The sequence below is a fragment of the Aegilops tauschii genome, chromosome 4 (assembly GCF_002575655.3).
Source record: "Aegilops tauschii subsp. strangulata cultivar AL8/78 chromosome 4, Aet v6.0, whole genome shotgun sequence".
NCBI lineage: Eukaryota > Viridiplantae > Streptophyta > Magnoliopsida > Poales > Poaceae > Aegilops > Aegilops tauschii.
Genome location: NC_053038.3, coordinates 512,147,128 through 512,218,949, shown reverse-complemented (window position 1 = coordinate 512,218,949; position 71,822 = coordinate 512,147,128). Strand labels below are relative to the sequence as shown.

At 45.2% G+C, this 71,822-nt stretch overlaps 4 protein-coding genes across 6 annotated transcripts; 3 read left to right on the top strand and 1 right to left on the bottom strand.

The window, feature by feature from the left end:
• The first annotated feature begins 38,776 nt into the window (after nt 1-38,776).
• Nucleotides 38,777-39,774, top strand: LOC109779392 (antimicrobial ginkbilobin-2-like protein). Its single transcript, XM_020338005.4, has one exon. The coding sequence runs from the start codon at nt 38,840-38,842 to the stop codon at nt 39,551-39,553; it is 714 nt and encodes a 237-aa protein (XP_020193594.1). The 5' UTR covers nt 38,777-38,839; the 3' UTR covers nt 39,554-39,774.
• A 5,099-nt stretch (nt 39,775-44,873) lies between these two features.
• Nucleotides 44,874-49,490, top strand: LOC109779400 (F-box protein At4g00755). The gene is made up of 5 exons (XM_020338015.4): nt 44,874-45,218; nt 45,312-45,719; nt 46,726-46,904; nt 48,185-48,303; nt 48,812-49,490. The coding sequence occupies exons 1-5, from the start codon at nt 45,071-45,073 to the stop codon at nt 49,293-49,295; spliced, it is 1,338 nt and encodes a 445-aa protein (XP_020193604.1). The 5' UTR covers nt 44,874-45,070; the 3' UTR covers nt 49,296-49,490.
• A 1,819-nt stretch (nt 49,491-51,309) lies between these two features.
• On the top strand, nt 51,310-53,915 carry LOC109779401 (26S proteasome non-ATPase regulatory subunit 11 homolog). The gene is made up of 2 exons (XM_020338016.4): nt 51,310-51,464; nt 52,385-53,915. The coding sequence occupies exon 2, from the start codon at nt 52,399-52,401 to the stop codon at nt 53,677-53,679; it is 1,281 nt and encodes a 426-aa protein (XP_020193605.1). The 5' UTR covers nt 51,310-51,464; nt 52,385-52,398; the 3' UTR covers nt 53,680-53,915.
• Nucleotides 53,916-54,257: 342 nt separating this feature from the next.
• Nucleotides 54,258-57,065, bottom strand: LOC109779402 (dihydrodipicolinate reductase-like protein CRR1, chloroplastic). 3 transcript variants are annotated; one of them, XM_020338019.4, is made up of 10 exons: nt 56,731-57,065; nt 56,503-56,625; nt 56,335-56,409; nt 56,167-56,232; nt 55,601-55,696; nt 55,395-55,511; nt 55,137-55,229; nt 54,902-55,003; nt 54,747-54,833; nt 54,258-54,667 (listed from the first exon to the last, which is right to left on the bottom strand). In XM_020338019.4, the coding sequence occupies exons 1-10, from the start codon at nt 56,959-56,961 to the stop codon at nt 54,635-54,637; spliced, it is 1,023 nt and encodes a 340-aa protein (XP_020193608.1). In that variant the 5' UTR covers nt 56,962-57,065; the 3' UTR covers nt 54,258-54,634. The 3 variants fall into 3 exon arrangements, with proteins under 3 accessions (XP_020193608.1, XP_040243599.1, XP_073353272.1); XM_040387665.3 differs by having other exon boundaries at nt 54,258-54,497; nt 54,595-54,667; nt 56,167-56,409; nt 56,731-57,063; XM_073497171.1 differs by having other exon boundaries at nt 56,167-56,409; nt 56,731-57,063.
• Nucleotides 57,066-71,822: the final 14,757 nt, after the last annotated feature.

Sequence of the window (71,822 nt, the reverse complement as noted above, 5' to 3'; positions counted from 1 at the left end):
TTGGGGCACTCTTTGAAGTTCTATGTGTTGGTTGAATAGATGAATATGAGATTGTGTGATGCATATCGTATAATCATACCCACGGATACTTGAGGTGACATTGGAGTATCTAGGTGACATTAGGGTTTTGGTTGATTTGTGTCTTATGGTGTTATTCTAGTACGAACTCTATGATAGTTTGAACGGAAAGAATAGCTTCGTGTTATTTTACTACGGACTCTTGAATAGATCGATCAGAAAGAATAACTTTGATGTGGTTTCGTACCCTACAATAATCTCTTCGTTTGTTCTCCGCTATTAGTGACTTTGGAGTGACTCTTTGTTGCATGTTGAGGGATAGTTATATGATCCAATTATGTTATTATTGATGAGAGAACTTGCACTAGTGAAAGTATGAACCCTAGGCCTTGTTTCAACGCATTGCAATACCGTTTTCGCTCACTTTTACCATTTGTTACCTTGCTGTTTTTATATTTTCAGATTACAAAAACCTATATCTACCATCCATATTGCACTTGTATCACCATCTCTTCGCCGAACTAGTGCACCTATACAATTTACCATTGTATTGGGTGAGTTGGGGACACAAGAGACTCTTTGTTATTTGGTTGCAGGGTTGTTTGAGAGAGACCATCTTCATCATACGCCTCCCACGGATTGATAAACCTTAGGTCATCCACTTGAGGGAAATTTGTTACTGTCCTACAAACCTCTACACTTGGAGGCCCAACAACGTCTACAAGAAGAAGGTTGTGTAGTAGACATCATGGAGTAATAGTAGTAGATGCAGAATCGTTTCGGTCTACTTGTCACGGACGTGATGCCTATATACATGATCATGCCTAGATATTCTTATAACTATGCGCTTTTCTATCAATTGCTCAATAATAATTTGTTCACCCACCGTAGATGCTATCTTGAGAGAAGCCACTAGTGAAACCTATGGCCCCCGAGTCTATTTTCCATCATATAAGTTTCCAATCTATTTTACTTTGCAATCTTTACTTTCAATCTATATCATAAAAATACCAAAAATATTTATCTTATTATCTCTATCAGATCTCACTTTTGTAAGTGGCCGTGAAGGGATTGACAACCCCTTTATCGTGTTGGTTGCAAGGTTCTTATTTGTTTGTGTAGGTACAAGGCGACTTGCGTGTAGTCTCCTACTGGATTGATACCTTGGTTCTCAAAAACTGAGGGAAATACTTACGCTACTTTGCTGCATCACCCTTTCCTCTTCAAGGAAAACCAACGCAGTGCTCAAGAGGTAGCAAGAAGGATTTCTGGCGCTGTTGCCGGGGAGTCTACGCACAAGTCAAGACATACCAAGTACCCATCACAAACTCTTATCCCTCGCATTACATTATTTGCCATTTGGCTCTCGTTTTCCTCTCCCCCACTTCACCCTTGCCGTTTTATTCGCCCTCTTTCTGTTTGCCTTTTCTCTAGTGTTAGATCGCTTGTTTCGCCGTCATGGCCAGTCCTTCTATCATTATTAGTACTCCCGAGAATGAAGTTCTTAATTTTAAACAAAGGGAGGGAGAAAATCTAAAAGATGCTTGGTACAGAATTTGCAACGCTCAGAATAGATCTACTAGGAAGCAATCCACTTCGGTTCTTCTTCGCAATTTTTATGTAGGCATCACTCCTTGGAATAGATATATTCTTGATACCATTACCGGAGGGAATTTCTTGGGTAGCCATACTTTTGATTCTTATAATGCTATGATAGATTTGTTTGGCCCACCACCTCTTTTGGTTAATGGAACTATGCTAACTTTGGAACATGTGATGCAAAGGCTTGAAATTATTGAAAATAAAGTTGCCACTGTGGAATTGATTGAGAATTTGGATAAAAAGATCCACAACCAAATTACCCAATATGGATCTAAGGCAGGAATTACACTCAATTTTTTTAAAGAAAAAGAACCCTTAGTTAATGAAAGAATAGATCAAGATTCCACTAGAATTGATATACTTGAGGATATCATTACCAACTTAGGTTCTGCTTTTTCCGCCGTGAGAAATACTTCAAATCCTCCTACTACCAAAGTTTCCAAATTTATGTATGTTCCTAAAAATAAGGGTGAATCTTCTAGTAAAGAAAATGCGGACCTCAAATCCATACGTGTTCACCCCAACTTTTTCGCTATCATTAAGGAACCTTTCGCTACAAATGAATTTCTTGATTTCTTGCCTAGGAGTTTGGTCATTAACTAAAAGAAGGAAACTCCTAAGGGTTATAAGTGTTCTATTGAGGAATTGCCAACCAAAGATGATAATACTTAGATCTATTCTCGTTTTTATGCCTAGCTAGGGGCGTTAAACGATAGCGCTTGTTGGGAGGCAACCCAATTTTATTTTTGTTCCTTGCTTTTTGTTCCTGTTTAGTAATAAATAATTCATCTAGCCTCTGGTTAGATGTGGTTTTATGTTTTAATTAGTGTTTGTGCCAAGTGAAACCTATAGGATCTTCTTGGATGACAATTATTTGATCTTGCTGAAAAAGTCAGAAACTTTCTGCTCACGAAAACAATATTTAAAAATCACCAGAAAGTGATAAAATACTGATTCCAATTGCAGTAGATCAATAAACAAATTATATAGGTCTTCCTATATTTGTAGATTATTCTGATTTACAGAAGTTTGCGTTAGATACAGATTACTACAGACTGTTCTGTTTTTGACAGATTCTGTTTTTCATGTGTTGTTTGCTTATTTTGATGAATCTATGGCTAGTATCGGGGGGTATGAACCATAGAGAAGTTGGAATACAGTAGGTTTAACACCAATATAAATAAAGAATGAGTTCATTACAGTACCTTAAAGTGGTGGTTTGTTTTCTTGCACTAACGGAGCTCATGAGATTTTCTGTTGAGTTTTGTGTTGTGAAGTTTTCAAGTTTTGGGTAAACATTTGATGGATTATGGAATAAGGAGTGGCAAGAGCCTAAGCTTGGGGATGACCAAGGCACCCCAAGGTAAAATTCAAGGACAACCAAAAGCCTAAACTTGGGGATGCCCCAGAAGGCATCCCCTCTTTCGTCTTCATCCATCGGTAAATTTACTTGATGCTATATTTTTATTCACCACATGATATGCGTTTTGCTTGGAGCGTCTTGTATGATTTGAGTCTTTGCTTTTTAGTTTACCACAATCATCCTTGCTGTACACACCTTTTGGAGAGACATATGAATCGGAATCTATTAGAATACTCTATGTGCTTCACTTATATCTTTTGAGCTAGATAAATTTTGCTCTAATACTTCACTTATATCTTTTTAGAGCACGATGGTGGTTTTATTTTATAGAAATTATTGATCTCTCATGCTTCACTTATATTATTTTGGGAGTCCTTTATAACAGCATGGTAATTTGCTTCGGCTATAAAATTAGTCCTAATATGATAGGCATCCAAGATGGGTATAACAAAAACTTTTGTATAAAGTGCATTGAATACTATGAGAAGTTTGATACTTGATGATTATTTTGAGATATGAAGATAGTGATATTAAAGTTGTGCTAGTTGAGTAATTGTGAATTTGAGAAATACTTGTGTTGAAGTTTGCATGTCCCGTAGCATGCACGTATGGTAACCGTTGTGTAACAAATTTGAAACATGAGGTTCTTTGATTGTCATCCTTATGAGTGGCGGTCGGGAACGAGCGATGGTCTTTTCCTACCAATCTATCCCCCTAGGAGCGTGCGCGTAGTGCTTGGTTTTTGATGACTTGTAGATTTTTGCAATAAGTATGTGAGTTCTTTATGACTAATGTTGAGTCCATGGATTATACGCACTCTTACCCTTCCATCATTGCTAGCCTCTTCGGTACCGCGCATTGCCCTTTCTCACCTCGAGAGTTGGTGCAAATTTCGCCGGTGCATCCAAACCCCGTGATATGATACGCTCTATCACACATAAACCCTCTTATATCTTCCTCAAAAACGCCACCATACCTACCTATTATGGCATTTCCATAGCCATTCCGAGATATATTGCCATGCAACTTTCCACCATTTCATTTATTATGACACGCTTCATCACTGTCATATTGCCTTGCATGATCATGTAGTTGACATCGTATTTGTGGCAAAGCCACCATGCATAATTCATCATACATGTCACTCTTGATTCATTGCCCATCCCGGTACACCACCGGAGGCATTCACATAGAGTCATATTTTGTTCTAGTATCGAGTTGTAATCATTGAGTTGTAAATAAATAGAAATGTGATGATCATCATTATTAGAGCATTGTCCCAATAAATAAAAATAAAGGCCAATAAAAAAAGGAAAGGCCAAATAAAAAAACAGGGAAAGGCCAGATAAAAAAAAGGCCCAAAAAAGAAAAAAAGGGACAATGTTACTATCCTTTTCCACACTTGTGCTTCAAAGTAGCACCATGATTTTTATGATAAAGAGTCTCTTATTTTGCCACTTTCATATACTAGTGGGAATTTTTCATTATAAAACTTGGCTTGTATATTCCAACAATGGGCTTCCTCAAATGGCCTAGGTCTTCGTGAGCAAGCAAGTTGGATGCACACCCACTTAGTTTCTTTTGCTGAGTGATACGTCTCCAACGTATCTATAATTTTTATTGTTCCATGCTATATTATATTCTGTTTTGGATGTTTAATGGGCTTTACTATACACTTTTATATTATTTATGGGACTAACCTATTAACCGGAGGCCTAGCCCGAATTGCTGTTTTTTTGCCTATTTCAGTGTTTCGCAGAAAAGGAATATCAAACGGGGTCCAAACGGAACGAAACCTTCGGGAACGTGATCCAGAGGACTTGGAGTCTACGTAAAGCAATCAACAAGGAGAGCACGAGGCAGGGGGCGCGCCTACCCCCCCCCCCCCCAGGCGCGCCCTCCACCCTCATGGGGCCCACGTTGCTCCACCGACGTACTTCTTCCTCCTATATATACCCATATACCCTGGAAACATCAGATACGGAGCAAAAACCCTATTTCCACCGCCGCAACCTTCTGTACCCGTGAGATCCCATCTTGGGGCCTTTTCCGGCGCTCCGCCGGAGGGGGCATTGATCACGGAGGGCTTCAACATCAACACCATAGCCTCTCCGATGATGTGTGAGTAGTTTACCTCAGACCCTCGGGTCCATAGTTATTAGCTAGATGGCTTCTTCTCTCTCTTTGGATCTCAATACAAAGTTCTCCTCGCTTCTCTTGGAGATCTATTTGATGTAACTCTTCTTTTGTGGTGTGTTTGTCGAGACCGATGAATTATGGGTTTATGTTCAAGATTATCTATGAACAATATTTGAATCTCCTCTGAATTCTTTTATGTATGATTGGTTATCTTTGCAAGTCTCTTCGAATTATCAGTTTGGTTTGGCCTACTAGATTGATCTTTCTTGCAATGGGAGAAGTGCTTAGCTTTGGGTTCAATCTTGCGGTGTCCTTTCCCAGTGACAGCAGGGGCAGCAAGGCACATATTGTATTGTTGCCATCGAGGATAAAAAGATGGGGTTTATATCATATTGCATGAGTTTATCCCTCTACATCATGTCATCTTACTTAAAGCATTACTCTGTTCGTTTGAACTTAATACTCTAGATGCATGCTGGATAGCGGTCGATGTGTGGAGTAATAGTAGTAGATGCAGGCAGGAGTCGATCTACTTGTCACGGACGTGATGCCTATATACATTATCATACCTAGATATTCTCATAACTATGCTCAATTCTATCAATTGCTCGACAGTGATTTGTTTACCCACCGTAATACTTATGCTCTTGAGAGAAGCCAGTAGTGAAACCTATGGCCCCCGGGTCTATTTCCCATCATATTAATCTTCCAACACTTAGCTATTTTATTGCCATTTATTTTACTTTGCATCTTTATCATAAAAATACCAAAAATATTATCTTATCATATCTATCAGATCTCACCCTCGTAAGTGACCGTGAAGGGATTGACAACCCCTTTATCGCGTTGGTTGCGAGGTTCTTATTTGTTTGTGTAGGTGCGCGGGACTTGTGCGTGATCTCCTACTGGATTGATACCTTGGTTCTCAAAAACTGAGGGAAATACTTATGCTACTTTACTGCATCACCCTTTCCTCTTCAAGGGAAAACCAACGCAGTGCTCAAGAGGTAGCAAGAAAGATTTCTGGCGCCGTTGCCGGGGAGATCTACGCCAAGTCAAGTCAAGTCAAGACATACCAAGTACCCATCACAAACTCTTATCCCTCGCATTACATTATTTGCCATTTGCCTCTCGTTTTCCTCTCCCCCACTTCACCCTTGCCGTGTTATTCGCCCTCTCTTTTCCGTTTGCCTCTTTTTCGCTTGCTTCTTGTTTGCTCATGTGTTGGATTGCTTGCTTGCCAAAATGGCTCTACCTAGATTTGGTGATCTTCACCTTAAAAGGTTAGAGGAGATTGAAAACAACGTTAGAAGTTTCATGACTTTACAATTTGAGCATAACAATTTCTTTAGAAACGAGCTTAAAGAACAAAAAAGCTTTATGGGTTACATGAATAAAGAGCTCGACGATATGTCTAAGGAATTTTATGGTTTGAAATCTCAGATTGCTCATCTCGAGAAATTAACTGCTGAAATTTCGGATAAGCAGGCCACCTTAGTTAATAAGATGGCCGCTAAACCGGAATTTTTTTGTGAGAATAAAGATGAAGATCTAAAAGTTATTGATGTGTCTCCTATTAAATCTTTGTTTTGCAATATGAATATTGATAATGATGGGACTGGAGATGAGTCACCTTTACCTAGAAGGCGTTCCAAAAATTCGGAGTTTTTAGATCTTGATGCTAAAATTTGTAAAAGTGGTATTGAAGAGATCAAAACTTTAGATATTAATGAACCCACTATTTTGGATTTCAAGGAATTTAATTATGATAATTACTCTTTGATAGATTGTATTTCCTTGTTGCAATCCGTGCTAAATTCTCCTCATGCTTACAGCCAAAATAAAGCTTTTACTAAACATATCGTTGATGCTTTAATGCAATCTTATGAAGAAAAACTTGAGTTGGAAGTTTCTATCCCTAGAAAACTTTATGATGAGTGGGAACCTACTATTAAAATTAAAATTAAAGATCATGAATGCTATGCTTTGTGTGATTTGGGTGCTAGTGTTTCCACGATTCCAAAAACATTTTGTGATTTGTTAGGTTTCCGCGAATTTGATGATTGCTCTTTAAACTTGCACCTTGCGGATTCCACTATTAAGAAAACTATGGGAAGAATTAATGATGTTCTTATTGTTGAAAATAGGAACTATGTGCCCGTAGATTTTATTGTTCTTGATATAGATTGCAATCCTTCATGTCCTATTATTCTTGGTAGACCTTTCCTTAGAACGATTGGTGCAATTATTGATATGAAGGAAGGGAATATTAGATTCCAATTTCCGTTAAGGAAAGGCATGGAACACTTCCCTAGAAAGAATATTAAATTACCTTATGAATCTATTATGAGAGCTACTTATGGATTGCCTACCAAAGATGGCAATACCTAGATCTATCATTGCTTTTATGCCTAGCTAGGGGCATTAAACGATAGCGCTTGTTGGGAGGCAACCCAATATTATTTTAGTTTTTTTGCTTTTTGCTTCTGTTTAGGAATAAATATTTGATCTAGCCTCATTTGTTTTTATGTTTTAATTAGTGGTTGTGCCAAGTTAAACCTATAGGAACTTCATGGATAATAGTTATTTGATCTTGCTGAAAATTCCAGAAACTTTCTGTTCACGAAAACAATTGTTAAAAATCACCAGAACGTGATAAAATATTGATTCCAATTGCATCAGATCAATAAAAAAATTATTTAGGTCGTCCTATTTTGGCAGAATTTTTAGAGTTCCAGAAGTTTGCGTTAGTTACAGATTACTACAGACTGTTCTGTTTTTGACAGATTCTGTTTTTCGTGTGTTGTTTGCTTATTTTGATGAATCTACGGCTAGTAAAATAGTTTATAAACCATAGAGAAGTTGGAATACAGTACGTTTAACACCAATATAAATATAGAATGAGTTCATTACAGTACCTTGAAGTGGTGTTTTGTTTTCTTTCGCTAACGGAGCTCATGAGATTTTCTGTTTAAGTTTTGTGTTGTGAAGTTTTCAAGTTTTGGGTAAAAGATTTGATGGAGTATGGAACAAGGAGTGGCAAGAGCCTAAGCTTGGGTATTCCCATGGCACCCCAAGATAATATAAGGACACCAAAAAGCCAAAGCTTGGGGATGCCCCGGAAGGCATCCCCTCTTTCGTCTTCATCCATCGGTAACTTTAGTTGGAGCTATATTTTTATTCACCACATGATATGTGTTTTGCTTGGAGCGTCTTGTATGATTTGAGTCTTTGTTTGTTAGTTTGCCACAATCATCCTTGCTGTACACACCTTTTGAGAGAGACACACATGATTCGGAAATCATTAGAATACTCTATGTGCTTCACTTATATCTTTTGAGCTATATAGTTTTTGCTCTAGTGCTTCACTTATATCTTTTAGAGCACGGTGGTGGAATTGTTTTATAGAAACTATTGTTCTCTCATGCTTCACTTATATTATTTTGAGAGTCCTACAAAACAGCATGGTAATTTGCTTTAATTATGATAGGCATCCAAGATTAGTAAAAAAAATCTTATGAGTGTGTTGAATAATATGAGAAGTTTGATGCTTGATAATTGTTTTGAGATATGAAGATAGTGATATTAGAGTCATGCTAGTTGGGTAGTTGTGAATTTGAGGAATACTTGTGTGTTAAAGTTTCTGATTCCCGTAGCATGCACGTATGGTGAATCGTTATGTGATGAAGTCGGAGCATGATTTATTTATTTATTGTCTTCCTTATGAGTGGCGGTCGGGGACGAGCGTTGGCCTTTTCCTACCAATCTATCCCCCTAGGAGCATGCGCGTAATACTTTGCTTTGATAACTTGTAGATTTTTGCAACAAGTATATGAGTTCTTTATGACTAATGTTGAGTCCATGGATTATACGCACTCTCTTCCTTCCACCATTGCTAGCCTCTCTAATACCGCGCACTTTTCGCCGGTATCATGCACCCACCATATACTTTCCTCAAAAAAGCCACCATACCTGCCTATCATGGCATTTCCATAGCCATTCCAAGATATATTGCCATGCAACTTACCACTGTTCCTTTTACTATGACACGCTCCATCATTGTCATATTACTTTGCATGATCATGTAGTTGACATCGTATTTGTGGCAAAGCCACCTGCTACCTCTTGAGCACTGCGTTGGTTTTCCCTTGAAGAGGAAAGGGTGATGCAACAAAGTAGCGTAAGTATTTCCCTCAGTTTTTGAGAACCAAGGTATCAATCCAGTAGGAGGCCACGCACGAGTCCCTCGCACCTACACAAACAAATAAATCCTCGCAACCAACGCGATAAGGGGTTGTCAATCCCTACACGGTCACTTACGAGAGTGAGATCTGATAGATATGATAAGATAATATTTTTGGTATTTTTATGATAAAGATGCAAAGTAAAATAAAAGGCAATAAAAATAGCTAAGTGTTGGAAGATTAATATGATGGAAAATAGACCCGGGGGCCATAGGTTTCACTAGTGGCTTCTCTTGAGAGCATAAGTATTTACGGTGGGTGAACAAATTACTGTTGAGCAATTGAAAAAATACTCGGGTTAATCTTGACGAGCCTAGCATATGCAGATATAGCCTCGGAACACTGAGACCGAAAGGTCGAGCATGAATCATATAGTAGATAGGATCAACATAGTGATGTCCACCATTGAAAACTACTCCATCTCACGTGATGATCGAACATGGTTTAGTTGATATGGATCACGTGATCACTTAGATGATTAGAGGGATGTCTATCTAAGTGGGAGTTCTTAAGTAATTTGATTAATTGAACTTTAATTTATCATGAACTTGGTACCGGATAGTATTTTGCATGTCTATGTTGTTGTAGATAGATGGCCCGTGTTGTTGTTCCATTGAATTTTAATGCGTTCCTAGAGAAAGCTAAGTTGAAAGATGATGGTAGCAACTACATGGACTGGGACTGTAACTTGAGGATAATCCTCATTGCTGCACAGAAGAAATACGTCCTAGAAGCACCACTAGGTGCCAAACCCGCTGCGGGAGCAACGCGAGATGTTATGAACATCTGTCAGAGCAAAGCTAATGACTACTCGATAGTTCATGTGCCATGCTTTACGGCTTAGAACCGGGACTTCAACGACATTTTGAACGTCATGGAGCATATGAGATGTTCCAGGAGTTGAAGTTAATATTTCAAGCAAATGCCCGGATTGAGAGATATGAAGTCTCCAATAAGTTCTACAGCTGCAAGATGGAGGAGAATAGTTCTATCAGTGAGCATATACTCAAAATGTCTAGGTATAACAATCACTTGATTCAACTGGGAGTTAATCTTCCGGATGATAGTGTCATTGACAGAATTCTTCAATCACTGCCACCAAGCTACAAGAGCTTCGTGATGAACTATAACATGCAAGGGATGGATAAGACAATTCCCGAGCTCTTCGCAATGCTAAAGGCTGTGGAGGTAGAAATCAAGAAGGAGCATCAAGTGTTGATGGTCAACAAGACCACCAGTTTCAAGAAAAAGGGTAAAGGAAAGAAGGGGAACTTCAAGAAGAACAGCAAGCAAGTTGCTACTCAAGTGAAGAAGCCCAAGTCTGGACCTAAGCCTGAGACTGAGTGCTTCTACTGCAAAGGGAATGGTCACTGGAAGCGGAATTGCCCCAAGTATTTGGCGGATAAGAAGGATGGCAAGGTGAACAGAGGTATATGTGATATACATGTTATTGATGTGTACCTTACTAATGCTCGGAGTAGTACCTGGGTATTTGATACTGGTTCTGTTGCTAATATTTGCAACTCGAAACAGGGACTACGGATTAAGCGAAGATTGGCTAAGGACGAGGTGACGATGCGCGTGGGAAATGGTTCCAAAGTCGATGTGATCGAGGTCGGCACGCTACCTCTACATCTACCTTTGGGATTAGTTTTAGTCCTGAATAATTGTTATTTGGTGCCAGCGTTGAGCATGAACATTATATCTGGATCTTGTTTGATGCGAGACGGTTATTCATTTAAATCAGAGAATAATGGTTGTTCTATTTATATGAGTAATATCTTTTATGGTCATGCACCCTTGAAGAGTGGTCTATTTATATTAATCTCGATAGTAGTGATACACATATTCATAATATTGAAGCCAAAAGATGCAGAGTTGATAATGATAGTGCAACTTATTTGTGGCACTGCCGTTTAGGTCATATTGGTATAAAGCGCATGAAGAAACTCCATTCTGATGGACTTTTGGAATCACTTGATTATGAATCACTTGGTACTTGCGAAACATGCCTCATGGGCAAGATGACTAAAACGCCGTTCTCCGGAACAATGGAGCGAGCAACAGATTTGTTGGAAATCATACATACTGATGTATTGTAGGGGATCGTAGCAGAAATTTAAAATTTTCTACGCATCACCAAGATCAATCTATGGAGTTTACTAGCAACGAGAGGGAAGGAGTGCATCTACATACCCTTGTAGATCGCGAGCGGAAGCGTTCAAGAGAACGGGGTTGATGGAGTCGTACTCGTCGTGATCCAAATCATCGATGATCCTAGCGCCGAACGGACAGCACCTCCGCGTTAAACACACGTACGGTTGGGAGAGACGTCTCCTCCTTCTTGATCCAGCAAGGGGAAGGAGAGGTTGATGGAGATCCAGCAGCGCGACGGCGTGGTGGTGGAAGCAGCGGGGATCTCGGCAGGGCTTCGCCAAGCTCAGCGAGAGGGAGAGGTGTTACGGGGGGAGAGGGAGGCGCCAGGGGCTTGGGTGCGCAGCCCTCCCTCCCCCCCCCTTTATATAGGAGCCCTGGGGGGCGCCGGCCCCTGGAGATCCCATCTCAAGGGGGGGCGGCGGCCAAGGGGGGAACTTGCCCCCCAAGTCAGGTGGGGCGCCCCCACCCCCAAGGTTTCCAACCCTAGGCGCAGGGGGGGCCCATGGGGGGCGCACCAGCCCACTAGGGGCTGGTTCCCTTCCCACTTCAGCCCATGAGGCCCTCCGGGATAGGTGGCCCCACCCGGTGGACCCCGGGGACCCTTCCGGTGGTCCCGGTACAATACCGGTGACCCCGAAACTTTCCCGGTGGCCGAAACTGGACTTCCTATATACAAATCTTCACCTCCTGACCATTCCGGAACTCCTCGTGATGTCCGGAATCTCATCCGGGACTCCGAACAACTTTCGGGTTACCGCATACTAATATCTCTACAACCCTAGCGTTACCGAACCTTAAGTGTGTAGACCCTACGGGTTCAGGAGACACGCAGACATGACCGAGACGACTCTCCGGTCAATAACCAACAGCGGAATCTGGATACCCATGTTGGCTCCCACATGCTCCTCGATGATCTCATCGGATGAACCACGATGTCGAGGATTCAAGTAATCCCGTATACAATTCCCTTTGTCAATCGGTACGTTACTTGCCCGAGATTCGATCGTCGGTATCCCAATACCTCGTTCAATCTCGTTAACGGCAAGTCACTTTACTCGTTCTGTAATGCATGATCCCGTGACTAACTACTTAGTCACATTGAGCTCATTATGATGATGCAATACCGAGTGGGCCCAAAGATACCTCTCCATCATACGGAGTGACAAATCCCAGTCTCGATCCGAGCCAACCCAACAGACACTTTCGGAGATACCTGTAGTGCACCTTTATAGCCACCCAGTTACGTTGTGACGTTTGGCACACCCAAAGCATTCCTACAGTATCCGGGAGTTGCACGATCTCATGGTCTAAGGAAATGATACTTGACATTAGAAAAGCCTCAGCAAACGAACTACACGATCTAGTGCTATGCTTAGGATTGGGTCTTGTCCATCACATCATTCTCCTAATGATGTGATCCCGTTATCAATGACATCCAATGTCCATGGTCAGGAAACCGTAACCAGCTATTGATCAACGAGCTAGTCAACTAGAGGCTCACTAGGGACATGTTATGGTCTATGTGTTCACACATGTATTACGATTTCCGGAAAACACAATTATAGCATGAACAATAGACAATTATCATGAACAAGGAAATATAATAATAACCATTTTATTATTGCCTCTAGGGCATATTTCCAACAGTCTCCCACTTGCACTAGAGTCAATAATCTAGTTACATTGTGATGAATCGTACACCCATAGAGTTCTGGTGTTGATCATGTTTTGCCCGTGGAAGAGGTTTAGTCAACGGATCTGCGACATTCAAATCTGTATGTACTTTACAAATATCTATGTCTCCATTTTGAACATTTTCACGAATGGAGTTGAAGCGACGCTTGATGTGCCTGGTCTTCTTGTGAAACCTGGGCTCCTTGGCAAGGGCAATAGCTCGAGTGTTGTCACAGAAGAGAGTCATCGGCCCCGATGCATTGGAATAACTCCTAGGTCGGCAATGAACTCCTTCATCCAGATTGCTTCATGTGCTGCCTCCGAGGCTGCCATGTACTCCGCTTCACATGTAGATCCCGCCACGACGCTTTGCTTGCAATTGCACCAGCTGACTGCCGCACCATTCAAAATATACACGTATCCGGTTTGTGACTTAGAGTCATCCAGATCTGTGTCGAAGCTAGCATCGACGTAACCCTTTACGACGAGCTCTTCGTCACCTCCATAAACGAGAAACATATCCTTAGTCCTTTTCAGGTACTTCAGGATGTTCTTGACCGCTGTCCAATGTTCCATGCCGGGATTACTTTGGTACCTTCCTACCAAACTCACGGCAAGGTTTACATCAGGTCTGGTACACAGCATGGCATACATAATAGACCCTATGGCCGAGGCATAGGGGACGACACTCATCTTTTCTCTATCTTCTGCCGTGGTCGGGCATTGAGCCGAGCTCAATCTCACACCTTGCAATACAGGCAAGAACCCCTTCTTGGACTGATCCATATTGAACTTCTTCAATATCTTGTCAAGGTATGTGCTTTGTGAAAGACCTATGAGGCGTCTCGATCTATCTCTATAGATCTTGATGCCTAATATGTAAGCAGCTTCTCCAAGGTCCTTCATTGAAAAACACTTATTCAAGTAGGCCTTTATACTTTCCAAGAATTCTATATCATTTCCCATCAATAGTATGTCACCCACATATAATATGAGAAATGCTACAGAGCTCCCACTCACTTTCTTGTAAACACAGGCTTCTCCATAAGTTTGTGTAAACCCAAACGCTTTGATCATCTCATCAAAGCGAATGTTCCAACTCCGAGATGCCTGCACCAACCCATAGATTGAGCACTGGAGCTTGCATACTTTGTCAGCATTCTTAGGATGGACAAAACCTTCCGGCTGCATCATATACAATTCTTCCTTAAGAAAGCCGTTAAGGAATGCCGTTTTGACGTCCATTTGCCATATTTCATAATCGTAGAATGCAGCAATTGCTAACATGATTCGGACGGACTTCCGCTTCGCTACGGGTGAGAAGGTCTCATCGTAGTCAACTCCTTGAACTTGTCGATAACCCTTAGCGACAAGTCGAGCTTTATAGATGGTAACATTTCCATCCGCGTCCGTCTTCTTCTTAAAGATCCATTTATTTTCTATCGCTCGCCGATCATCGGGCAAGTCTGTCAAAGTCCACACTTTGTTTTCATACATGGATCCTATCTCGGATTGCATGGCTTCAAGCCATTTGTTGGAATCTGGACCCGCCATTGCTTCTTCATAGTTCGAAGGTTCACCGTTGTCCAACAACATGATTTCCAAGACAGGGTTGCCGTACCACTCTGGTGCAGAACGTGTCCTTGTGGACCTACGAAGTTCAGTGGTAACTTGATCATGATCGTCATCATTAACTTCCTCTCTAGTCGGTGCAGGCACCACAGAAACATTTTCTTGTGCTGCGCTACTTTCCGGTTCGAGAGGGGTCATCTCATCAAGTTCCACTTTCCTCCCACTTACTTCTTTCGAGAGAAACTCTTTCTCCAGAAAGGACCCGTTCTTGGCAACGAAGATCTTGCCTTCGGATCTGAGGTAGAAGGTATACCCAATGGTTTCCTTAGGGTATCCTATGAAGACGCATTTTTCCGACTTGGGTTCGAGCTTTTCAGGTTGAAGTTTCTTGACATAAGCATCGCATCCCCAAACTTTAAGAAATGATAGCTTAGGTTTCTTTCCAAACCATAATTCATACGGTGTCGTCTCAACGGATTTCGACGGAGCCCTATTTAAAGTGAATGCGGCAGTCTCTAAAGCATAACCCCAGAATGATAGCGGTAGATCGGTAAGAGACATCATAGATCGCACCATATCCAATAGAGTGCGATTACGACGTTCGGACACACCATTAGGCTGAGGTGTTCCAGGCGGCGTGAGTTGTGAAACAATTCCACATTTCCTTAAGTGTGTGCCAAATTCGTGACTCAAATATTCCCCTCCACGATCTGATCGTAAGAACTTTATTTTCCTGTCACGTTGATTCTCAACCTCACTCTGAAATTCCTTGAACTTTTCAAAGGTCTCAGACTTGTGTTTCATTAAGTAGACATACCCATATCTACTCAAGTCATCAGTGAGGGTGAGAACATAACGATAGCCACCGCGAGCCTCAACGTTCATTGGACCGCACACATCAGTATGTATGATTTCCAATAAGTTGGTTGCTCGCTCCATTGTTCCGGAGAACGGAGTCTTGGTCATTTTGCCCATGAGGCATGGTTCGCACGTGTCAAATGATTCATAATCAAGAGACTCCAAAAGTCCATCTGCATGGAGTTTCTTCATGCGTTTGACACCAATGTGACCAAGGCGGCAGTGCCACAAGTATGTGGGACTATCATCATCAACCTTACATTTCTTGGTATTCACACTATGAATATATGTAACATCACGTTCGAGATTCATTAAGAATAAACCATTGACCAGCGGGGCATGACCATAAAACATATCTCTCATATAAATAGAACAACCATTATTCTCGGATTTAAATGAGTAGCCATCTCGCATTAAACGAGATCCGGATACAATGTTCATGCTCAAAGCTGGCACTAAATAACAATTATTGAGGTTTAAAACTAATCCCGTAGGTAAATGTAGAGGTAGCGTGCCGACGGCGATCACATCGACCTTGGAACCATTCCCGACGCGCATCGTCACCTCGTCCTTCGCCAGTCTCCGCTTATTCCGCAGCTCCTGCTTTGAGTTACAAATATGAGCAACCGCACCGGTATCAAATACCCAGGAGCTACTACGAGCGCTGGTTAGGTACACATCAATAACATGTATATCACATATACCTTTGGTATTGCCGGCCTTCTTATCCTAAGTATTTGGGGCAGTTCCGCTTCCAGTGACCGTTTCCCTTGCAATAAAAGCACTCAGTCTCAGGCTTGGGTCCATTCTTTGTCTTCTTCCCGGCAGCTTGCTTACCGGGCGCGGCAACTCCCTTGCCGTCTTTCTTGAAGTTCTTCTTACCCTTGCCTTTCTTGAACTTAGTGGTTTTATTCACCATCAACACTTGATGTTCCTTTTTGATATCCACCTCCGCTGATTTCAGCATTGAATATACCTCAGGAATGGTCTTTTCCATCCCCTGCATATTGAAGTTCATCACAAAGCTCTTGTAGCTAGGTGGGAGCGACTAAAGGATTCTGTCAACGATCGCGTCATCCGGGAGATTAACTCCCAGCTGAGACAAGCGGTTGTGCAACCCAGACATTTTGAGTATGTGTTCGCTAACGGAACTATTCTCCTCCATCTTACAACTGTAGAACTTGTCGGAGACTTCATATCTCTCGACCCGGGCATGAGATTGGAAAACCATTTTCAGCTCTTGGAACATCTCATATGCTCCGTGCTGCTCAAAACGCTTTTGGAGCCCCGGTTCTAAGCTGTAAAGCATGCCGCACTGAACCAGGGAGTAATCATCACTACGCGACTGCCAGGCGTTCAGAACGTCTTGAGTTGCTGGGAAAACAGGTGCATCACCTAGCGGTGCTTCAAGGACATATGCTTTCTTGGCAGCTATGAGGATAATCCTCAGGTTACGGACCCAGTCCGTGTAGTTGCTACCATCGTCTTTCAGCTTGGTTTTCTCTAGGAACGCGTTGAAGTTGAGGGCAACATTAGCATGGGCCATTTCATCTACAAGACATATTGTAAAGATTTTTAGACTAAGTTCATGATAATAAAGTTCATCTAATCAAATTATTAACGAACTCCCACTCAGACAGACATCCCTCTAGTCATCTAAGTGTTACATGATCCGAGTCAACTAGGCCGTGTCCGATCATCACGTGAGATGGACTAGTCATCATCGGTGAACATCTTCATGTTGATCGTATCTGCTATACGACTCATGTTCGACATTTCGGTCTCTTGTGTTCCGAGGCCATGTCTGTACATGCTAGGCTCGTCAAGTCAACCTAAGTGTATTGCGTGTGTAAATCTGGCTTACACCCGTTGTATGCGAACGTTAGAACCTATCACACCCGATCATCACGTGGTGCTTCGGAACAACGAACCTTCGCAACGGTGCACAGTTAGGGGGAACACTTTCTTGAAATTTTAGCGAGGGATCATCTTATTTATGCTACCGTCGTTCTAAGCAAATAAGATGTAAAACATGATAAACATCACATGCAATCAAATAGTGACATGATATGGCCAATATCATTTTGCTCCTTTTGATCTCCACCTTCGGGGCGCCATGTTCATCATCGTCACCGGCATGACACCATGATCTCCATCATCATGATCTCCATCATCGTGTCTTCATGAAGTTGTCTCGCCAATTATTACTTCTACTACTATGGCTAACGGTTAGCAATAAAGTAAAGTAATTACATGGCGTTTCAGTTGACACGCAGGTCATAAATAAATTAAGACAACTCCTAGGCTCCTGCTGGTTGTCATACTCATCGACATGCAAGTCGTGATTCCTATTACAAGAACATGATCAATCTCATACATCACATATATCATTCATCACATCCTTCTGGCCAAATCACATCACATGACACTTGCTGCAAAAACAGGTACTAAGTTCATGATAAATTCAAGTTCAATTAATCATATTACTTAAGAACTCCCACTTAGATAGACATCCCTCTCCTCATCTAAGTGATTACGTGATCCAAATCAACTAAACCATGTCCGATCATCACGTGAGATGGAGTAGTTTCAATGGTGAACATCACTATGTTGATCATATCTATTATATGATTCACGCTCGACCTTTCGGTCTCCGTGTTCCGAGGCCATATCTGCATATGCTAGGCTCGTCAAGTTTAACCTGAGTATTCCGCGTGTGCAACTGTTTTGCACCCGTTGTATTTGAACGTAGAGCCTATCACACCCGATCATCACGTGGTGTCTCAGCACGAAGAACTTTCGCAACGGTGCATACTCAGGGAGAACACTTTTATCTTGAAATTTTAGTGAGAGATCATCTTATAATGCTACCGTCAATCAAAGCAAGATAAGATGCATAAAGATTAACATCACATGCAATCAATATAAGTGATATGATATGGCCATCATCATCTTGTGCTTGTGATCTCCATCTCCGAAGCACCGTCATGATCACCATCGTCACCGGCTCGACACCTTGATCTCCATCGTAGTATCGTTGTCGTCTCGCCAACTTATTGCTTTTACGACTATCGCTACCGCTTAGTGATAAAGTAAAATAATTACATGGCGATTGCATTGCATACAATAAAGCGACAACCATATGGCTCCTGCCAGTTGCCGATAACTCGGTTACAAAACATGATCATCTCATACAATAAAATATAGCATCATGTCTTGACCATATCACATCACAACATGCCCTGCAAAAACAAGTTAGACGTCCTCTACTTTCTTGTTGCAAGTTTTACGTGGCTGCTACGGGCTTAGCAAGAACCGTTCTTACTTACGCATCAAAACCACAACGATAGTTTGTCAAGTTGGTGCTGTTTTAACCTTCGCAAGGACGGGCGTAGCCACACTCGGTTCAACTAAAGTGAGAGAGACAGACACCCGCCAGTCACCTTTAAGCAACGAGTGCTCGCAACGGTGAAACTAGTCTCGCGTAAGCGTACGCGTAATGTCGGCCCGGGCCGCTTCATCTCACAATACCGCTGAACCAAAGTATGACATGCTGGTAAGCAGTATGACTTATATCGCCCACAACTCACTTGTCTTCTACTCGTGCATAGCATCAACGCATAAAACCAGGCTCGGATGCCACTGTTGGGGAACGTAGTAATTTCAAAAAAATTCCTACGCACACGCAAGATCATGGTAATGCATAGCAACAAGAGGGGAGAGTGTTGTCCACGTACCCTCATAGACCGAAAGCGGAAGCGTTATCACAACGCGGTTGATGTAGTCGTACGTCTTCACGATCCGACCGATCAAGTACCGAACGCACGTCACCTCCGAGTTCAGCACACGTTCAGCTCGATGACGTCCCTCGAACTCCGATCCAGCCGAGTGTTGAGGGAGAGTTTCGTCAGCACGACGGTGTGGTCACGATGATGATGTTCCACCGACGCAGGGCTTCGCCTAAGCTCCGCAACGGTATTATCGAGGTGTAATATGGTGGAGCGGGGCACCGCACACGGCTAAAATATCGTATATCAATTGTGTGTTTAGAGGTGCCCCCCTGCCCCCGTATATAAAGGAGCAAGGGGGAGGCCGGCTGCCCTTGGGCGCGCCAAGGAGAGAGGGGGGAGTCCTCCTCCTAGTAGGAGTAGGACTCCCCTTTCCTAGTCCAACTAGGAAGAGGGGGGGGAAGGAAAGAGAGGGAGAGGGAGAGGGAAAGAGGGGCCGCGCCCCCCTCCCCTAGTCCAATTCGGACTCCTCATGGGACGGCGCGCGCCACCTCCTGGCTGCTGCCCTCTCTCTCCCCTCAGGCCCACTAAGGCCCAATACTTCCCTGGGGGGTTCCGGTAACCCCTCCGGCACTCCGGTTTTATCCGAAACTTCTCCGGAACACTTCCGGTGTCCGAATATAGTCGTCCAATATATCAATCTTTATGTCTCGACCATTTCGAGACTCCTCGTCATGTCCGTGATCACATCCGGGACTCCGAACAACCTTCGGTACATCAAAACATATAAACTCATAATATATCTGTCATCGTAACGTTAAGCGTGCGGACCCTACGGGTTCCAGAACTATGTAGACATGACCGAGACACCTCTCCGGTCAATAACCAATAGCGGAACCTGGATGCTCATATTGGCTCCCACATATTCTACGAAGATCTTTATCGGTCAGACCGCATAACAACATACGTTGTTCCATTTGTCATCGGTATGTTACTTGACCGAGATTCGATCGTCGGTATCTCGATACCTAGTTCAATCTCGTTACCGACAAGTCTCTTTACTCGTTCCGTAATACATCATCCCGCAACTAACTCATTAGTCACAATGCTTGCAAGGCTTATAGTGATGTGCATTACCGAGTGGGCCCAGAGATACCTCTCCGACAATCGGAGTGACAAATCCTAATCTCGAAATACGCCAACCCAACAAGTACCTTTGGAGCCACCTGTAGAGCACCTTTATAATCACCCAGTTATGTTGTGACGTTAGGTAGCACACAAAGTGTTCCTCCGGTAAACGGGAGTTGCATAATCTCATAGTCATAGGAACATGTATAAGTTATGAAGAAAGCAATAGCAACATACTAAACGATCGAGTGCTAAGCTAACGGAATGGGTCAAGTCAATCACGTCATTCTCCTAATGAGGTGATCCCGTTAATCAAATGACAACTCATGTCTATGGCTAGGAAACATAACCATCTTTGATTAACGAGCTAGTCAAGTAGAGGCATACTAGTGACACACTGTTTGTCTATGTATTCACACATGTATTATGTTTCCGGCTAATACAATTCTAGCATGAATAATAAACATTTATCATGATATAAGGAAATATATAATACTTTATTATTGCCTCTAGGGCATATTTCCTTCAGTCTCCCACTTGCACTAGAGTCAATAATCTAGATTACACAGTAATGATTCTTACACCCATGGAGTCTTGGTGCTGATCATGTTTTGCTCGTGGAAGAGGCTTAGTCAACGGGTCTGCAACATTCAGATCCGTATGTATCTTGCAAATTTCTATGTCTCCCACCTGGACTAATTCCCGGATGGAATTGAAGCGTCTTTTGATGTGCTTGGTTCTCTTGTGAAATCTGGATTCCTTTGCTAAGGCAATTGCACCAGTATTGTCACAAAAGATTTTCATTGGTCCCGATGCACTAGGTATGACACCTAGATCGGATATGAACTCCTTCATCCAGACTCCTTCATTTGCTGCTTCCGAAGCAGCTATGTACTCCGCTTCACACGTAGATCCCGCCACGACACTTTGCTTAGAACTGCACCAACTGACAGCTCCACCGTTCAATGTAAATACGTATCCGGTTTGCGATTTAGAATCGTCCGGATCAGTGTCAAAGCTTGCATCAACGTAACCACTTACGATGAGCTCTTTGTCACCTCCATAAACGAGAAACATATCCTTAGTCCTTTCAGGTATTTTAGGATGTTCTTGACCGCTGTCCAGTGATCCACTCCTGGATTACTTTGGTACCTCCCTGCTAAACTTATAGCAAGGCACACATCAGGTCTGGTACACAGCATTGCATACATGATAGAGCCTATGGCTGAAGCATAGGGAACATCTTTCATCTTCTCTCTATCTTCTGCAGTGGTCGGGCATTGAGTCTTACTCAATCTCACACCTTGTAGTACAGGCAAGAACCCTTTCTTTGCTTGATCCATTTTGAACTTCTTCAAAACTTTGTCAAGGTATGTGCTTTGTGAAAGTCCAATTAAGCGTCTTGATCTATCTCTATAGATCTTAATGCCTAATATATATGCAGCTTCACCGAGGTCTTTCATTGAAAAACTCTTATTCAAGTATCCCTTTATGCTATCCAGAAATTCTATATCATTTCCAATCAGCAATATGTCATCCACATATAATATCAGAAATGCTACTGAGCTCCCACTCACTTTCTTGTAAATACAGGCTTCTCCAAAAGTCTGTATAAAACCAAATGCTTTGATGACACTATCAAAGCGTTTATTCCAACTCCGAGAGGCTTGCACCAGTCCATAAATGGATCTCTGGAGCTTGCACACTTTGTTAGCTCCCTTTGGATCGACAAAACCTTCCGGTTGCATCATATACAACTCTTCTTCCAGAAAACCATTCAGAAATGCAGTTTTGACATCCATTTGCCAAATTTCATAATCATAAAATGCGGCAATTGCTAACATGATTCGGACAGACTTAAGCATCGCTACGGGTGAGACGGTCTCATCGTAGTCAATCCCTTGAACTTGTCGAAAACCTTTCGCAACAAGTCGAGCTTTATAGACAGTCACATTACCATCAGCGTCAGTCTTCTTCTTGAAGATCCATTTATTTTCAATGGCTTGCCGACCATCGGGCAAGTCAACCAAAGTCCATACTTTGTTCTCATACATGGATCCCATCTCGGATTTCATGGCTTCAAGCCATTTTGCGGAATCTGGGCTCACCATCGCTTCTTCATAGTTCGTAGGTTCGTCATGGTCTAGTAACATAACCTCCAGAACAGGATTACCGTACCACTCTGGTGCGGATCTTGATCTAGTTGACCTACGAGGTTCAGTAATAACTTGATCTGAAGTTTCATGATCATTATCATTAACTTCCTCACTAATTGGTGTAGGTGTCGCAGAAACTGATTTCTGTGATGATCTACTTTCCAATAAGGGAGCAGGTACAGTTACCTCATCAAGTTCTACTTTCCTCCAACTCACTTCTTTCGAGAGAAACTCCTTCTCTAGAAAGGATCCATTCTTAGCAACGAATATCTTGCCTTCAGATCTGTGATAGAAGGTGTACCCAACAGTCTCCTTTGGGTATCCTATGAAGACACATTTCTCCGATTTAGGTTCGAGCTTATCAGGTTGAAGTTTCTTCACATAAGCATCGCAACCCCAAACTTTAAGATACGACAACTTTGGTTTCTTGCCAAACCATAGTTCATAAGGCGTCGTCTCAACGGATTTCGATGGTGTCCTATTTAGAGTGAATGCAGCCGTCTCTAAAGCATAACCCCAAAACGATAGCGGTAAATCAGTAAGAGACATCATAGATCGCACCATATCTAATAAAGTACGATTACGACGTTCGGACACACCATTACGCTGTGGTGTTCCGGGTGGCGTGAGTTGCGAAACTATTCCGCATTGTTTCAAATGTAAGCCAAACTCGTAACTTAAATATTCTCCTCCACGATCTGATCGTAGAAACTTTATTTTCTTGTTACGATGATTTTCAACTTCACTCTGAAATTCTTTGAACTTTTCAAAGGTTTCAGACTTATGTTTCATTAAGTAGATATACCCATATCTGCTCAAATCATCTGTGAAGGTGAGAAAATAACGATATCCGCCACGAGCCTCAATATTCATCGGACCACATACATCTGTATGTATGATTTCCAATAAATCTGTTGCTCTCTCCATAGTTCCGGAGAACGGTGTTTTAGTCATCTTGCCCATGAGGCACGGTTCGCAAGTACCAAGTGATTCATAATCAAGTGATTCCAAAAGTCCATCAGTATGGAGTTTCTTCATGCGCTTTACACCGATATGACCTAAACGGCAGTGCCACAAATAAGTTGCACTGTCATTATCAACTCTGCATCTGTTGGCTTCAACATTATGAATATGTGTGTCACTACTATCGAGATTCATTAAAAATAGACCACTCTTCAAGGGTGCATGACCATAAAAGATATTATTCATATAAATAGAACAACTATTATTCTCTGATTTAAATGAATAACCGTCTCGCATCAAACAAGATCCAGATATAATGTTCATGCTCAACGTTGGCACCAAATAACAATTATTTAGGTCTAATACTAATCCCGAAGGTAGATGTAGAGGTAGCGTGCCGACGGCGATCACATCGACTTTGGAACCATTTCCCACGCGCATCGTCACCTCGTCCTTAGCCAATCTTCGCTTAATCCGTAGCCCATGTTTCGAGTTGCAAATATTAGCAACAGAACCAGTATCAAATACCCAGGTGCTACTACGAGCATTAGTAAGGTACACATCAATAACATGTATATCACATATACCTTTGTTAACCTTGCCATCCTTCTTATCCGCCAAATACTTGGGGCAGTTCCGCTTCCAGTGACCAGTCTGCTTGCAGTAGAAGCACTCAGTTTCAGGCTTAGGTCCAGACTTGGATTTCTTCTCCTGAACAGCAACTTGCTTGCTGTTCTTCTTGAAGTTCCCCTTCTTCTTCCCTTTGCCCTTTTTCTTGAAACTAGTGGTTTTACTGACCATCAACACTTGATGCTCCTTTTTGATTTCTACCTCCGCTGCCTTTAGCATTGCGAAGAGCTCGGGAATTGTCTTATTCATCCCTTGCATGTTATAGTTCATCACGAAGCTCTTGTAGCTTGGTGGCAGTGATTGAAGAATTCTGTCAATGACGCTATCATCCGGAAGATTAACTCCCAGTTGAATCAAGTGATTATTATACCCAGACATTTTGAGTATATGCTCACTGACAGAACTATTCTCTTCCATCTTGCAGTTGTAGAACTTATTGGAGACTTCATATCTCTCAATCCGGGCATTTTCTTGAAATATTAACTTCAACTCCTGGAACATCTCATATGCTCCATGACGTTCAAAACGTCGTTGAAGACCCGGTTCTAAGCCGTAAAGCATGGCACACTGAACTATCGAGTAGTCATCAGCTTTGCTCTGCCAGACATTCATAACTTCTGGTGTTGCTCTTGCAGGAGGCCTGGCACTTAGCGGTGCTTCCAGGACGTAATTCTTCTGTGCAGCAATGAGGATAATCCTCAAGTTACGGACCCAGTCCGTGTAATTGCTACCATCATCTTTCAACTTTGCTTTCTCAAGGAACGCATTAAAATTCAACGGAACAACAGCACGGGCCATTTATCTACAATTAACATAGACAAGCAAGATACTATCAGGTACTAAGTTCATGATAAATTCAAGTTCAATTAATCATATTACTTAAGAACTCCCACTTAGATAGACATCCCTCTCATCATCTAAGTGATTACGTGATCCAAATCAACTAAACCATGTCCGATCATCACGTGAGATGGAGTAGTTTCAATGGTGAACATCACTATGTTGATCATATCTACTATATGATTCACGCTCGACCTTTCGGTCTCCGTGTTCCGAGGCCATATCTGCATATGCTAGGCTCGTCAAGTTTAACCTGAGTATTCCGCGTGTGCAACTGTTTTGCACCCGTTGTATTTGAACGTAGAGCCTATCACACCCGATCATCACGTGGTGTCTCAGCACGAAGAACTTTCGCAACGGTGCATACTCAGGGAGAACACTTTTATCTTGAAATTTTAGTGAGAGATCATCTTATAATGCTACCGTCAATCAAAGCAAGATAAGATGCATAAAAGATTAACATCACATGCAATCAATATAAGTGATATGATATGGCCATCATCATCTTGTGCTTGTGATCTCCATCTCCGAAGCACCGTCATGATCACCATCGTCACCGGCTCGACACCTTGATCTCCATCGTAGTATCGTTGTCGTCTCGCCAACTTATTGCTTTTACGACTATCGCTACCGCTTAGTGATAAAGTAAAATAATTACATGGCGATTGCATTGCATACAATAAAGCGACAACCATATGGCTCCTGCCAGTTGCCGATAACTCGGTTACAAAACATGATCATCTCATACAATAAAATATAGCATCATGTCTTGACCATATCACATCACAACATGCCCTGCAAAAACAAGTTAGACGTCCTCTACTTTCTTGTTGCAAGTTTTACGTGGCTGCTACAAGCTTAGCAAGAACCGTTCTTACTTACACATCAAAACCACAACGATAGTTTGTCAAGTTGGTGCTGTTTTAACCATCGCAAGGACCGGGCGTAGCCACACTCGGTTCAACTAAAGTGAGAGAGACAGACACCCGCCAGTCACCTTTAAGCAACGAGTGCTCGCAACGGTGAAACCAGTCTCGCGTAAGCGTACGCGTAATGTCGGTCCGGGCCGCTTCATCTCACAATACCGCTGAACCAAAGTATGACATGCTGGTAAGCAGTATGACTTATATCGCCCACAACTCACTTGTCTTCTACTCGTGCATAGCATCAACGCATAAAACCAGGCTCGGATGCCACTGTTGGGGAACGTAGTAATTTCAAAAAAATTCCTACGCACACGCTAGATCATGGTAATGCATAGCAAAGAGAGGGGAGAGTGTTGTCCACGTACCCTCGTAGACCGAAAGCGGAAGCGTTATCACAACGCGGTTGATGTAGTCGTACGTCTTCACGATCCGACCGATCAAGTACCGAACGCACGGCACCTCCGAGTTCAGCACACGTTCAGCTCGATGACGTCCCTCGAACTCCGATCCAGCCGAGTGTTGAGGGAGAGTTTCGTCAGCACGACGGCGTGGTGACGATGATGATGTTCCACCGACGCAGGGCTTCGCCTAAGCTCCGCAACGGTATTATCGAGGTGTAATATGGTGGAGCGGGGCACCGCACACGGCTAAAATATCGTATATCAATTGTGTGTTTAGAGGTGCCCCCTGCCCCCGTATATAAAGGAGCAAGGGGGGAGGCCGGCTGCCCTTGGGCGCGCCAAGGAGAGAGGGGGGAGTCCTCCTCCTAGTAGGAGTAGGACTCCCCTTTCCTGGTCCAACTAGGAAGAGAGGGGGGAAGGAAAGAGAGGGAGAGGGAAAGAGGGGCCGCGCCCCCCTCCCCTAGTCCAATTCGGACTCCTCATGGGAGGGGGCGCGCCACCTCCTGGCTGCTGCCCTCTCTCTCCCCTCAGGCCCACTAAGGCCCAATACTTCCCCGGGGGGTTCCGGTAACCCCTCCGGCACTCCGGTTTTATCCGAAACTTCTCCGGAACACTTCCGGTGTCCGAATATAGTCGTCCAATATATCAATCTTTATGTCTCGACCATTTCGAGACTCCTCGTCATGTCCGTGATCACATCCGGGACTCCGAACAACCTTCGGTACATCAAAACATATAAACTCATAATATATCTGTCATCGTAACGTTAAGCGTGCGGACCCTACGGGTTCGAGAACTATGTAGACATGACCGAGACACCTCTCCGGTCAATAACCAATAGCGGAACCTGGATGCTCATATTGGCTCCCACATATTCTACGAAGATCTTTATCGGTCAGACCGCATAACAACATACGTTGTTCCCTTTGTCATCGGTATGTTACTTGCCCGAGATTCGATCGTCGGTATCTCAATACCTAGTTCAATCTCGTTACCGGCAAGGCTCTTTACTCGTTCCGTAATACATCATCCCGCAACTAACTCATTAGTCACAATGCTTGCAAGGCTTATAGTGATGTGCATTACCGAGTGGGCCCAGAGATACCTCTCCGACAATCGGAGTGACAAATCCTAATCTCGAAATACGCCAACCCAACAAGTACCTTTGGAGCCACCTGTAGAGCACCTTTATAATCACCCAGTTACGTTGTGACGTTTGGTAGCACACAAAGTGTTCCTCCGATAAACGGGAGTTGCATAATCTCATAGTCATAGGAACATGTATAAGTTATGAAGAAAGCAATAGCAACATACTAAACGATCGAGTGCTAAGCTAACGGAATGGGTCAAGTCAATCACGTCATTCTCCTAATGAGGTGATCCCGTTAATCAAATGACAACTCATGTCTATGGCTAGGAAACATAACCATCTTTGATTAACGAGCTAGTCAAGTAGAGGCATACTAGTGACACACTGTTTGTCTATGTATTCACACATGTATTATGTTTCCGGCTAATACAATTCTAGCATGAATAATAAACATTTATCATGATATAAGGAAATAAATAATACTTTATTATTGCCTCTAGGGCATATTTCCTTCACTTGCCCCCCAAGTCAGGTGGGGCGCCCCCACCCCCAGGGTTTCCAACCCTAGGCGCAGGGGGAGGCCCATGGGGGGCGCACCAGCCCACCAGGGGCTGGTTCCCTTCCCACTTCAGCCCATGGGGCCCTCGGGGATAGGTGGCCCCACCCGGTGGACCCCCGGGACCCTTCCGGTGGTCCCGATACAATAGCGGTGACCCCGAAACTTTCCCGGTGGCCGAAACTGGACTTCCTATATACAAATCTTCACCTCCGGACCATTCCGGAACTCCTCGTGATGTCCGGGATCTCATCCGGGACTCCGAACAACTTTCGGGTTACCGCATACTAATATCTCTACAACCCTAGCGTTACCGAACCTTAAGTGTGTAGACCCTACGGGTTCGGGAGACACGCAGACATGACCGAGACGACTCTCCGGTCAATAACCAACAGCGGGATCTGGATACCCATGCTGGCTCCCACATGCTCCTCGATAATCTCATCGGATGAACCACGATGTCGAGGATTCAAGTAATCCCGTATACAATTCCCTTTGTCAATCGGTACGTTACTTGCCCGAGATTTGATCGTCGGTATCCCAATACCTCGTTCAATCTCGTTACCGGCAAGTCACTTTACTCGTTCCGTAATGCATGATCCCGTGACTAACTACTTAGTCACATTGAGCTCATTATGATGATGCAATACCGAGTGGGCCCAAAGATACCTCTCCGTCATACGGAGTGACAAATCCCAGTCTCGATCCGAGCCAACCCAACAGACACTTTCGGAGATAGCTGTAGTGCACCTTTATAGCCACCCAGTTACGTTGTGACGTTTGGCACACCCAAAGCATTCCTACGGTATCCGGGAGTTGCACGATCTCATGGTCTAAGGAAATGATACTTGACATTAGAAAAGCCTCAGCAAACGAACTACACGATCTAGTGCTATGCTTAGGATTGGGTCTTGTCCATCACATCATTCTCCTAATGATGTGATCCCGTTATCAATGACATCCAATGTCCATGGTCAGGAAACCGTAACCATCTATTGATCAACGAGCTAGTCAACTAGAGCCTCACTAGGGACATGTTATGGTCTATGTGTTCACACATGTATTACGATTTCCGGATAACACAATTATAGCATGAACAATAGACAATTATCATGAACAAGGAAATATAATAATAACCATTTTATTATTGCCTCTAGAGCATATTTCCAACATGTATGTGGTCCGATGAATGTTGAGGCTCGCGGCGGGAATCGTTATTTTCTCACCTTCACAGATGATTTGAGCAGATATGGGTATATCTACTTCATGAAACATAAGTCTAAAACATTTGAAAAGTTCAAAGAATTTCAGAGTGAAGTGGAAAATCATCGTAACAAGAAAATAAAGTTTCTACGATCTGATCGTGGAGGAGAATATTTGAGTTACGAGTTTGGTCTTCATTTGAAACAATGTGGAATAGTTTCGCAACTCACGCCACCCGGAACACCACAGCGTAATGGTGTGTCCGAACGTCGTAATCGTACTTTACTAGATATGGTGCGATCTATGATGTCTCTTACTGATTTACCGCTATCGTTTTGGGGTTATGCTTTAGAGACGGCTGCATTCACGTTAAATAGGGCACCATCTAAATCCGTTGAGATGACACCTTATGAACTATGGTTTGGCAAGAAACCAAAGTTGTCGTTTCTTAAAGTTTGGGGCTGCGATGCTTATGTGAAAAAGCTTCAACCTGATAAGCTCGAACCCAAATTGGAGAAATGTGTCTTCATAGGATACCCAAAGGAGACTGTTGGGTACACCTTCTATCACAGATCCGAAGGCAAGACATTCATTGCTAAGAATGGATCCTTTCTAGAGAAGGAGTTTCTCTCGAAAGAAGTAAGTGGGAGGAAAGTAGAACTTGATGAGGTAACTGTACCTGCTCCCTTATTGGAAAGTAGTTCATCACAGAAATCTGTTCCTGTGACTCCTACACCAATTAGTGAGGAAGCTAATGATGATGACCATATAACTTCAGATCAAGTTACTACTGAACCTTGTAGATCAACCAGAGTAAGATCCGCACCAGAGTGGTACGGTAATCCTGTTCTGGAGGTCATGTTACTTGACCATGACGAACCTACGAACTATGAGGAAGCGATGATGAGTCCAGATTCCGCAAAATGGCTTGAGGCCATGAAATCTGAGATGGGATCCATGTATGAGAACAAAGTGTGGACTTTGGTTGACTTGCCCGATGATCGGCAAGCCATCGAGAATAAATGGATCTTCAAGAAGAAGACGGGCGCTGATGGTAATGTTACTGTCTACAAAGCTCGACTTGTTGCGAAAGGTTTTCGACAAGTTCAAGGAGTTGACTACGATGAGACCTTCTCACCCGTAGCGATGCTTAAGTCTGTCCGAATCATGTTAGCAATTGCCGCATTTTATGATTATGAAATTTGGCAAATGGATGTAAAGACTGCATTCCTGAATGGATTTCTGGAAGAAGAGTTGTATATGATGCAACCTGAAGGTTTTATCGATCCAAAGGATGCTAACAAAGTGTGCAAGCTCCAGCGATCCATTTATGGACTGGTGCAAGCATCTCGGAGTTGGAATAAACGTTTTGATATCATGATCAAAGCATATGGTTTTATACAGACTTTTGGAGAAGCCTGTATTTACAAGAAAGTGAGTGGGAGCTCTGTAGCATTTCCAATATTATATGTGGATGACATATTGTTGATTGGAAATGATATAGAATTTCTGGATAGCATAAAAGGATACTTGAATAAGAGTTTTTCAATGAAAGACCTCGGTGAAGCTGCTTATATATTGGGCATCAAGATCTATAGAGATAGATCAAGACGCTTAATTGGACTTTCACAAAGCACATACCTTGATAAAGTTTTGAAGAAGTTCAAAATGGATCAAGCAAAGAAAGGGTTCTTTCCTGTGTTACAGGGTGTGAAGTTGAGTCAGACTCAATGCCCGACCACTGCAGAAGATAGAGAGAAAATGAAAGGTGTTCCCTATGCTTTAGCCATAGGCTCTATCATGTATGCAATGCTGTGTACCAGACCTGATGTGTGCCTTGCTATTAGTTTAGCAGGGAGGTACCAAAGTAATCCAGGAGTGGATCACTGGACAGCGGTCAAGAACATCCTAAAATACCTGAAAAGGACTAAGGATATGTTTCTCGTTTATGGAGGTGACAAAGAGCTCGTCGTAAATGGTTACGTCGATGCAAGCTTTGACACTGATTCGGATGACTCTAAGTCACAAACCGGATACGTGTTTATATTGAACGGTGGAGCTGTCAGTTGGTGCAGTTCTAAGCAAAGCGTCGTGGCGGGATCTACATGTGAAGCGGAGTACATAGCTGCTTCGGAAGCAGCAAATGAAGGAGTCTGGATGAAGGAGTTCATATCCGATTTAGGTGTCATACCTAGTGCATCGGGTCCAATGAAAATCTTTTGTGACAATACTGGTGCAATTGCCTTGGCAAAGGAATCCAGATTTCACAAGAGAACCAAGTACATCAAGAGACGCTTCAGTTCCATCCGCGATCAAGTCAAGGAGGGAGACATAGAGATTTGCAAGATACATACGGATCTGAATGTTGCAGACCCGTTGACTAAGCGTCTCTCACGAACAAAACATGATGAGCACCAAGACTCCATGGGTGTTAGAATCATTACTGTGTAATCTAGATTATTGACTCTAGTGCAAGTGGGAGACTGAAGGAAATATGCCCTAGAGGCACTAATAAAGTTGTTATTTATACTTCCTTATATCATGATAAATGTTTATTATTCATGCTAGAATTGTATTAACCGGAAACTTAGTACATGTGTGAATACATAGACAAACAGAGTGTCACTAGTTTGCATGTACTTGACTAGCTCGTTGAATCAAAGATGGTTATGTCCTAACGATAGACATGAGTTGTCATTTGATTAACGGGATCACATCATTAGAGAATGATGCGATTGACTTGACCCATTCCGTTAGCTTAGCACTTGATCGTTTAGTATATTGCTATTGCTTTCTTCATGACTTATACATGTTCCTATGACTATGAGATTATGCAACTCCCGAATACCGGAGGAACACTTTGTGTGGTACCAAATGTCACAACGTAACTAGGTGATTATAAAGGTGCTCTACAGGTGTCTCTAATGGTACTTGTTGAGTTGGCATAGATCGAGATTAGGATTTGTCACTCCGATTGTCGGAGAGGTATCTCTGGGCCCTCTCGGTAATGCACATCACTATAAGCCTTGCAAGCAATGTAACTAATGAGTTAGTTGTGGGATGATGCATTACGGAACGAGTAAATAGACTTGCCGATAACGAGATTGAACTAGGTATAGAGATACCAACGATCGAATCTGGGGCAAGTAACATACCGATGACAAAGGGAACAACGTATGTTGTTATGCGGTTTGACCGATAAAGATCTTCGTAGAATATGTAGGAACCAATATGAGCATCCAGGTTCCGCTATTGGTTATTGACCGGAGATGAGTCTCGGTCATGTCTACATAGTTCTCGAACCCGTAGGGTCCGCACGCTTAACGTTAGGTGATGATCGGTATTATGAGTTTATGTGTTTTGATGTACCGAAGGTAGTTCGGAGTCCCGGATATGATCACGGACATGACGAGGAGTCTCGAATGGTCGATACATAAAGATCGATATATTGGACGACTATATTTGGACATCGGAATGGTTTCGGGTGAGATCGGACATATACCGGAGCACCGGGAGGTTATCGGAACCCCCCGGGAGGTATATGGGCCTTATTGGGCCATAGTGGGAGAGAGGAGAAGGGAGTAAAGGAGGGGGCGCCCCCCCAAGCCCAATCCGAATTGCCCCCCCCCCTTTCCTTCCTCCTTCCTCCCCCTTCCTTCCACTCCTAGTCCAACTAGGGAAGGGGGGAATCCTACTCCCGGTGGGAGTAGGACTCCCCATGGGGCGCGCCATAGGAGGGCCGGCTCTCCCCTCCTCCACTCCTTTATATACGGGGGAGGGGGCACCCCATAGACACACAAGTTGATCATTGATCTCTTAGCCGTGTGCGGTGCCCCCCTCCACCATAATCCACCTCGGTCATATAGTCGTAGTGCTTAGGCGAAGCTAGCCCTGCGCCGGTAGCTTCATCATCAACGTCATCACGTCGTCGTGCTAACGAAGCTCTTCCCCGACACTCTGCTGGATCGTGAGTTCGTGGGACGTCACCGAGCCGAACGTGTGCAGATCGCGGAGGTGTCGTACCTTCGGTGCTAGGATCGGTCGATCGTGAAGACGTACGACTACATCAACCGCGTTGTCATAACGCTTCCTCTTACGGTCTACGAGGGTACGTAGACAACACTCTCCCCTCTCGTTGCTATGCATCACCATGATCTTGCATGTGCGTAGGATTTTTTTTGAAATTACCACGTTTCACAACAAATCTTCCTCGGACGAAGGACTTCGGCTTGGGGTCTTCGGCTTGACAGTGAGTTCCTCCCTCCTGGTGTTTGTTCATATGAACCTTGGGCTTTCTCTGTGCAAAGACGCTCTCCGAGCTCTCCTTCTAACGGGGCAGCCCATCAACAATATATGAAAGTTTTAGAATATTGGCGTGAAACAATAAAAAAATATAGATACTACGGAGACGTATCACATATCACAGGGTTTGGATGCACCGACGAAGTTTGCACCGACTCTGATGTGAGAAAGGGCAATTCACGATACCAAAGAGGCTAGCAAATGGTGGAAAGGTAAGAGTGTGTATATCTATGAACTCACAATAGTCATAAAGAACTCACATACTTATTGTAAAAGTTTATTAGCCCTCGAAGCAAAGTACTACTATGCATGCCCCTATGGGGATAAATTGGTAGGAAAAGACCATCGCTCGTCCCCGACCGCTACTCATAAGGTAGACACTCAATAATAAATCATGCTCCAACTTCATCGCATAACTAGAGACTATACGTGCATGCTTCGGGAATCACAAATCTTAACACCAATATTCTTACTAAACCACAATCATTCACTAGTACCCCCACATAGTACCATCTCAATAACACAAAACTATCATATTCAGTGATTTACAAGAAAGTTTTTATTATATCCCTCTTGAATACCTATAATATCAGGGCCAATTTTATAACACGCGCATATCACCATTACTATTTATTAGACTCTTAAAAAGATATAAGTGAAGAATGAGAGTGCAACTATTTCTTTAAAATATAACCATCGTCGTGCTCTAAAAGATATAAGTGAAGCACTAGAGCAACTGCCTAGGTCAAAAGATATAAGTGAAGCACATAGAGTATTCTAACAAATCATAAATAAATGTCTGTCCCTCTCAAAAAGTGTGTGCAGCGAACAATGATCATGGAAAACTAAAAAACAAAGCAAAGCAAAGATTACTATAATACAAGACGCTCCAAGCAAAACTCATATCATGTGATGAATAAAAAATATAGCTCCAAGTGGTATACCGATGGATTGTAGACGAAAGAGGGGATGGCATCCGGGGCATCCCCAAGCTTAGATGCTTGGGTCTCCTTGAATATTATCTTGGGGTGCCTCGAGCATCCCCAAGCTAAGGGTCTCATACTCACCACCCCAGTCAGTTTGAATAGCAAGGATTTTGGAGTTTAGATGGCGTTCAACAAGATTTTGAAATTGCTAAAGACTTGAAATACATCGGATCGTTTCTTTAGCACATAAATCCAAGTAAACTTACTATAATCATCAAGAAAGCTTACATAGTATGAGAATCTACCAACTGATGTAGGAGCTGGTCCCCATACATCTGAGAAAATAACTTGCAAAGGAGCAGTGAATACACTAGTAGAGATAGGATATAGCAATTGATGACTCTTAGCTTGTTGACACGCATCACAAACTGACTCAACACTAGACTTAGGAAGTTTATTTCTACTAAGAACATGTTGAACGATAGTTGAAGAAGGATGACCCAAGCGACGATGCCACTTTGCCGAAGATGGTTTGGTGACACTCCATTCTTGTTTATTGGACCATGATGAAGAAATTGATGATATGAGTGGGTAGAGGCCTCCCTCACATTTTCCTCTAAGAATGACTCTCCTCGTTGCCAAGTCCTTAACCACAAAAGAATGAGGATAGAATATTATGATAACTTGATTATCAAGAGTAAAACGATGAACTGAGACAAGAATTTTTTGATGTGTGAGGAACATGTAAGACATTATTGAGATGCAAATTTTTCTCGGGGGTTTTAACAATTGAGTTACCAATGTGAGCAATTTCCATACCCGTTCCACTTTTCGTGTGCACTTGGTCACCTTCGTGGTATCTTTCTCACATCCTCAACTTGTCAAGTTCCCCCGTGATGTGCCCGGTAGTGCCGGAATCTGCATACCAATTTGTGTCAATCCCGTAGGAGTTAGTGATGAGGTTGGCCTTCTTCTTCTCTTCATGGTCATCCTCATAGCGGTGCCAGCAGGCCCTTGCACCTTTGGCGTGATATTTGTAGCAAATTTGGCACTCGGGATAATCCCCTTCAAGTTGTTGTTACTATTGCTGTGGAGGTTGTTGTTGGTGTTGCTGGTAGCCGCCGCCTCCACCGACGCGAGAAGGAGAGGGAGAGGCACGATCGCTGCGGCTGCGCCCTCTGTTCCCTCGCCCGCGACCTCCGCTGGTGCGGGCCTGCCCACGACCTCTGTACATGGCGTTTGCAGACGAACGGAAGCCTGATGGTTCGTCGCCCAACATCTCCATCCTCTGACTGAATGCTGAAATCTGTGAGAAAAGGTCAACAGTGATCGAGCTCTTGATTGCACCGACTACTGCAATGATGGGATCATAATCCCGATCAAGGCCGGCGAGGATGTAGTCAACCATTCCTCGTCGGTTACTGGATGACCCGCGGCTGCAAGTTCGCCTCCAAGGCTCTTCATCTTGGCGATTAAGGAGTTGCTTGACATATTGGCTTTCTTGGTGTTGGAGATGGCGATTCTCAAATTAGTTATCCGAGATTGAGACTGCGCAGCGAACAACGTGGTAAGAGCAATCCATAGATTAAAGGTACTCTCCTTACCGATGACTTGTGCAAGGATTTCTTAGGTCGGCGAGTTCAGCGGGTAGCTCAGAACCTGCTGATCCTTCGCCAGCCACAGACCGTACAGAGGGTTGGGCTCCATAGATGTGGTCTTGTCGGCCATCGTGACCTCCACCGTTTTCGGTGGCTTGGCATCGCTGCCATCAAGGAGTCCGGTCACTTGCGCACCTCGCAGTGCCGGCATCACCTGTGCTTTCGAGAGAAGGTAGTTCCCCCTTGCGAGTTTCTCTGTTGGTGGAGCACTGAGTATGAGGGCGACGGTGCTTGAGCTTCTAGCCATGGCTAGGGTTTTTTTTGGTGTTGGCTAGATGATAGGGAAGAGGCTAGGCTCTGTATAGCATGTAAGATTGGTATGATGAAGCATTCCTACTCTCCTTGAGGGAGAGCCGCAGGTGTTTATTTATTAAGGTAGAAACTTGCCGTGGTAAGATAGATCCATAGATTAAAGGTACTCTCCTTACCGGTGACTTGTGCAAGGATTTCTTGGGTCGGCGAGTTCCGCAGGTAGCTCAGAACCTGCTGATCCTTCGCCAACCACGGACCGTACAGAGGGTTGGGCTCCATAGCCATGGTCTTGTCGGCCATCGTGACCTCCATCGTTTTCGGCGGCTCGGCATCGCTGCCATCAAGGAGTCCGGTCACTTGCGCACCTCGCAGTGCCGGCATCACCTGTGCTTTCGAGAGAAGGTAGTTCCCCCTTGCGAGTTTCTCTGTTGGTGGAGCACTGAGTATGAGGGCGACGGTGCTTGAGCTTCTAGCCATGGCTAGGGTTTTTTTTGGTGTTGGCTAGATGATAGGGAAGAGGCTAGGCTCTGTATAGCATGTAAGATTGGTATGATGAAGCATTCCTACTCTCCTTGAGGGAGAGCCGCAGGTGTTTATTTATTAAGGTAGAAACTTGCCGTGGTAAGATAGATCCATAGATTAAAGGTACTCTCCTTACCGGTGACTTGTGCAAGGATTTCTTGGGTCGGCGAGTTCCGCAGGTAGCTCAGAACCTGCTGATCCTTCGCCAACCACGGACTGTATAGAGGGTTGGGCTCCATAGCCATGGTCTTGTCGGCCATCGTGACCTCCATCGTTTTCGGCGGCTCGGCATCGCTGCCATCAAGGAGTCCGGTCACTTGCGCACCTCGCAGTGCCGACATCACTTGTGCTTTCGAGAGAAGGTAGTTCCCCCTTGCGAGTTTCTCTGTTGGTGGAGTAAGGGTGAGGGCGACGGTGCTTGAGCTTGTAGCCATGGCTAGGGTTTTGTTTTGGTGTTGGCTAGATGATAGGGAAGAGGCTTGGCTCTGTATACCATGTAAGATTGGTATGATGAAGCGTTCCTACTCTCATCGAGGGAGAGCCGCAAGTGTTTATTTATTGAGGCAGAATCTTGCCGTGATGTACAAGAGATGGATTAGGAATCCAGCTATTACAAGGAGATAGAAACAAATACGAGAGAGAAGAGGTAGAGAGATAGTTGAGATTACATAAAGCTGTGAGACAAATACAAAGAGGGGTGATCAACATTGATCCATCGGGATCACATGACACTTGGACATGCATTTGGGGAGATGCCAAATTTAAAACCATAACATATTATAAATTCTACTTCAGAGATGTAGTTGCTCATGATGCCTTCAAGTGGTTATGGAAATCCAAAAGTATGCCCAAGATCAAAGTATTTGGCTGGTTCTTACTGGCTGACCGACTCAATACCAGGAACATGCTCAAAAGGAGACACTTCAATATTGGAAACAATCTAGACTACCTGCTATGTGGTGATCACGTTGAGGAAACGGCTGAACACTTATTCTTCCAATGTAAATTCAGCCAGGACTGTTGGAGAATACTCAATATCCAATGGACCCCTCATGACCATATATAGACTGGAACTAATCAAACAGCAGAAGATGCAACACCCCTGCAAAATGATGATGGATATCTTCCTAGTGTCTGCTTGGAGCCTGTGGAAGGAGCACAACAATAACTATTTCAGGAATGTGACACCCACCATTTCATCCTAGAAGCAAAGATTCAAGACTGATTTTCCCAATCTAAGATATATGGTCCACCACACCAAAGTGCAGCTTGTCCCCCCAATCCCTTCTTGACTATACAAAAATGTAACTTGTTTACCATTTTAATATATATGCAGTAAGAGCCTTTCCTGCTGTTTTCATTGTCGAAAAAAGATTACATGAAGAATATTTCTCAAACTCTATTACAGAGGAGCAGAGTTATGCTCTCCCCGCGACTGTCGCGTGCTCGGATGGCCGGAGCCAAGCTCGAGGTTTGCTAGGCGGATATCCAGACTCCGGCAAAGCCTCCAGGTTTGCTATCACTTTGCCGGTTCGAACGTCTGAAAGCGTCCACGAAACGGTTGAGGATAGCACTCAATTGGAAAGAAAAAATGTCTAGACTCCCGAAAACATGACATACACCAGTCTCTGTCCGGCCGGGTCAGCGTCAGCGTTGGCGGGTCGCTCTCGCACGACTTCTCTTGATTGGCGGCTTGCCCAGTCCCGGCCGCGGATCGGGTAGCGGCGGCGCATGCGACCTCGTCCAGGAAGCGCCTAGCCTACCTACCATGGTCCAGCGCCAGCCCCAACCTACTCCACGCGTCCAACGATTTAGACCACGCCGGTCCGGTCGCCTTGGTGCTTCTTCCCTTCCTTCGCTCACGGTCACACTTGTTTATATATCGACACCGTGCAAGTGTGCAACCAACTTGCTCCACTCACCGACCGGCCATGGCGATTCTTGAAGCCACGCTCGTTCTCCTCCTCCTCCTGGTAGCACCGGCGGCCGGCTCCGACGACGCGCTCGCCGCGTCCTGCTCCGGCGCGCGCAGCTTCGCCGCCGACAGCCCCTTCGCCAGCAGCCTGCGCCAGCTGATGTCGCTCCTCGAGACCAAGGCCCCGGCCATCGGGTTCGACATCGGCACCTCTGGCGGCGTGCACGGCCTGGCCCTCTGCCGCGGCGACGTCCCCAGGACGACATGCGCCGAGTGCATCCGCTCCGCGGGCGCCCAGGCCCAGCGCCTCTGCTCGTCCAAGAAGGACGCCGTCGTGTGGCTCGACGCCTGCATGCTCCGCTACTCGGACGAGCACTTCTTCGGCGAGGTCGACGCCGACCACAGCTTCGTCGTGCCGGGCGGCGTCCAGGACGCGGCGAGGTCGGCCGAGTTCGACAACGAGGTCGCCGGCATGATGAAGAGGCTCACGAGGACGGCGTACCTCTCGCCGCTGCTGTTCGCCGCCGGGGCGGCCGAGGCGGTCGCCGGGACGCGGAGACTGCACGGGCTCGCCCAGTGCACCAAGGACCTGTCCGGTGGGGACTGCAAGCTGTGCCTAGAGGCCGCCATTGGTAAGCTGCTGGCGAGAGGGTGCGCCAAGGAGGGAGGGATGGTGTTAGGCGGAAGCTGCAGTTTGAGATACGATCTGTATCCCATTTTTGATTCCTAGCTAGGTGGCGGTACCTTCCCTTAATTTGTTGTTGTAATTAAGGTGTCCACTCTTATACCCACATGCATTGTTCATACAAATTCTCATGAATATATTCAGATACAAGAAACTTCAGTTTATGTTTGTAAAACAAAACAAGGGTGGGAACTAGGAATACTATCTGCCGAATATAAATCACTTTGACATTCTTTGCTTTCATGCGATTGGTCGTTAAATTTAACACTCTCTCCGATTAATATTAATTGTTGCTGTTTTAATACAGTACAACTTTAGTATCGGAAGGAGAACTATTGCATTTTTTTCTCTTTCTATTTTGCATTTACGACCATTGAATTCAAACAGCTAATCTTTGTTCAACTGTTGATTGAATTCAGATTTTAAATTTTGTTGTAAGGTAGAGTACATCTTGTGCCAACCCTCGAACAATTCTAATGAATTTTTCAACTTTTTGATATGCTCTCATTTATGATATGTTTCACCAAGTGGATGAAGTGTGGTGAACATACTTTGAGCAATTCAATTTTGCGTTAATACTTCACACAAAAGAAAAAGTTTGCTTCATTCAACATTTGTTAGTTTATTTTCTGCATGAATGAAAAATAGTTGATGGTGTCTTCGAATCTACTCCCTATGTTCCCTAATATAAGACCTTTAGCTTTTTCTATGTAGTCAATGTTTTGAAATAGCTAAATGTTCTTATAGTAAAGAACGGAGGGAGTAACAAATTAATTGGTTTCCATCATAAAAGAGTGGCAGTATATAGCCATATCATGGTTGTTGACAACTTGACATGGTGGCATGCATAAAAGGTTCTGTTTTGGAATAATTTAGAAAAGGGCAAAAAAAGGCAAGTTAATAAATAGTAAAAGTTAATTTTCTTTGAAAGAGCTCCGAGAGCATCTACAACCGCACCTACCTAGTTTGGGTCCTCAAACATGCGTGAATGTACCCTGTCAATGCTCAGGCGCGTTCGTTTTGATCCCTCATTTTTCCTACAAAATAATCACGCTCCTACTTTGAACCCCCAATTTTTTTCTACTCGTGACATTTCATCGAACATGCTGAGTGCGACACTGCTGGAGCACGTGGAGAGCGCGCACAACAGTGACATCACCCGTAGAACGCACTGCAGCTCACGCACTTACGGCACCTGAAGAACGCATTGCATCTCACGCACTTTCGGCCGGAGCACGCACCCAACGACAGCACACGCTGTCTGGCCGGAGCGCCCACGTAGCGGCAACACACGCGGCCGTCTGGCCGGAGCGCGCATCCTGCACACATGCTTCTTCCGTCCAAAAAAAGCTTGTCTCGAGCTTATCCCTTAACGGCTTCTTTAGATCACAGAATTTGCAAAACAAAAGGAATAGGAAAAATGAAGGCTATGGATTTTTCCAGAGGTCGGACCTCATGCGTAAATTTCTCTGGAATCGGCACCTTGGCGACCCAATCCTGAGGAATTGCAGTGACCCAATCCTGTGATCCAAATGCATTCCATAGAAAACAACCCTAAGGACTGATATCCCGTGAGAATCATGTGAAAATCCTTCAATCCAAAGAAGGCCTAAATGGATGTATCTAGCACTAACTTGATGCTAGATACATCTATTTGAGGGACAAGTTTTTTCGGACGGAGGGAGTACATAACACACACAACATCTGCACACAGCAGCAGCGGGCGGAGGGTCGAGCCCGAGTAGCGCGCACGTCAGGCTGCTTGAGGCTCGAGGCGCACGTCGGCCGGCACATGAAGCTACGGTCTGGTCTCCAGCCCGGAGCGCGGGCGAGCTCCTGCGAGGGCAGGCGAGACTCTGGTCCGGCCCTACGGACGAGCTCCGCCGTGGCGAGCCTCGACGCGGGGCGAACTCCGGCACCGGCACCCGGCGACCAGCACGCGCAGACGCGGCAGCCACGGACGGGAGAAGCAGACGCATGCGCGGCCAACCAGCCAGCACACGGCGGCCATGGACGCGAGCAGCCGATGCACACGCGGACGACCAACACATGTGGCCAGCTAGCCAGCGTGTGCGGCGACCAGCCGCCTCCTCCGCCCACGTTGGAGCCGCCGCGAGGCACCGCCCCCTTCGTTCTTGCCGTTGCCTCTTCCAAGCGAGAGAGAGATGAGAAAGGAAGAAGGATTGGGTGGCTGTAGGTGTGGGACCATTTGGAGGGGGCTGCCCGGACTTGTTCGGGCGTGTCCGCTAACTCCTTATATTATCCTCATATATGGTCTCAGTGTGAGGTACGCCGGTCAGTTCGAGTTTTTAGGGACGAAATGGGGTTTAGTTGGGTCACTGTTTTTAACAGGACCCTGATCGAGCGGATGTTGAGGGAGAAAATAAGGGTCCGGCTGTAAATACTCTAAGGATGACCGAGTTTACATATTCTAACCAGTGGGCCAAGGTGCTAGATAGCAGTGAATAATCACCAAGGCTACAGACACAAGTCATAGCGAAGCCTCCTCCGCATAGACATCAACAACCTTCTTCTCGAATACATGGCAGCCCAAACCAAGGTGCGGCTCAGCAACACGTGAAAGACAAACAACGTCCGCTCATCCCCGGTACTATATCATCATACATGTGCACGATCGTGCAAAGAACCACATGCCTAGTGACCTCCCCTTGATCAGTAGAGCACACGTTTTTGTACCTCTCACCAGTAGAAAAATAGCTAGCCGCAACTTAGTCGGTGGCGCGGCATTCTCAATCAATCAAATAGTGGTGGTGTTAGTATATTTGGTACGTCAGCTTTATTTCTTTAGTGGTGGCGCTAAAAATTATTGTACGTCATTTGTGTTATCTATGTTATTTGTTTTGGGATGTACTTAGTTATGGCGTGGCCTATTAGACCCATGCCAACACTGGTCCATCTCCTTTACCTCTCATACTCAATAAAAAAACCTAGCCATCTCACATTCTTCTATCCTTTTAACCCCTCTCTCTCGACCATCTGCCACCGCCTCCTTCCGACCTCGCCGCTCCTCGCCGCCGGGACCTAGACGCTCATCGCACACACCGCCGGTGACAACAGGTTCGATCCCTCGCCTCGCGCCTCCTTCATCCGCGAACGTCATGTAATCCATGGATTAGGTTTTTGTTGTTGTTGTTGAATTTTAGTAGGGTTTCGCCCATGGATTGCTTTGTGTAGTAGTGTAGAATTCATGGATTGCTTTGTGTAGAAATTTTAACAGTGTAGAATCCATACTTAGTAGAAATTTAGTAGTGTAGAATCATGGATTGCTTAGTAGTGTAGAATCCAATTTAGTAGTGTAGAATCCACGGATCACTTTGTGGGGAGAATATCATACGGAAACCAACATTCTGTGGAAACCCACCACGAGAAAAGGATATTTTAAAGTTTTTAAAAAATCTGAAAAAAACACAGGATGTTAAGAGGATGATTTTTTATTGCCACGCAAAATTTCAAGTTAAAACACATTACGAGATGTGAGCTATGAAAAAGAAAAATCAACATTGAATAGTGCCGAACAGTAATGTCACTATTCAGGGCTGAATTTGTCTTTTTCATAACTCACATCTCGTAATGCGTCTCAACTTGTAATTTTGCGTGGCAACAAAACATCACCCTCTTAACATCCCGTATTTTTTTTTCCAGATTTTTCCAAAACTTTAAAATATGGTTTCCACGAAGTTTTCATTGAATATTGGTTTTCGTATGATATTCTCCCCGCTTTGTGTAGAAATTTTAGTAGTGTAGAATATTTTTTAGTGTAGAATCCATACTTAGTAGAAATTTAATAGTGTAGAATCCATGGATTGCTTAGTAACATAGAATCCATACTTAGTGGAACACGATTCAGTAGTGTAGAATCCATGAATTGCTATGTGTAAATGAATTAGTAGTGTAGAATCCATATACCGTTGTTCCTCCTACGCCTGCTGGAACACCGATAAAGGCGTCGGCGTAGGCTGCACCTCCGTCGTGGCGGCGTTGTAGTGCGTTTGCGCCTGCTCCATGGTGAAGTCGGAATCCACATGAGGCTCAGGAGCTGGGGCGATGTTGTCGGAGCCCGTCTCCATCGTAGTGTCGTCCTCGTCGTCGGAGACTTCGAGCGAGCTGGCCGGCAAGCCGGCCTCGATCTTCCTGGCATTGCCGGCTCTGCCAGGCGGCCACGACATGCTTCATCTTTATGGAAAGGCTCTCCCACAGAGCTTCGCCGCCTGCAGCGGCGTGAATGCGGGCAGCTGGCGCTGGACGGGAACGCACGCGGGTAAGGGATGAGGGATTTGGGTGGGCCGGGGTGGTCAAAAGCGGGCATGGGAGCGGTCCGGACTCCCGCAAAGGCCCCCTCCCCCACAGACACACGTTTGTCTTTGGTTTGCGGGAGAAATTACGTCCTGACCGCGTGCGGACCGATACAGGACCGCGTTAGATGGCTTTCGTAGTCCGGAAAACACGGTCTAGACGGATACGGTAGGTTTGAGGGTTGGCGTCGGAGATGCCGTAACACCAACAAATTGTTGTTGGCGGGAATCACCCACACCGAGAAGAGCATCGCTGCAGCAAGAAATCGTCTGCACTGCCAAGTGGACTCCATCAAGGGAATCCTCCTTGGTTTCTAAGCCGCTTGAGCCACCCGGGTTGTCCGAAATCTTATACCAATGAACTAACATTGGCCAATACGGCAAAGTCCTTGAGCCAACGAGATCTTCATCGGCGAAGAAAGATAGCGTCACCCACAAACCATTGGGAAGGAAGAAGATCATTAAGCATTTTGCAAAAGGCGGACGGGTATTGCGGGGAGTTTCCCGATAGTCCCCCTTGAACCCTTTGCCTTTTTTAACACGGTACAGACGTAAGCGCTCATATATACGCGCATACACTCATTTCTATGAATGCACACGCGTACATCTTACCACTATGAGCACTTTCAAGAAATTAAGCCGACATACCATTTTGAGATTTACGCGCATCGCCAAAAATCCTAAAATAAATTCAGAAAAATGCAAGCGTGAACCGAACTGGGCCGTGGCGAAAATGCGCGAGCGGCGGCATCTTTCCCCCACCGAGCGCGCGGAGAGACGGGGAGATACGGTACACGCCAAGGGCGCGGCGCGGGCCGCCCGGGCCGAACCGAAACGGCAAAGGAGGCAGAGACGGGGCGAGGACCCGCGCGGACCCGGCGGACGGGCAGGCACGAGCACATCGCGGCGCGGCGCCGTGCCCGGGACCGCCAGCCAACTCGGCGTGCCACGTGGCGTGCGGACCGGCGGGCGCAGCCGGACACGACACACACGCGCACGCACACGCGACGCGCCGCAGCAAAAGGCGCGGGGCCCTCCCCCTCCCTCCCTCCCTCCCCTCCCCCGCAAAACCACCAAAAAAAACCAGCGGCCGGTTGCCCCTCCCCCCTCCTCCCTTCCGCAGGCGCAGCCGCAGCGAGCGAGCAACGGACGGAAGCAAACGCAAAGGGGGAGGTCGGACGCGTTCCGCCGTTCCATCCCACTCGCCGCCCCTCCCTTCCTCGCCGTGGTCGGGCGCGGCGCCACCGCCATGGCCATGTCCAAGCCGCAGCAGGGCGACCCCGCGGGCTTCCTCGACCTCGTCGGCCCGGACCTCTCCGCCTGCGTCTTCGCCCGCCTCCAGGACCCCGCCGACCTCGCCCGCGCCGCCACCGTCTCCCGCCCCTGGCGCAGATTCGGTCCGTTTCCCCCCTCCCCTCCCCTTCCCCCTCCATACACAAACAGTTCTCTTGCTAGAAATGGATGAGAACCTCGGCCCCTTTTGCGCGCAGTGGAGGGGAACGGCTTCCTGAAGAAGGTGTGCGTGCGCAAGTTCCCGGAGCTGGCCGTGCTCACGGCCGCGGTGGAGGTGCGCAGGTCGCCCGCCCCCGACCCCGGGCCCGTCGATGCCAACGCCGCCGCGCAGGCGGAGCACAGGATCTACTCCCACCTCTACGGCGCGCTCGTCGCCGCCGGGCCCCCCGCCGACTGCATCCTGCACTGCGTCGGCGCCTCCAGCACCGACAACTTCCCCGACGAGACCATCGACAACACGCTCGAGCCGCAGGACCGCGTCAACAACCGCTTCTCCTACTGGTCCAGCGCCGGCCAGGACGACCCCAACGTGCCCGAGACGCTCACCTACAGGCTCGCCTCCGACATCTGCGTCGTCGACGAGATCAGGATACAGCCCTTCAAAGGTAGTCTTCTCTCTTCTTATATAAACAACTATATATAAGGTGACTGACATCTGAAATTGACCCTCAGGTTAATGCTGCGCCATCAGTCATTTCATTTCTGTGTGTGCTCATGCTGTCGGATGCTTTCCGACAGTGAATCGGACCGTTTCATTGTGTCGGATTCTTTCGGACCGTGAATCCGACTCCGACCGTTTCGTCGTGCCGGGTTCTTTCCGACAGTGAGAATCGGACTGTTCGTTGTGTCGGATTCTTTCCGACCGTTTATTTGTGTCGAATTCTTTCCGACGGTGAATCAGACCGTTTCGTGTTGTCGGATTCGTTCCGACCGTGAATATGAACATTTCGCCGTTGGCAATAAATAACCCGTTGATGGTTGTTTCGTAAAGAACAAATCGGTCCAGCGGGTCATCTAGGTCGACACGACAAATGAGTCCGTGCCGTTATCGAAGGCGCGAAATTTTAGGTTTGAAACTTTACATAACTCTACATCCAAAACGACACGTGTAAAGGGGATTTTAGAAAAGACTAGCAATCTTGTTCCGCAAGTTGACGCAGCTACAGGATCTGGCGAGGATAATTAGGCAATTGGCAGAATGATAAGGAATGTAGGCATTGATGTCAATAGGATTCTGAAAGTCGACGTATCTAGTTTAATGGAAATTATGGGGTGGACAAACCAAGGATATACAGTTTTCAGATCTGCCTATAAATGGAACAGTATATTAAGTGTAGAAAGCTTCTTAGCTAGCCAGAACAATCTACCCAATGACGTTACGTGGATTGGTGACTAAGGGGTTTACCTATTATAGTCTTAGGTAGAGCTAAATTAAGTTAAAAGAAGGAGGTCCATAACACCACGTAAATTAATGGCTATATTTGGTTAATACTCCCAGGTGGTTGAGCAATGCAAAGTAATGTATTTTGTTAAACATATGATATTGTAAATTTTCTCCCTTGGTTACTTGTCGGATGATTGATTTCATTGCCTTTTGTTTCCAATTGCCAGCATTCTTTCAGATTGGGCATCCTATATACTCTTCAAAGATGGTGCGGTTCCGGATGGGCCATTGCAAACTTCCTCGTCCATCAGAGTCATTTATCACAGATGATGATGATAACCAAGCAGTAATTGCTGATGAAAACTACATCTGGACTTACACCTCGCCTGAGTTCCTTATGTTACAGGTGATTTTGTACCTTCTCTCTTGTTGACCTATCTACAGATTAGCAAATTGACGAATTCTATTACTCCCTCCGTTTCTTTTTACTCTGCATCTAAAATTTGTTTGAAATCAAACTATGTACAGTTTGACCAAATTTATCTTAAAAAATATTAACACTTACAATAGATAAGTTATATAATATGAAAATTAATTCCATGATGCATCTAATGGTATTGATTTCATATTGTGAATGTTGATATTTTTTTCATATATAATTGGTCAAATTTTACGAAGTTTGACTTCTAACAAATTGTATATGCAGACTAAAAAGAAACGGAGGGAGTATTAAACTATTTATAGCCATTCCGCCATGATCAGTTTCTTTAACTGGAAGATATTATTGACTTCATTTCATAAATATTGGTCATATCTTACCAAAAACAAATGATGAACTACTTTCGCATTTTGCGCCTGCACACTTTCCCTCAATATTTCTGTAGCTTCACATCAACCCAATCACATTGACATTTTTTAACCTACACCAACCACACAATCATGAGGGGCATGAAGCTCTCAAAAAAGATTGCCTAAATGGCTAAATAGACACACGTTGTTAAAAATGCCAAGTACTGTGAAACCGAGAAAGCTACAACCTGCATCCTGGTGTAAATAGCAAATGTGTATGGTCTCAGAGCCCAATTTTGAAAATGGTTTTGTTTCACAATTTCAATAGGATTTATTATTGCTTGAGAGATCATTCCTGTAACCGTCTTGCAAGCTAGATGAAGTTGATTTGGACGTATATTGGGGCAAGCAGATTGAGGAAGAAGGCAAGCAGGAGAGATTACTGTACTAAAGCAAAGGATCTGCTGATTAGTTCAGTTCAGACATGGTAACTGCAGAGCGCAGCAGTTGCACCTGCCAGACCAGAATAGGAATTGTCAGAATTAGGAAGGGTCAATTATATGTAGAATCCAAGCTAACTCATAGTGCTTTGTATCGCTTGATGCTACATTTGAGATAATAAAAGTGTCCTTTATCGAAAAATATGTACTCCCTCTGTTCCCTAATATAAGACCTTTTAGCTTTTTCTTGATTCGTATGTATCTGGACACATTTTAATCCCTAATATAAAACCAGTTAAGGACCGGCCTGGTACCCAATATCAAGCATGCTTGTTTTCCCCCAGCTGGATGCATTTTTTGCGTTATGCTATCAGTGATATTGTATTGATAAAATAAATCAACATGCTGTATTGATGTTGCAATGACCTTACTGATGCCATCTAATTTGGTTTTACAGGAAAATAAACTGCAGACGTTTAAACTCCCGCGCCCAGCCCTGTGCATTGGTGGCGTAGTAAAGATTGAGCTGCTGGGAAGAGTGCAGAAACAAGCAACAGATGATAGGTATTACATATGGTAAGTTGAAAATGATGTTATGCAAAGAATATGGCATGGTTATTCAAAATTGGAGATTAGATGTAATTCCACTACTGTCAGGCTGGGTCAAGGCAAGTTTTGGCTTGTCCAGACATTGGCCAGCCAAATTTTGGCTGCAGACCAAGAATGTCAAGCTTATTATTGTTCAGTGCCACCTTAAACAATGAAATTGTGCACCTCGCGGCCTTATTTTTGCTAAATGATGATTACCATGCAGTTTGTCCTTGCACTTTGTTCTTTTGCGCATGTAAACTTTTTGTGGAGCTTGTATGTGCAGCATTTAGAACTTAGAAGATGCACTTGACTATTCGTTGCCTGAACACGAAGACATGCAAATTCCCAATGGTGTATACCTTATGACATGCTATCCTGACACCCTGAAGTAGAGTTTGCTCTAAATATATATGTTCTTGGAACATTTTCTTGGGTATGTAGTATGTACATCCACAACTACTCACTGACCTATCTCCATTTTACCTGTTCACAGTGTCTGCCATGCTCAAGTGGTCGGGCGTTCGCTCTCACCAGTGTTCATGGTCGACATCAACGACTCGGCTGGCTACTCCATCCTCAAGCACCTGCCAGAGGCCAAGAACCTCAGCGTGGAGGAAGTGATGCAGGACAGCGCTAGTGACTCGCAGGAGTGGAAGGACGCTCTGGCCAGCTACAGGGAGACGAGTCATCTGGCCACCGCCCTCATGAACGTGCTCCACGAGGGGGCCGCGCACCCCGCGCAGGACCAGCAAGGGGACGCGCCGCACTTCCCGCATGGCGCGGCGCTTCTGCAAGAGATCCAAGCAATGCAGGGAGATGCGAACCTCATGCAGCAGCTGCAGGTGGACGCGCAGCTCCTGTATTTGCTGCAAGACGGTGTGCTGCAACTGCAGGACGATGAAGATGGTCTACAGGCCATGGACGAAGATGATGATGCGGACGGCGGCGGCGTGTCGGACAACGACCCCTTCGCCTAGGCTGGTGATGCAGAGAGAGTGAGTGAGAGAGACCGTTCGTTTGTTGTTGTGAACTAGTGGACTTGTGAACCAACCCTTGTATGAACTAGCCGGGGGTGTATAGTTGAGAGTATACAGACAGCTGTTGTGAACTTGTTGTGGTCGTCCAGACAGGGTTTAAAAGAGTTTAAAAGTCATGGTTTGCGACTTTGGTCAGTCTTGGTGCTTCTGATAAGCTGTGGTCCGTTCTATGTTCTTGGTTTGTTGTTTCGTCCATGATGCTGCATCCGTCTGATGGATAACGCAAGAGCGATGGAAGCTGTTGCTCCGACGAACTAGCTGGGCGGTTGCCGGTGGCAGTCATGGTATAATTGCACACTTATACTTGAATCCTCCTCGACCTACCTCTCATGAGGAAGGAAAATATCTAGTGCTACCACCCTCTTATATGTTGCCATACTACTAATTGAAATTGTTGTTTTAAACATAGACAAAAGGTTTTGCCTCATTCATTAATTAAGAAGGAGCTTAGAGTACAGATCACTGGCTCCACAACATAGCCTGTCAGAAAAAGACTACGTACTTATAGGGATTACTCTCACGGCTCCACAACATAGCCTTTCGGAAAAAGATTACATACTTAATAGGGATTACTCTCGCGGCACGACGGTGCTCAAGTACCTAGCCCTTATGGTGCCCAAAGCTTGGCCTCATCCTGAATAAGCATGAGAATGTAGAAAGGTTGTGTCGCTTTCTTTGTGAAAGCCATGGCCATCCGGTTTGCAGTATCGGTCTCGACACGATGGTCCACCAACTCTTGGCAATGCGCTCTACCACTTATTGATTCATTTCTAGAGCCCCTAATCCGAGCCAATCCTTGACCATTCTCCAAATGCCAAAAGTGAACCGACATTTGTAGAACAAGTGGGGAGCCGTCTCGTTGGTCCTCTTGAAAAGGGTGCATAGGCCACAATTTGTCCATTCCCTCTTTTTGATAACATTGATATGATGATTATATCATAACACAACATTTCAAATATATGTTCAAGTTTCACATGAAGAAACAAAAAAGACGAAGATGATTCATTTTTGTTCCTTAGAAGCGTAGATCGAGTTTGGATTTGATTTGTTTGTGCTAAGATTTGTATCGCCGATGTAACAAAACAAAAACGTGTTGTCACTTTTTGTTAATCCGAGAGTGTGGTAGTGCCACATGTAAAGGCGTGGCACCACTGAAGATTCATATAAACTTTTTAAGGCATCGTACCAAAGCAAAACTGTAAATTTGACTCCTTCGCTCCTGCCTCCTACAACCTCCGAGTTAGGGTTTCCCTGCCTCCCGGTGGCGCCGTCGCCGGCCCGCCTCGTCTCCTATGGTCCTTGGATTATGGAGGTGCGGTGGATTCCGACCCTTTCTGGCGGGAGGGCCCCGTTTTTAGTTATTTTTTTGTAGTTTTTGTTATGTTTTGTGCCATGCTCAGAAAAACGAGGTGGAGGCGGCTTCTTGAAGATGTAACAAGGTCCTCCCTGCCTAGCCCCCGTCTCGGCGATGTTTCTAGCGTCGTCGGAGTGCATGTGGAGGTGTGTCTTCAGCGAATCTCGTTGGATCTGGTCGGCGTTTGTCTTTGGTGGATCTGCTTCTATCCGGTCTTCGCTTGTCTACGTGTCTACAAGTTGGATCCTTTCGATCTAGACTTCTCTTCATCGGTGACAATTGTTGTTCTGGTGCGCTGGTCCTATGAGGCCTTAGCACGACGACTTCCCGACTGTCTAGTACAACAATGTTTGCTCGGCTCCGATGAGGGAGGTGTGATGACGACAACGCGCCTTCGTCTCGTTCCAGTGCTTGTAGTCGTCGCTAGGTGGTCTTCGGAACTGGATGTAATTCATAGTTCTAGTGTTATTTGTACCACCTTGATAGTTGATGAATAGATTCGAAGTTTTTTTTAAAAAAAACTGTTAATTTGAAACCTTGCAATTTATACGTGCCCTAGATTCATATTCAAAATCCATCTATACAAAGTTTTTTTTTAAAAAAATCCATCTATACAGGACGTTCTTCCTCTCCCGACTTTCCCCGACTCCTTCGGTTCCTCACCGGTCACCCCAACCCCTCAGGTCTGAACCCTCTCGCGCCGCCGCCGCCGCCGCCCCGTTCTCCCTCTCGTCGCGCCTCCGCCGGCCTTTCAGGTACGGCCCCCCTGCCATCCGCCGATTAGCTAAGCCCCGCTGGTGCCTCCCCGATTTTAGGATGCGCGCGGCCATCTAGATCCGCCGATGGGGCGGTGCCGACGGCAACTGGATCTGCCGACGTTGTTACTCCGCGAAAACCCGCTGCTGGATCGACCTACTCGTTCTGGAAGCCTGTCGAGCTTGTCAGCGTAGAGAGAAACTGGATCTTGCTGAGGGCGGCACGGTTCTACCATGCCTTGTGTCTGTTTATCCCTATCCCTGGGTTAGGGTTCAGGGGTTCTGGTTATGGCAATTAGGCTTGACGAGTTCCTGTTGCAGCCTAGCTTGGTGAAGGGCAATTGTCGATTCTACTGCCGATTTGTTAGAGACGCTGGTGTAGCACAGGGTTTCACCGATTTAATTAGTTCATGCTCCGACAAACACGTCTACCTGAATTGGACACCATATATATTTTGATTTATGCCAACTTAGCACCCCGGATGATTCCTTGACAGTATGGTGCTGGAACGCTGTTGAGACACACGATTCTGCCCAGTGTGGCACTCTAGGTGCTGTCCTGTAAATCTGAATAATGGTGCTTATATCATCGACGATGACTCGGAACACTAGTAGCCACTTTGTACTGAAGATTTTTGTACGGCGTGTGTTTCCTGACATTTCATGGTATATGTGGGTTCATTTGCCACGATCAGCTACTCCAGATAGTGTTAGAACTTAGAACTAACTTGGTTAGTGTCGCTAAAGTAAACGACATCTGTAGTGGTCGGGGTTTCATGCACACCCTTGTGTTCTTCATCTGTTAATTGGAGGTGCCGTGGAGAAAATTCATAAGTTCACTTAGCATTATGTATTGGCATGTGTTATTAATTTGATATTCTGTAACACCTCGTAACTTGGCATTTGTTTTTTGTTTGCAGTTTAGGGTGGGATCATGTCTTCTGCAATGGAGTCATCGTACCTTCCTGCTACTACTGAGTCAATTGAAAAAGCTCAGGAGGCTAAGGATGCTTCAGAGTCAATTTCGATCCTTTACCGCGTGATCCAAGACCCGTCTTCATCTGCAGATGCACTGAGAACAAAAGAGCTTGCGATTACCAACCTTACAAACTCCCTCACTAAAGAGAACCGTGCCGAGGATCTGCGAAATCTCTTGACCCAGCTGAGGCCATTTTTCTCACTGATTCCCAAGGCCAAGACTGCAAAAATTGTCCGTGGAATCATTGATGCCGTCGCCAAGATTCCTGGAACATCTGATCTTCAGATCTCGCTCTGCAAGGAGATGGTGGAATGGACCCGTGCAGAGAAACGTACCTTTCTCAGGCAGCGTGTGGAGGCAAGGTTAGCGGCCCTTCTTTTGGAGAATCAGGAGTACACTGAAGCCCTGACCCTCCTTACTGGACTTATCAAGGAAGTCAGGAGACTTGATGACAAGTTGCTTCTTGTGGACATTGACCTTTTGGAAAGCAAACTCCACTTCTCTCTGAGAAACCTGCCTAAGGCCAAAGCTTCACTGACCGCTGCAAGAACAGCGGCGAATGCCATTTATGTCCCACCAGCTCAGCAGGGCACTATTGATCTGCAGAGTGGAATCCTTCATGCGGAAGAGAAGGACTACAAAACTGCTTACAGCTACTTCTTTGAAGCATTCGAGGCATTCAACGCACTGGACGACCCAAGAGCTATCTTCAGCTTGAAGTACATGCTCTTGTGCAAGATAATGGTCAACCAGGCTGACGATGTTGCTGGAATAATCTCATCAAAGGCCAGCCTGAAGTATGTGGGTCCTGATGTTGATGCTATGAAAGCCGTAGCCGATGCCTACTCTAAAAGATCTCTCAAGTACTTTGAAACCGCCCTTCGTGATTTCAAAGCGCAGCTGGAGGAGGACCCTATAGTCCACAGGCATCTTTCATCTCTGTATGATACCCTTCTGGAGCAGAACCTCTGCAGGTTGATTGAGCCCTACTCGAGGGTGGAGATCGAGCATGTCGCTCAGATGATTGAATTGCCAGTTGACCATGTCGAGAAGAAGTTGTCACAGATGATCCTTGACAAGAAATTTGCTGGTACTCTGGATCAAGGTGCTGGTTGCCTCATTATCTTTGAGGAGCAGAAAACCGAGGCTATCTTCCCTGCCACACTCGAAACAATTTCAAACGTTGGGAAGGTTGTGGACAGTCTTTACATGAGGTCCGCGAAGATCATGGCTTGAATACTAGTGCTCACATGATAGTTTATCTGTTCGATATGGTTTCGTCTTGTTACACTGTTCTGTTAATGTCTTTCAAGACATTTAATCCTACCAGTTTGACACTTTAATCTGCATGTTGGGTTTTTTAGTTAAAAAATCTACCTTGCTCACAAACGGGATGGTTGGTTATTGCTGTATGATTGAAGTGTACCGTGAAAACTAGATGGTTCAAGATGAACCATGTTATGCTGCTGCGACATTCTTTTGTGATAATTTTTCCATTAGCATTTTTTTTTGCCTGCGTATGGCATAGATATGCTGCATATACAATGCTGAGAGGTTGTATGGCTTTTCTTTGGCATCGGCGGTTAATATGTCGAATTTGTGCATGGATTGCCCTGGGATTCTCATCTGCGCTGAGGATATATCCTGCACTATTGATGCAGCTATGAATATTTGAACCAATGTTTGTAGTTACAAGGCTCCTGTGTGATTTCTTCATGCCTTGTAGGCAGTGATTTCTGTCTAGCAATCCTGTAGTGCTTTCAGAGTTGTAGACGAAACCAAGTTAAAGGGTACACTAGAGTTCCAAAAAAAAGTTGGTACACCGGAAAGGACCCGCATCATAGCGTGACCGGTATCATTTATCTCTATGAGTATGGTTCTGAAAAAGCCTCTAACAGTATAGTAAGCCACCAGGTATACACATGAGAGCTTGTCATCAGCTTGCTCATTGTCTAGACCTCTATCAGAAGTGTCATCTTATGCATGGAGCCATTCTTTTCGAAACTCTGCATCGCGTTCTTAGGTCTCGGATCCGCTTTGTCGTTGGCACTTATCTGATTATGAGCCAAGGAATTGATTTAATCCTATTTATCTCTTATGGTGAACAGCTGGAAGATCAAAAACTGTAGTTCTCTTCCTCGAAAAAATGACCTCTAGTTCTCATGATATGTGAATGTGACTTGATCATTTCCTACAAGAACTTCTCCAGACCATAAATCAAGTTCTGCAAAAGATGTAGCGATCTTTTCAGTGAATAAGACATTGTCTCATGTACACCACATGAAAAGTGCAGTGCCAGTTACCTTCAGGCGTATCACCTTCCGTATTGCCAGAATCAGTCCTGGCATTAGGCTCTGGATGTCTGTAACATCATGCTTCAAGGTGTAAACCTGAAAATAATGGTATTGTCGTCAGTTAATCCAAAGTTCAGTCAAAAGTATTATTACAGCTTAAGTACCTCTCCGGGGCCCGACAAAACGACCGACGTGCTCGACGCAAGCCCTGGAAGAACCATGCTGTGCACACGCACCCCATCTTCTCCAAGTACCTGACCTCTTGCCTTTTCAACACTAACCAGTCAGTTTGTGAAGAACACATCATTTACTGTTTTCAAGTTGTTATTATAGAGATGAAAATTGATAACTCAAATGCACACTGAAAGTAGAATTTCTGAATATTTGTGCTGCGCTTACTGGATTATCGGAATCCATATCTTGTCTGTTGTAGATCTGACCAAGATCAGATATGTTATTCGCAATCTGTATCGCATCTGGCGATGGCAAGTCCTGTCAAAGCCAAAAACATCAGTCTAGCAGTCTGCACATTGCTGATAGCACATCTAGACAACAGTATCTATATATTTTCCTGATGGATGCGCACTGTAAACGTTTTCCTTAGGCATGCATATCATAGTGAATGCAGAGGGTTAACTTGTCGGGAGTGCTTCGTACCGATGGGTTAGGTCTTGATTCCACTATCTCCACGTTGTTGTAGTGGAATGAGGCCTGGATTGCAGCTTGCTGAAGGAGCACCGAGCCGATCGACAGCGTTGGCGCGACCAGGCAACCCTGGTCATGAAATCAATGTAAGGTTGCATGTTTGAATATTCTGATCATGGTGAATTTTAGAAACAATCGAGCAGTAGTAGTAGCCTTACCATGCTTGCCTTGTCGCAGAATGCTGACAGTTCAGTTACTGTATCCATCTCGATTTTCGGAACGTATACGACACTGCTTAAGCCAAATGCTGCTGCCTGCGTGAACCATTTTTGGGTGGCCAGATAGTGTATTAGTAGATTTCATCCAAGTGTTCATTTTTTCCGATAAAGGGTGAATTTTATTGGCTCAAAATGCATCCAGGTGTTCATGGAGAGGTTACAGAGTCTGAGGCGTGTATCAATGAATCATTAACCTGAAAAGCTAGCATCCACCATGTTTCACAATTCAGTTCACATTCTATAAATAAAGATCTTATTCTGCATCTTCTGGGACTGGGAGTACCAACTTCTCCCTCCGTCAAGAAATATAATAGCGTTTAGATCACTACTTGAACAGCGTATGAATTTAGTCCCGAATGGCATTACAGTACCAACATTGTTGTGGTTTCTGACATGCTTTATTGAGGTACTACTAGTATTGGTTTGCTATTTCCTACTTGAATCTGCATTTGCAATTCTGGATGCATGCCCATGGAGCTCATACATAAATTCATTGGATAATGTACCTGCTTGACATTGTCATAGACAGATGAAGGTTCACTGAAATCAACAACCACACCGGTCGCTCTTGTCTGAAAAGAGCGGAATCTGCCTGCGGTCAGTGAAACGCGCACCCGACAAGAAGCACATGATAGATAAATCATCATTCCACGGATGAAGATGCTAATCGATACCTGCGCTATGGAGCCGAGAACCATGGTGAGATCGTTGAGCACCGGGATCTCCAGGGCTTCTTCCATGCCACTTAGCTGAAGAAACAACACCAGCACTCACAAACTGAAGCAGAGCAAAAAACAGAGGCAGAGCACACGGGAACGAGTGGTGGGCAAGCAAGCACGCACCTCTCCTGCATCCATCCCGATGCACTGGGTGTCAATGGCGCCCGCGAGCTCCATCCCCCGCGCCCTGCTCACCGCCGCGATCGCCGCCCTCCCCATCTCCTTGGTCGCGCCGACGATGACCACCTTAAGCAGTCAGTCGCCACGGGAACAGCAGGGCGTCAGAGACGACAGTCCAAGCAGAAGACAAGCAAGCGGCCACGACTCCCCTTCTGCATGTGGCAGTGGTACCTTGATTGTGCTCTGCGACGGCGGCGCCTGCGCGGCGGCGGCGGAGCAGGACACCCTGGCGGCCGCGTTTCTCCTCGGGCCGCGCGCTCTGGCGCGGTGGTGGTGGACGGAGTGGCGGCATGACGACGAACCGGGCGTGCCGATGCCGACGCCGACGCTGTCTTTGCAGGGGGTCGTGGAGCAGGGGAGGAGGTTCAGGAAGCAGCGCCCTCCCATTGCCCCGTGGCTCATGCTCCTGTGAGCTATCTTATCTTGTTGCCAAAGCTGGAAACGCCCATAGTGAGTGAGCGGGTGGCTTGGGACGAGTGATCACTTGGGCAGCAGCAGCTCACACAGTCACGCTGCATGTTTGTTACAAGCCTCTTTAAATCTTAATTGATCTGAATAGTTCTCTTCTGTTTGGAAAACTGAAAGCAAGCAAAGTTCTGAATAAAACTGCTACTAACAAACACTGAAAGATCGTATCTATTTCAAAAAGAAAAGATCATAGTATAAAACGGTGGGGGAGGAAACCTCGCCAGAGGAGGTGATTGCGTGGGCGCGCGCGGAGATGAACTCTTCCTCGCCGGCGAGTAGAGCCAAGTGGAGAGCGTTCTGGTCTCTCCAGCCCTCTCTCAGATGAGCTTCGCCGGTGAGATCTCGAGTTCGCCACGCCTCCAGCAAGCTGCCTGGGTCCTTGGTTCCCCGCTCAAGTGGGCGGCGGATCCTGGGTTTCGGGCGACGCCAGAAGGAGTGGACCTTCAGCAGCACTCAATTGGGAAGCGGCTGAGCAGGGCCTCGCCGGAGAAGACGCTGGTCGCCAAGGTCGGCGAGATCCTCTGTTTTGCGAGAGGGACACCGTGCAAGGCCCCACAAGTCAGTGAGAAAGTGAGGAGGAGGTGTGGCCCGAGTCAAAAGGTGGATGGGCGGGCTGAGGTGGAGCAGCCACGTGAGGAAGAAGAGGACGCCATCAGGGCTTACTTTGGGCAGCTGTGGGGGAGGAACGCGTCCACAAACCCTAATCCCCCCTCGGCCCTCGTCTGGATCGAGAAATCACTCCTCCGCAGCCGCTCCTTCTCCGCAGCCGCTCCTTCTCCGCCGCCGCTCCTTCTCCGCCGCCGACTGCCATCCTGCCTGCGATCAAGATCGACACCGCCTTACAGTGCCCACTATTTCAATTTCTGCGAGTGAGTGGAGAGGGGAGCAACCCAACTTCTCAGATCTGATCCAGATGGCCGATGCTCAGGGGCGTGGTCGGGGGAGAGGCAGACGCGACCCGAAAAGGAACCAGAGGGGAGGAGATGGCCACCTTGGCCAAGCGGATCATGGAGGGAGCGGGCAGAACCAGTGGGCGCAGCAGCAGTTTGGCCCCCCGCAGCAGCAATTCCCCTTCGGATTCGGCTTTCAGGGTGCCCCTCCCCCATGGTACCAGGGGCCGTTCATGCAGCCGCCACCGATGATGAACCAGTGGGGAGCGCCAGGCAATTGGGGGCAAGGTCAGATGCAGAATCAGCAGCTGCACCAGCAAGGGGGAGGACCAGGTCCGGAATTCCAAGGGCAGGCACCACCTCAGGTGCAGATGCAGGGGAAACAGGGGCAAGCTACCTTGGTGCAGTCAGCAGTAGAGAACAACAGAGATAACAACAGTCAGGCTCAGCAGCAGCAGAAGAAGCAGCCACAAAACAAAAACAAAAATGTCAACAAGGCCAAGGATTCTTCAGGAGGTGACTACAGTGATGTTACCTGCTATACATGTGGAGAGCCTGGGCATCATAAGGCCTAGTGCCCAAAACCCCCTTCATGTTTCATCTGCAAGATGGTGACACACAAGGTAGATGACTGTCCAGTTAGAAAGAAGCCTAGGAATTGTGCTAAGTATGTGGGCAGTGCTGCTTCAGGCTTAGGTTTCTTCAAGATTGATGTCCCAGATGTCAATGAGCAGCATGTTGGAAACAGAAAAAATGTTGGGATTGTTTACATAGAAGCTGGGGAGGTTACTAAAGAAGAACTAGCTCATAACTTCTCTGTCATATACAAAACCAATTGGCCATGGCATATCAGGATGCTAGACAGCTGGACTTTCTTAGTCAAATTCCCTCCTCATATCCCTGTAGAAACAGTTGCTGGCTACCCCAACTTTGGACTGCCTGAGATCGATGGAGTTTCAGTCAATGTTGAGGTGTGGAAAGGAGAGATGGAATTTCATGCAGAACTCCAGTCTGTTTGGCTTCAGTTAAGAGGAGTGGCCCCAACTTGGGCAGAATGGTCAGTTTTAGAGCAATTTGCTTCTGTTTTGGGCACTCTGATTTATGTAGATTGGCAAGGAAACTTTAAGTCTTTCTTTGAGGTGGTTAGAATCAAAATCAGATGCAAAGACTTCACCAAGATTCCTGCTGAAAGAATTTTTGGTATTGGAGACAAGCTGTACAAGATCAAGATCTTTGTGGAACCACCAGTAGAGGAACTTGATCAGGATGATCTTCTAGATGAAGACACTGAGAAAAGTAAAGAAAAAGAATTGCTAAACAGCACCAATAGTGATGATGGGGCTGGAGGCTCTCACCACACTGCAAAAAATTCCTCATCTCAGTCTAGGGGGAATGGTTCTGCCTCTGGAACTCCTCACCAGGTTAAGCAAAATGTGCTGTCCTACTTACAGCAACTCCAGGACCCCATTTCCTTGGATGAAAGCTTTAGAATGTTGCAAGAGATGGAGATTGGAGATGATGATGAGGAGGTTAACATCAACATGCTAGATGACCAGGCTGGGGAGGCAATAGAGAATGAGGAGGAAGTGGTTTTCAGTCCAATTTCCACCACAAACACAACCCAAGCTCAACCCATTCTGCAAAAATGGGGCCCAGTTCAGGCACAGAGGAAGAGCTCCAGGATTGACATTGGTGGGAGAACAATCATGGAAATTGCTATGGGATCAAAGAAAGTTCAGAACCTTGAAGAGCCTAAAGGTAAACACAAAGGTACAATTAAGAAAAACTCATTTGAGAATTTTCATGATCCTGCATTTATTTCTGTAGCTAGAATGGTAGGGGTAGAGATTGATGAACATAGAGAAAGCTATGCTTCTGTAGTCTCTAAGAGAAATATCCCTAAGGGGCCTGCCGGGCCTAACCACTTAGGGGGAAATAATGCTCAAGCATAAAACATAGCTAGGAACTCTATACATAGCACTTTAGGAAAAGATGGTGTAGAGAACATAGACCCCCTGGGTAAGCCTGTTGGGCTGAAAAATCATGAAACTGGATTAGATTCTCCTGTTACACCTGTGGGGTTAAACAGGGTCTCTACTGCTGCTGATGACCAGAGTATTATCTGGTCTAAAATCTCCAAACATGGGCGGGGCAAGCACCCCAAGAAAGCACTCTTTTAATATGAATTGTTTATTCTAGAATATCAGGGGTATCACTACCCCAGGAAAAAAACATGTATCATTGATACACTAACTAAGACAAATGCTAGTATAGTTGCTTTCCAGGAAACCAAGAAAGAAGAGCTTACTACTGCCTTTCTTAAGTCCATTAGTGGAAACAAGAATTTTCTTTGGCATCATCTCCCTGCTGTAGGCACTGCTGGAGGTGTTTTGGTTGGTGTTGATGCAGATATCTTTGAGGTTCTGCAATGGAGCTCACTGAATTACTCTGTGTCTTGCAACCTGGAAGTTAAATCTAGTGGGACCTGTTTTAGAGTTATAGCTGTTTATGGGTCCCCATATGAGGAGGTTAAAGATGCTTTTATTTCTGAACTCCATAGCCTCTTTGTAGATGACCAAATGCCCACTCTTATAGGGGGAGATTTTAATCTAGTTAGATACCAGCAAGACAAAAGCAATGGTAATATTAACCATCAATGGGCTGATAAATTTAATGCCTGGGTGGAGATATGGAGTCTTCTAGAAATTAGGATGTCAGGTAGGAAATTCACTTGGGCTAATAACCAAGAGAATAACATCATGACTACCATAGATAGGATTTGTTGCACCACTAAGCTGGAGGCTATGTTCCCTCTATGCACCTCCCAAGCTCTCCCTAGAATTGGGAGTGACCATACTCCCCTTCTATGGGATTCAGGGTTGGGGAGCAGTCCTAGGGGCTCCAGTTACAAATTTGAAAAATGGTGGTTGCTACATAAAGATTTCAAAGAATTGGCCATCAAAAACTGGACAGCTCTAGTCAAAAAAGGCAAATCAATAGATGTGTGGCAAGAGAAAGTTAGAAGATTCATGAAATTCTCCAAAGGATGGAGTAAGAATGTAGAAGCAGAAATTAGGAAGAGGAAAACTGTTCTCACAGAAGAGTATGATGAGTTGGATATCAAATCTGAAACAACTTGTCTCTCTGATGTGGAGAATGTTAGGATGCAGAATATTCTAAAAGAGCTTAGATATATCTGGATTAAAGAGGAAACCAAAGCTAGACAAAGATCTAGGGATAGAGATATACTAGAGGGAGACAAAAACACCAAATACTTCAATGCTATAGCCAACCAAAGGAGAAGGAAAACCCTTATTCATTCCCTTGTTGGTCCTGATGGTTCTACCTCAGACACAAGAGAAATGCTTAAAATAGCCTCTGATTTCTATAAATATCTCTTTAATAAGGAAGATAGAGGAGGTTTCAATTTAAGTCAAGATTTTTTCTCTAATGAGGAGAAAATCTCTGAGGATAATAATGAAACACTCCAAGCTCCATTTTCTGAAAAAGAGGTGAGGGATGCCATCTTTGGTTCATACTCTAAAGGAGCACCTGGACCAGATGGCCTATCCTTTCTTTTCCTTCAAGAATTCTGGGAAGTTATCAAGCAGGATATCATGGCCCTGTTTGATGACTTCCATGCAGGAAATCTTGACATTTATAGGTTAAACTTTGCTATGATTACTCTCATTCCTAAAGAGGAAGATGCTACTGAAATGAAGAAGTTCAGACCTATTAGTTTGCTGAATTGTATTTTTAAGGTTTTTACTAAGGTGCTAACTAATAGGCTGGCTACTCTTATGAATTTCCTAACCTCTAGCAACCAGTGAGCTTTCATAAAAGGGAGATTCATCCTTGAAAGTGTAGTGACAGCTCATGAAGTTTTGCATTCTACTTATCATTCTGATAATTCAGGTCTTGTTCTTAAATTAGATTATGAGAAAGCATTTGATAAGGTTAACCTAGATTTCTTAATGGAGATTCTCCAAAAAAGAAACTTTGGTCCTGTTTGGACCAAATGGATTTATCAAATTACTCACATGGGCTCTGTGGGAGTTAAAGTCAATGGGGTTGATAGTGACTTCTTTGTAACCAACAAAGGACTAAGGCAAGGAGATCCTATATCTCCTTTACTTTTTGATATTGTTGTAGATGTGCTAACTAGAATGCTCATTAAAGCAGCTTCTCATAACCTGATAAAAGGGCTTTGTTCTGATCTTATCCCTGGTGGAGTGATATGTCTGCAATATGCAGATGACACTATCCTCTTCATGGACAAAGATGAACCTAAAGCTGCTAACCTGAAAATGATCTTGACTTGTTTTGAGAGAGTATCAGGTATGAGAATCAACTATGCTAAGAGTGAACTCATTCCTTTAGGGGTTGAGGGGGAAGAATTAACCAACTTTGTGAATACCTTTGGATGTACTGTTGGTACATTTCCAATAAAATACCTAGGGATTCCTTTACACTATAATAAACTGAGGAGGGAAGATATCCAGCCTCTTATTGATAAGATTTTAAAGAGAATGGCTGGCTGGAGGGGAAAGCTATTGTCCTACTCTGCTAGACTAACTCTCATTAAAGCTTGTTTAGCTAGTATTCCTATATATCTGCTGTCCTTCTTTAAGTTTCCTAAATGGGCCCTAGATTTGATTAACAGTCGGCTAGCTCATTGTCTTTGGAGTGACTTTGAGGGGAACAGGAAGCTTCATCTGGCCAATTGGCACCTAGTTTGTATGAAGAAAGAACATGGAGGACTTGGGGTCCCTAACATCAGAGATCTTAACCTGTGTTTGCTGGGTAGCTGGGTCAAGAGATATGCCCAAGATGAGGGCAAAATCTGGAAAACCATTGTAGACAACAAGTATATTAGGAATGCTCCTAATATATTTGCATGTAGGCCACAGGCCTCCTCCAATTTTTGGCAAGGGGTTATGTGGGCTGCCAAAGCTCTTAAGTTTGGCTATAGATGGGTAGTAGGAAATGGTAGGAAGATTAGATTTTGGGAGGATATCTGGTTTGGAACCTCCCCACTCTTTGTTCAGTTTTGGCCTTTATACTCCATTTGTCACCAGCAATGTGTGACAGTCTCTGAAGTTTGGGATGGGAGTAACATTAAACTTACTTTTAGGAGGATATTTACCCCTACCATGATGGAAGAGTGGTACTGCCTTGAACAAATCATAAAAGAGTCTGTGCTCAAAACAGATGATGATGCAATGGTCTGGCAGTATTGTGACGCCCCCGTTTTGACCGTACACTAATCATGCATGCAAACGTGTACGATCAAGATCAGGGACTCACGGGAAGATATCACAACACAACTCTAAAACATAAATAAGTCATACAAGCATCATAATACAAGCCAGGGACCTCGAGGGCTCGAATACAAGTGCTCGATCATACACGAGTCAGCGGAAGCAACAATATCTGAGTACAGACATAAGTTAAACAAGTTTGCCTTAAGAAGGCTAGCACAAACTGGGATACAGATCGAAAGAGGCGCAGGCCTCCTGCCTGGGATCCTCCTAACTACTCCTGGTCAGCGTCAGCGGCCTGCACATAGTAGTAGGCACCTCCGGTGTAGTAGGAGTTGTCGGCGGCGGTGGCGTCTGGCTCCTGGGCTCCAGCATCTGGTTGCGGCAACCAGGTAGAAAGGAAAGGGGGAAAAGAGGGAGAAAAGCAACCGTGAGTACTCATCCAAAGTACTCGCAAGCAAGGAGCTACACTACATATGCATGGGTATATAAAGGGCCATATCGGTGGACTAAACTGCAGAATGCCAGAATAAGAGGGGGATAGCTAATCCTGTCGAAGACTACGCTTCTGGCCACCTCCATCTTGCAGCACGTAGAAGAGAGTAGATGGTAAGTTCACCAAGTAGCATCGCATAGCATAATCCTACCAGCGATCCCCTCCTCGTCGCCCTGTTAGAGAGCGATCACCGGGTTGTATCTGGCACTTGGAAGGGTGTGTTTTATTAAGTATCCGGTTCTAGTTGTCATAAGGTCAAGGTACAACTCCGGGTCGTCTTTTTACTGAGGGACACGGCTATTCGAATAGATAAACTTCCCTGCAGGGGTGCACCACATAACCCAACACGCTCGATCCCATTTGGCCGGACACACTTTCCTGGGTCATGCCCGGCCTCGTAAGATCAACACGTCGCAGCCCCACCTAGGCACAACAGAGAGGTCAGCACGCCAGTCTAAATCCTATGGCGCAGGGGTCTGGGCCCATCGCCCATTGCACACCTGCACGTTGCGAGGGCGGCCGGAAGCAGACCTAGCCTAGCAGGCGTTCCAGTCCAATCCGGCGCGCGCCGCTCCATCGCTGACATCACGAAGGCTTCGGCTGATACCACGACGTCGAGTGCCCATAACTGTTCCCGCGTAGTTGATTAGTGCGTATAGACCAAATGGCCAGACTCAGATCAAATACCAAGAACTCGTTAAGCGTGTTATTTTGAAGTAACCGCGGACGCCGACCAGGGCCAGACCACCTCTCTCCTAGGCGGTCTCAACCTGCCCTGCCGCTCCGCCACAAAGTAACAGTCGGGGGCCGTCAGGAACCCAGGCCCACCTCTACCGGGATGGAGCCACCTGTCCTTTCAGCCCCCTCATCAGAATCACTTGCGGGTACTCAACGAGCTGACCCGACTTTCGTCACCACATGTGTCATGTATATAAAGTATATAGTATATGTTGGGGAACGTAGTAATTTCAAAAAATTTCCTACGCACACGCAAGATCATGGTGATGCATAGCAACGAGAGGGGAGAGTGTTGTCCACGTACCCTCGTAGACCGACAGCGGAAGCGTTATCACAACGCGGTTGATGTAGTCGTACGTCTTCACGATCCGACCGATCAAGTACCGAACGTACGGCACCTCCGAGTTCTACACACGTTCAGCTCGATGACGTCCCTCGAACTCCGATCCAGCCGAGTGTTGAGGGAGAGTTTCGTCAGCACGACGGTGTGGTGACGATGATGATGTTCCACCGACGCAGGGCTTCGCCTAAGCTCCGCAATGGTATTATCGAGGTGTAATATGGTGGAGGGGGGCACCGCACACGGCTAAGAGATCTCAAGGATCAATTGTTGTGTCTCTGGGGTGCCCCCCTGCCCCCGTATATAAAGGAGCAAGGAGGAGGCAGCCCGCCAAGGGGAGAGGCGCGCCATAGGGGGGAGTCCTACTCCCACCGGGAGTAGGACTCCTCCTTTCCTTGTGGGAGTAGGAGAAGGGAAGGGGGAAGGAGAAAGAAGGAAGGGTGCGCCCCCTTCCCTAGTCCAATTCGGACCAGACCATGGGGAGGGGTGCGGCCACCTTTTGAGGCCTTTCTCTCCTTTCCCGTATGGCCCATTAAGGCCCAATACGAATTCCCGTAACTCTCCGGTACTCCAAAAAATACCTGAACCACTCGGAACCTTTCCGAAGTCCGAATATAGTCGTCCAATATATCGATTTTTACGTCTCGACCATTTCGAGACTCCTCGTCATATCCCCGATCTCATCCGGGACTCCGAACTCCTTCGATACATCAAAACTCAATAAAACTGTCATCGTAACGTTAAGCGTGCGGACCCTACGGGTTCGAGAACTATGTAGACATGACCGAGACATGTCTCCGGTCAATAACCAATAGCGGGACCTGGATGCCCATATTGGCTCCCACATATTCTACGAAGATCTTTATCGGTCAGACCGCATAACAACATACGTTGTTCCCTTTGTCACCGGTATGTTACTTGCCCGAGATTTGATCGTCGGTATCTCGATACCTAGTTCAATCTCGTTACCGGCAAGTCTCTTTACTCGTTCCGTAACACATCATCCCGCAACTAACTCATTAGTCACAATGCTTGCAAGGCTTATAGTGATGTGCATTACCGAGTGGGCCCAGAGATACCTCTCCGACAATTGGAGTGACAAATCCTAATCTCGAAATACGCCAACCCAACAAGTACCTTTGGAGACACCTGTAGAGCACCTTTATAATCACCCATTTACGTTGTGACGTTTGGTAGCACACAAAGTGTTCCTCCGGTAAACGGGAGTTGCATAATCTCATAGTCAGAGGAACATGTATAAGTCATGAAGAAAGCAATAGCAACATACTAAACGATCGGGTGCTAAGCTAACGGAATGGGTCAAGTCAATCACGTCATTCTCCTAATGAGGTGATCCCGTTAATCAAATGACAACTCATGTCTATGGCTAGGAAACATAACCATCTTTGATTAACGAGCTAGTCAAGTAGAGGCATACTAGTGACACTCTGTTTGTCTATGTATTCACACATGTATTATGTTTCCGTTTAATACAATTCTAGCATGAATAATAAACATTTATCATGATATAAGGAAATATATAATACTTTATTATTGCCTCAAGGGCATATTTCCTTCAGTATATACCCGTGATCACCTCCCGAAGTGATCACGGCCCAGTAGTATAGCATGGCAGACGGACAAGAGTGTAGGGCCACTGATGGAACACTAGCACCCTATACTAAGCAGTAGGATAGCAGGTAAGGGTAACAACTGTAGCAACAATGACAGGCTATGCAGCAGAATAGGATTAACCGAAAGCAGTAACATGCTACACTACTCTAATGCAAGCAGTATAGAGAAGAATAGGCGATATCTGGTGATCAAGGGGGGGGGGGGCTTGCCTGGTTGCTCTGGCAAGAAGGGGTCGTCATCACCGTAGTCGTACTCAGTGGCATCAGCAACGGTCTCGGGGTCTACCGGAGAAGAAGAGGGGGAAGAAATAGTAAATACGGAGCAAACAAAGCATCACAAAACATAACGAGCTAATACGCGATGCTAGGTGTGCCCTAACACGGTAGGAGGTGATACCGGCGAAGGGGGGAAACATCCGGGACAGTATCCCCGGTGTTTCACGTTTTCGGACAGATGAACCGGAGAGGAAAGTTGCGTGTTTGCTATGCTAGGGATGTGTGGCAGACGAACGGGCTGCGTATCCGGATTCGTCTCGTCGTTCTGAGCAACTTTCATGTACAAAGTTTTTCCATCCGAGTTATGGTTTATTTTATAATATTTTATAAAGATTTAATCATTTACTGGGATTATTATTAATTAATTGATTCGAAAAAGAATTACTACATCATCATGACGACAGCGTGACGTCAGCGGTCAAAGTTGACCGTTGACCAGTCAACTGACAGGTGGGGTCCATTTGTCATTGACAGCTAACTAATTAACAGTAGTTAGTTTTATTAACAGGTTAATTAGGTTTAATTAGATAACTAACACAATTAATTAAGTTATAATTAATCATTTTATTTTATTTCTCTTTTTTTTTAACGTTGCAGGGGCGTGGGCCCCTCATGTCATTGGCCATGGGGCTTAGCGGGCGCTGGCACACGTGGGTTATGGGTGCTGCTAACGGGTGTAGGTGCCCGCTACCGGGCGAAGGCCTTAGCCCGGCGCCGGTAGCGGTCGGGGCGGCGCTGGGCAGTGGCAGCAGCAAACGAACAACAGCGGCAACAGAGCAGAACAGCAACTAGGAGCAGCAGCACGGGCGCAGCTGAAGCACAGCAGGGGCGCGACCGCGGCGCGGTGAGCGCGCCAGGGCGCGGGCGAGGAGGTGGGCACGGTCGCGGTGACCGTGGCCACTGGCCGGAACTCCGGCGGCACGGGGCGGCACAACGGAACGACGAACAGAGGGGGAGACGAGGGGAATTGGCGTGGCGCTCACAGGGGGAGGCAGAGGTCGCGTCCGGCGGGGCAGAGTAGCTCCGATGAGGTAGATCAGGTGGGGCCGCAGTGGCTGTGGCGGAGGAAGATGGCTCGATCCGGCGTTGCAGGGGCTCCAAGGACGAATCCGTTCACGTAGTCGACGTAGTCTATGACGGTGAAGCAGCTGGTCACGTTCTCAGGCGCCGGGGAGCTCGGTGTGCGCGAGGGCGACGAAGTTCATGGCGACGGCGGCAAGCGCTGGCACCGGGGATCGGCGACGAGCGGCGTCGGTTTGGCGAGGCGTCTGCGGGGGAGGGCTTTGGCGCGGGAGTGGCGGCGGAGGTAGGTGCAGGGGAGGGTGAGGCGAGCTCGGGGGATCCGGGCACGAGGGCCCTCGCCGCTGAGTGTGTGGCGGCGCGAGGAAGATGGGAAGGGAATCGAGCGAGAGAGAGTGGGGGTTGGTGCAGGCTAGGGTTAAGAGAGTGGGGATGGGCCGGCCTGGCATGTGGCTGGGCCGAGGCCCAGTGGGGGGGAAGGCCTTTTCTCTTTTCTGTTTTATTTCTTTTTTGTTCTATTTTGGTTTATTATTCTTTTACTATTTTTATTTTATATCACAATTTATTTTTGTTTGTAAAATATATGATTAACACCCAAATTTGCATTACTAAATATACCTCTGCCACAATAACTTTGACACCTAAATAAAATAGTTTTGTAATTATTTATTATTTAAAAGTATTGATTAAATAATAGTTTTGCCGCTATTTTACTTACTATGGTGCATTTAAATACTTCAGAGAAGTGTGGTTTCTACACTAATATTTAGTATGGATTATTTGCCACACCTGGAACATTTTAGTTTTGACATTTGGAAACTTTATTTGTTTTACTTGATTTTTGAATATTGAATTCGAACGGGGTTGGATCATCGCGAGATTAACAACAGAAATCATGGTGACGTGGAATTATTAGCAGATGTTACTGTAGCTTAATTATTCGGGCGTCACAATTCTTCTCCACTACAAGAAATCTCGTCTCGAGATTTAAGAGGGGAGTAAGGGGGAAAGTTCTAGTTATGATATTCTAACGGATCTTCTGAAAGAAGTTAATTCCTTTCGTTGATGTCTTCAATTCTTTATTCCAATGCATCATGATGAAGTTGTCGTCCTTTCTTCAAGAACTCCATCGTACTTACAAAAGGATAAGGGGGTATTACGGAAGAACAGACCGCTACAATGTTTGCTTATCTAGTAGATAACATCAGGGAAGGTGGCGGAAGGTAACTCTCGAATTGAAACTTAAGACATTATCGAGAGCAAAGCGAGGAGGTATTATGGAAAGTTTCGAGCGGGCAGGCAATCGTTCGATGCCTGAAACAGAGCGTGAAAGGGGTTCAAAGCAATGGGAATAAGTATTCTGTCTAATACCAGAATTGATGATCTCTCGGAAGGTGGCTCGTGAATTACATACGAAGCCAAGCATGAGGAATAACTTTTGGAAACAGGGGGTGTATAGGAGAGTCAGGTTTCGATCCTGTGGAACTGTGGGTTATGGGCCCACCATGTGGGTTAAAAGTAGGAGGAGCGGTGATATCTTGCATGGTCATGATAGCAAGGCATGTCAGAGGATAGGCTATCGATTATGTCGGCAACAACGTCGGTACCAAGGGCGAGGGACGAAGAGAACCATTTTCCTGCTCGTTGAACGAGGCGGGCCAATAGGCAAAGTTCTCGTCCATCGGCGGCTACCGGAATGTCATCAACAATAGTAACAGGGTCTTACTGACCATGTGGTACAACAAGGTGCTTACCTAAGCAGGGAATTATCACTGCTCAGTTAAATCAGATTACAAGAAAGGTTAAACAAAACAATGGAAAGGAAATATGATTATCAGATTAAACAGAACAATGGAAAGGAAAAATGTGTTTAAACACATATTTCAGGGGTATATCCTTCCCAAGGACAAGCAAGGCATGATATCTGTTGACAAGATATAATGTAGAAAACCCTTTAGGTAAGGGGAGAGAAATTTCATGACATTACCCATACAACGGTGTTTGGATAATTGAGCAAGAAACATTTAGCATCGGGCTTCAAATGTTCTTGTTGAAAATCGGAGTACCACAGACATGCTTCGAGATAGCATTGACATGGTCATTGGGTAAAGATCGGACTTTGGAAACACAAAGGATCCATCGGGAATAACTTGTAGAATAAGTCTTACCATTTCCTCATGGAAGAATGGATAATCTTGTTGAAGGAATCTATAACAATAGGGCCTCTGGCCAGGTGTTCTAGGCATGGCATCACCTTATCGGGTCTTATATAGACCAATGCTATAACTCTTGGAAAAATGTTTCAACCATCATATCTGACCGAGATTCAGATCTGATTGGTGTCAGGATACCTCAGACTCAGGATGCCTGAGAAGAAAAGGTGCAGCATGAATTGATGAGATGACATTGTAAGATTATCGGAAGATGAACTGTGGAAGCGAGTTCCGAAACAAGAGTTCATCATTAAACCAATGAGAGGATGTGGAGGTGGCTAATGGACTCAGCGACAACTCATCGAGATTTCCAAAAAGAGGGATTTCCACACTTATGTGAACACGGAGATAACATTTGTCAGATCAAATGATTTAATGAGGTATGCTCGAGGCAAACATACACAATTAAACATTGGTTGAAAGGTGCACCCGAAATATGGGCTTAGGTAGAATGATCAATGCTAGAATGGTGATTCGATAACCAATGGTCTAAGAATGAAATATCGACCGTTAACTTCAAAGCAATAGGGTTGCTAGAAGTTTTGAAGTCGCACATCATAGTTCAATTGTTGGTTTTCCGGTTAGAAACAACACGGGGACCAAGAAGAATGGTGAGGTCGAGAAGCATCACTTTATCAAGAATTCTTAAGAGGTGGTGAAATTCTCACAACATTCTTGACATAAAAGATGGTAATACTCCAAGGTAAAGAACAAATGCTGGATAGCAAGGAACTCAAGGTACAACACAAAATATGAACAAGTTAGTGTTGGGGGGAGGCAAGAATGTTGTCGATGATAACACAATTCATCGAGGGGCAAGGATGGTATTTCTCATCCTGAATTTTGACACACAACTTGGAAGAAGTCAAATTGTTGACAATGATCACGACAAATTTGTCGAGAGGTTTTCAAGAAGATGTAATTGATCGACGATGACATCAAGTCAAAGGAATGATGAAAGCGAAAGGTTATTGGGACCACGGGTAGGACACAAACTCGAAATCAAGTTTGCTGTTCAAGGAGAAGTGATATGACGAGGAAGATCGACGCAAGATTAGCTCACTGTCGAAATTTGTGCGCTGGGAAGGACCAGGTAGCACAGTTAAAATCGGTATAATAATGACATAGCCGAGCAGGCTAGGAATGACTTGAAGGATTATTAAACTCGTAAGCAACAAAAATTACTTAGAGTTATTGAATCGGAGTGCGGAATTGATTCACTTATCGGTGTCCTTGAGGGGTTCTAACAACTCAGAACCCGTTGGAAAAATGGAACCGGCAAGAATATTAGTTGATGAAGAACTCATAAGAAGTTATGTAGTTCCTTGGCATTCTCGAGATACCAGGGGGGTAATACTCGACGACTGACCAAAGTAGAGGTTGGACGGGGGTATTGCTCTGCAGAGGACAAGTGCTTAAAGTTGCATGAGAAATGGTATTTAAAGGAGAACATGGTCAGAACCATGATTGCAAAAGGCCGGATCCCAGATATAAGAACTTATACCAAGGGAATAATTAATTTTAAGAGAAGCTTTAATGATAAGATCTACATCGTTTCCATGGGCATGAACACAAGGTTCAAGGTCGACTCCCACTTCTCCAATGCATAACCTCTCATTCACTTCTCATTTTCGAAGAAGTTGTGGTGTTGAATTTTTATTGGCAAAATACCAGAAGAGTATGACTCGTGAAAAACTTTCGGGTTCACACAGATTAAGGAAGATAGGTTCAACCCATCGGGGCATCTTAGAAACATATACCTCAAGCTTCGAGAGTAATTATCACTAGCTCGAAAGCAGAGCATGGTTGAGAAAGTAGAGGATACAATTTCTCAAAGGCATTATGTATCCTAGGAAAGGCTCACAAGGTTATTGAATATGAAGGACGCTGTCAGATAAAATCCAACAAGGGATCTGATGTGAGCATC

Coding starts and splice junctions, on each gene's coding strand:
- LOC109779392 (XM_020338005.4), top strand. CDS start 38,840: ATGGCGATTCTTGAAGCCACGCTCGTTCTCCTCCTCCTCCTGGTAGCA.
- LOC109779400 (XM_020338015.4), top strand. CDS start 45,071: ATGGCCATGTCCAAGCCGCAGCAGGGCGACCCCGCGGGCTTCCTCGAC. Junction 45,720..46,725: donor CAGGATACAGCCCTTCAAAG/GTAGTCTTCTCT, acceptor TCCAATTGCCAG/CATTCTTTCAGATTGGGCAT. Junction 48,304..48,811: donor GATGATAGGTATTACATATG/GTAAGTTGAAAA, acceptor ACCTGTTCACAG/TGTCTGCCATGCTCAAGTGG.
- LOC109779402 (XM_073497171.1), bottom strand. CDS start 56,961: ATGAGCCACGGGGCAATGGGAGGGCGCTGCTTCCTGAACCTCCTCCCC. Junction 56,626..56,730: donor CGTCGCAGAGCACAATCAAG/GTACCACTGCCA, acceptor TGACTGCTTAAG/GTGGTCATCGTCGGCGCGAC. Junction 54,668..54,746: donor GGAAGGTGATACGCCTGAAG/GTAACTGGCACT, acceptor CATCTTTTGCAG/AACTTGATTTATGGTCTGGA.
- LOC109779401 (XM_020338016.4), top strand. CDS start 52,399: ATGTCTTCTGCAATGGAGTCATCGTACCTTCCTGCTACTACTGAGTCA.